The sequence below is a fragment of the Lampris incognitus genome, chromosome 3 (genome assembly GCF_029633865.1).
Source record: "Lampris incognitus isolate fLamInc1 chromosome 3, fLamInc1.hap2, whole genome shotgun sequence".
In the NCBI taxonomy this organism is placed as follows: Eukaryota; Metazoa; Chordata; class Actinopteri; order Lampriformes; family Lampridae; genus Lampris; species Lampris incognitus.
Genome location: NC_079213.1, coordinates 83,627,508 through 83,688,307, shown reverse-complemented (window position 1 = coordinate 83,688,307; position 60,800 = coordinate 83,627,508). Strand labels below are relative to the sequence as shown.

General features: G+C 46.2%; 3 protein-coding genes, 1 long non-coding RNA gene and 1 pseudogene across 7 annotated transcripts in view; 2 read left to right on the top strand and 3 right to left on the bottom strand.

Moving 5' to 3' along the window:
• The window catches only part of comp (cartilage oligomeric matrix protein), a 20,636-nt gene extending 12,433 nt beyond the window's left edge, over positions 1-8,203 (bottom strand). The window contains exons 1-3 of the mRNA XM_056277576.1: positions 8,004-8,203; positions 2,646-2,719; positions 396-447 (exon numbers count right to left, since the gene is read on the bottom strand). Coding sequence (XP_056133551.1) covers positions 396-447; positions 2,646-2,719; positions 8,004-8,070 — 193 coding nt within the window. The 5' untranslated portion in view covers positions 8,071-8,203. The remainder of the gene's footprint in view (positions 1-395; positions 448-2,645; positions 2,720-8,003) is intronic.
• Positions 8,204-35,450: 27,247 nt separating this feature from the next.
• Positions 35,451-44,429, bottom strand: tmem38a (transmembrane protein 38A). The gene is made up of 6 exons (XM_056277140.1): positions 43,825-44,429; positions 41,322-41,478; positions 40,366-40,550; positions 40,086-40,173; positions 38,755-38,872; positions 35,451-36,374 (listed from the first exon to the last, which is right to left on the bottom strand). The coding sequence occupies exons 1-6, from the start codon at positions 43,946-43,948 to the stop codon at positions 36,162-36,164; spliced, it is 885 nt and encodes a 294-aa protein (XP_056133115.1). The 5' UTR covers positions 43,949-44,429; the 3' UTR covers positions 35,451-36,161.
• LOC130110146 (uncharacterized) lies at positions 38,834-41,462 on the top strand. Its single transcript, XR_008810028.1, has 3 exons — positions 38,834-38,934; positions 40,278-40,546; positions 41,288-41,462. It is a non-coding gene; the product is annotated as an uncharacterized LOC130110146 (long non-coding RNA).
• Positions 44,430-45,724: 1,295 nt separating the features above from the next.
• smim7 (small integral membrane protein 7) lies at positions 45,725-48,290 on the top strand. 4 transcript variants are annotated; one of them, XM_056277448.1, is made up of 5 exons: positions 45,725-45,838; positions 46,057-46,098; positions 46,272-46,324; positions 46,405-46,495; positions 47,011-48,290. In XM_056277448.1, the coding sequence occupies exons 1-5, from the start codon at positions 45,813-45,815 to the stop codon at positions 47,024-47,026; spliced, it is 228 nt and encodes a 75-aa protein (XP_056133423.1). In that variant the 5' UTR covers positions 45,725-45,812; the 3' UTR covers positions 47,027-48,290. The 4 variants fall into 4 exon arrangements, with proteins under 4 accessions (XP_056133423.1, XP_056133421.1, XP_056133420.1 ...); XM_056277447.1 differs by having other exon boundaries at positions 45,734-45,838; positions 46,269-46,324; XM_056277446.1 differs by lacking the exon at positions 46,405-46,495.
• Positions 48,291-49,144: 854 nt separating this feature from the next.
• LOC130109863 (40S ribosomal protein S3a-like) lies at positions 49,145-55,685 on the bottom strand (annotated as a pseudogene).
• Positions 55,686-60,800: the final 5,115 nt, after the last annotated feature.

Here is a 60,800-nt window from a genome sequence, read left to right as displayed (position 1 = left end):
TGCTGAACAGTTTTTTTTTTGAGTGCGTGTTGGTTATATATTACGATGTGATGCTCTTATCAGCAATATTTGATATTGCTCTGATGTTTCTCATGTGTTGTAATACATGTGTGAATAAGGTAATCGTTGTAAATCACATTTCAGTGGCCTTACGCATACGAAATAAGTAGTGATTGTACAGAAAACAGCTTGTGTTCTATTATAACAGGTGTCTGAAATTCAGATTTGACCAGAAATCTAAAGCGCTTTGAGTGGCTGTTGCAGCTAGAAAAGCACTATATAAAATGTAACTTGATTGATTGATGTGTATTCATGTTGCGTTCACACACACACACACACACACACACACACACACACACACACACACACACACATTCTTCTGTTGGTTTACTCACCGCAGGCTTCACACTCCATCACAGTGTTCTTGAGAAAAATAATCTCCTTTATCTAGTGAGAGTATTATTGATTAGTTGAATTGGTTTATATACAGTGCATCTGGAAAGTATTCACACCCCTTCACTTTCCCCACATTTTGTTATGTTACAGCCTTATTCCAAAATGGATTAAATTCCTTTTTTTTCTCATCAATCTACAGACAATACCCCATAATGACAAAGTGAAAAAGGTTTTGTAGAAATTTTTGAAAATTTATTAAAAATAATAAACTGAAATATTGCATGTACATAAGTATTCACACCCTTTACTCAGTACTTGGTTGAGGCACCCTTGGCAGCGATTACAGCCCCAAGTCTTCTTGGGTATGAAACTACAAGCTTGGCACACCTATATTTGGGGTATTTCTCCCATTCTTCTCTGCAGATCCTCTCGAGCTCTGTAAGGTTAGATGGGGAGTGTCACTGCATAGCTATTTTCAGGTCTTTCCAGAGATGTTCAATGGGGTTCAAGTCTGGGCTCTGGCTGGGCCCCTCAAGGACATTCACAGACTTGTCCCAAAGCCACTCCTTCGTTGTCTTGGCTGTGTGCTTAAGGTTGTTGTTATGTTGAAAGGTAAACCTTCGCCCCAGTCTGAAGTCCTGAGCACTCTGGAGCAGGTTTTCATCAAGGATCTCTCTGTACTTTGCTCCATTCATCTTTCCCTCGATCCTGACTAGTCTCCCAGTTCCTGCCGCTGAAAAACATCCCCAAAGCATGATGCTGCCACCACCATGCTTCACTGTAGGGACGGTATTAGCAAGGTGATGAGAGGTGCCTGGTTTCCTCCAGACGTGACGTTTGGCATTCAGGCCAAAGAGTTCAATCTTGGTTTCATCAGACCAGAGAATCTTGTTTCTCATGGTCTGAGAGTCCTTTAGGTACTTTCTGGCAAACTCCAAGCGGGGTGTCATGTGCCTTTTACTGAGCAGAGGCTTCCGTCTGGCCACTCTACCATAAAGGCGTGATTGGTGGAGTGCTGCAGAGATGGTTGTCCTTCTGGAAGGTTCTCCCATCTACACAGAGGGACGCTGGAGCTCTGTCGGAGTGACCATCAGGTTCTTGGTCACCTCCCTGACCAAGGCCCTTCTCCCCCGATTGCTCAGTTTGGCTGGGCGGTCAGCTCTAGGAAGAGTCCTGGTGGATTCAAACTTCTTCCATTTACGAATGGTGGAGACCACTGTACTCTTCAGGACCTTCAAAGCTGTAGAATTTTTTTTGTACCCTTCCCCAGATCTGTGCCGCGATACAATCCTGTCTCAAAGGTCCTTTGACCTCATGGCTTGGTTTCTGCTCTGACATGCACTGTCAGCAGTGGGACCATATATAGACAGGTGTGTGGCTTTCCAAATCATGTCCGGTCAATTGGATTTACTATGGGTGGACTCCAATCAAGATGTAGAAACATCTCAAGAATGATCAGTGGAAACAGGATGAACCTGAGCTCAATTTTGAGTGTCATAGCAAAGGGTGTGCATACTTATGTACATGCAATATTTCAGTTTTTTATTTTTAATAAATTTGCAAAAATTTCTACAAAACCTTTTTCACTTTGTCATTATGGGGTATTGTATGTAGATTGATGAGAAAAAAAGGAATTTAATCCATTTTGGAATAAGGCTGTGACATAACAAAATGTGGGGAAAGTGAAGGGGTGTGAATACTTTATGAATGCACTGTAGATGTAATACAGTGTACATGGTGCCCTGGCCCTATATACTATGTATATATTCTGAACTTGTAGATGTATATATTTAGTTGAATCACTCATCAATCCAAAATGAGATACTACCTCATTTGTAAAAACAGATCTATCTATCTATCTATCTATCTATCTATCTATCTATCTATCTATCTATCTATCTATCTATCTATCTATCTATCTATCTATCTGTCTGTTTGTCTGTGAGTATGAAAGAGTTCATTTGTTGTATGTTGTAACTATCTAATATGTAACCATTTTGTGAGAAACTTTACTTTGGCTAACATATAACTAACAACAATCCAGTGTGGTTTTTCGAAAAGTCCTGTGGTTATTTTTCATGTGTAGGTGCCACATACTTTGAAATGGTGGATTTCTCGTTTTGCAGTGAAGCTCTGTATATTGACCCCCACTAACACACTTACGGGCATAGATGCAGGCGGCCTGAGATGAGCCGGCTGACAGTCACACACACCCAGCCCGAGTTCTCCATGTCTGTAAATAACTTTACCTGTTGTTTCAGCAGTTCTTTGATCTCAGCCAGGGCAAGGTTGGTCCCTTTGATCTGATTGATAATTTCTCCATCTGAATGAAGAGACAAAACATTAATCTATTCCAGCAGCAAATAGCAAATATGAAAAATTGAATTTATTTTTACAGATGACACTTGTTTCACTGCGGTTATCAATTTTCCTACCCAAAGAAATTTACACAGGAGTGACTACTTTTTTTTTTTTTTGGTCCTGGGCTGTTCCAGTGGCATCTGGACACTGCTTGGCATCCCGCTCATCATATTCTTCATAATATCCTCGTTTAATGTTGTATTCTGTAAATTGTGTAAACACAACATCCATTGCATGCTGTCTGTCTTGGGAGAGATCCCTGCTCTGTTGCTCCCCCTGAGGTTTCTCCTATTTTTTCTCCCTGTTAAAAGGTTTTTTTTTGGAGTTGTTCTTTAGCCGATGCGAGGGTCTAAGGACGGGATGTTGTGTTGCTGCAAAGCCCCTTGAGGCAAATTTGTAATTTGTGATATTGGGCTATACAAATAAAATTGACTTGACTTGACTTTTGTTTTGGTATAACTGGACATTTTGATGGAGCATCTTGACATGTTGAATGGTTGCCTTTTAATTTGTCACTATCAGGCACTTTGGCACTTTACCCATGTCAGCACTTCTCCCAACTAGCACTGTTTAGATTTCCCGTTGCAAATAGTGGGTAAATTGCAAATAGTGCAGCCGTATGTTTTGGAAACTCAGATGACAAGAGGAGCAGAGCTGTCAACTGATCACCACCTGGTGGTGAGTTGGATCAGATGGTGGGGAAGGCTGCCAGACAGACCTGGCAAACCCAAACGTGTAGTGAGGGTGAACTGGGAACATCTGGCGGAGGCCCCCTGTCCATGAGGTCTTCAACTCCCACCTCCGGAAGAAGTTCTCGTGTATCCCGAGGGAGGCTGGGGACATGGAGTCTGAGTGGGCCATGTTCAAAGCCTCTATTGTAGATGCGGCAGGCAGGAGCTGTGGTCATAAGGTCATCGGTGCCTGTTGAGGCGGCAACCTAAGACCCCGCTGGTGGACACCGGCGGTGAGGGAAGCCATCAGGCTGAAGGAGGCCTTTTGGACTTGGTTGGCCCAGGGGTCTCCTGAAGCAGCAGACAGGTACCGGAAGGCCAGAAGGGCTGCCGCTTCAGCGGTCATGGAAGCAAAAACTCAAGTGTGGGAGGAGTTCGGCGAGGCTATGGAGGAGGACTTTCGGTTGGCCTCAAGGAAGTGCTGGCAAACCATCCAGCGATAGGGTCCGTGGTGGTGTAGCGGTCTAAGCATCGGCTTTGTGTCGATGCAGTTGCCCACTGGAGACCAAGGTTCGTGCCCCGGTCTCGTCAGATCTGACTATGGCCAGATTCGATGAAGCAGCAATAATTGGCAACGCTGTCTTCAGGAGAGGGGCGGAGTCGGCTTGTGTTCGTCACATGAATGCGTCTCTGTGTGTGTCGGAAAAAGCAGTGGTTCGGCCTGGATTCGCCTTGTCACTAAAGTGACGAGGCGTCTCCTTTGAGACTGCCGGCCGGAGAGATGCAGTTGGCAAATGCATACAGTACGAGGGTGGGTGTTTGAATTAGAATAGGGAGCGATTGTCCACTAAATTGGGAGAAAAGGGGAAAAAATCGAAAATAAATTTAAAAGGAAAACCATCCGGTGACTCAGAAAGGGGAAGCAGGGCTTGACTCAGACTGTGTTCAGCCACGGAGGGAAACTGTTGACCCATACTGGGGATGTTGTCGAGCAGTGGAAAGAACACTTTGAGGAGCTCCTGAACCCGACTAACACATCCTCAGTGGAGGAGGTAGAGTCTGAAGACTCAGGGGAAGCCCCACCCATATCCCTGGCAGAGGTCTCTGAGGTAGTGAAAAAGCTCCTCGGTGGCAAGGCACCGGGTGTGGACGAGATTCGCCCTGAGATGCTGAAGGCTCTGGACATTGTTGGGCTGTCTTGGTTGACACGCCTCTTCAGTGTCGCGTGGAGGTCGGGGACAGTACCTGTGCAGTGGCAGACTGGGGTGGTGGTTCCCATATTCAAAAAGGGGGACCGGAGGGTGTGCTCCAATTATTGGGGCATCACATTGCTCAGCCTCACTGGAGATATATATATATATGTGTGTGTGTGTGTGTGTGTGTGTGTGTGTGTGTGTGTGTGTGTGTGTGTGTGTGTGTGTGTGTGTGTGTGTGTGTGCGTGCATGTTTGTACCTATTAATTTTTTTCTAATTTTTTTTTGAGAACCAACACATACTTAAAAGTCATGAGCATAGCATATGCTTTAAAATAGCTAAAGAACAACTGTGAAATATTTTCCCCAGTTTTTGTATACATCCATCCATCCATTATCCAAATCACTTATCCTACTAAGGGTCGTGGGGCTGCTGGAGCCTATCCCAGCAATCATTGGGCGGCAGGCAAGGAGACACCTTGGACAGGCCGCCAGTCCATCACAGGGCCGACACACACACACACATTCACACCTAGGGACAATGTTTGGTATTGCCAATTCACCTGACCTCCATGTCTTTGGACTGTGGGAGGAAACTGGAGCACCTGGACGAAACCCACATAGAAATGGGGAGAACATGCAAACTCCACACAGAGGTTGGCCCGGGATGACCCTCAAGGTTGGACTACCACGGGGCTCAAACCCAAGGACCTTCTTGCTGTGAGGCGACCACGCTAACAATCCATCCATCCATTATCTTAACAGCTTATCCTGCTCTCAGGGTCGCGGGGATACTGGAGCCTATTCCAGCAGTCATTGGGCGGCGAGACACCCTGGACAGGTCGCCGGGCCATCAAACAGGGCCGACAGATACACACACACACACACACACACACACACACACACACACACACACACACACACACACACACACACACACACACACACACACACACACACCTAGGGACAATTTAGTATGGCCAATTCACCTGACTTACATGTCTTTGGACTCTGGGAGGAAACCGGGGCCCCCAAAGGAAACCCATGCAGACACGGGGAGAACATGCAAACTCCACACAGAGGACAACCCGAGACGACTCACCAAGGTTGGACTACCCCGGGGCTCGAACCCAGGACCTTCTTGCTGTGAGGCGACCGCGCTAACCACTGTGCCACCGTGCTGCCGTGCTAAGCACTGTGCGGTTTTTATATACGCCTTTGAAAAAAAAATAATATTTACCATTAAAGCAAAGCTAATGTGTAACATTTGATAGATTAGATTTGAACTATGATGAAGAGAAACTCCAATGGCTTCTAAAGAAGCTCACACCAAGAAGAGGTTAAAAAACAGACCAGGGTGACAGAGGTGTTAATGCCATCCAAACGCAACAGGGAGTGTGGTACAAAATCAACAAAACTCATTACTGACATCTAGGTGAAACAAACTAAATCAAGATGCAGAGGAGGATGGTCTGTGGGAAATCGAGCGTGGAGAGAGAGAGCGAAAGAGAGGGAGAGAGTGTGTGTGTGTGTACACAAACACTCCAAATGTCAAGGTATGCCCAAGAGTAAACAGAGGGATTAGTTTCAGACAAACTCAGTGATCTCCAGTGCCATCCAGTAAGCCTCTATTCAGTCAACAGTGACACGACGTTCTCCTTACACTTCATCATTCCTCCTGTGGACACTTGTCTTGGCTGAAGATCTGCTACTGACCCAGACAACTGGTGGGCCTTTATGGAGAGTATATGACACTCAGTACAGATGTCTTTTCATGAAACAGCATCGCCGGCTGCTTGTTCATTCATCATTTTCACTGCCTCTGTCATCTCTGTGTACCAAGACTGGGCCCTAAGGTTTCTGACCAGGCTTTCTAAAACCACCCAAAATACTGAATCATATCCGCTGTCAATGCAGTCTCTGATGCTCAGCAGGCAAGAGATGTTTGAACCAGTATCTTTTTTCTGATGCCTCCTCAAAAGTGAGTTTCCAGATATGAAATGAGTTTCTGGAAGGAATGATTAGTGTGTAAAAAGAGAGGTGGAGCCATGCAGAGCATAGTGCCATAGGAAAGCCTGGTGGGTGTTTGGGTCTCACTCGGGAACATCATTCTGGGATAGAAAAGACAGACTACTTTCAAATACCTAAAGAGAGACTTGGAGACACTGTAGGAAGTTTGATAAACTGGGGGAAGAGGACAGTAGGGAACAAACTGGCTTGGTTGATTTTATCAAATTTCTCTCTAATGATGAAAAAATGATCAAAAGATGAGCTTTTTACATCGCACTGTGGGGTTTTTTTTCCCTGCCCATCATGTTGATTTGGATAAGGTCAATGTCAGCCTGTGCCTCATCTCCTTTGGATTGTGTGTGGGGTTTTTCTTGAATGAACAGAGGGGAACCTTATACAATTAGTTTAGATTGAGTCTAAAGGGGAAAAGAAATTGTCAGGTTTTGTTTTTGTAGGATTCTGTTATATTGGGTTACATACCAGTCAGTTCAGTCCAGGGACATGTATGGGGAAGATAGTTCAAGACATCAACAAAAAATATACACTTCATGAATCAACTTTGTCTCGGTTATTCTTTCCTTTTGAACTTAAAGGAGTAAAAAAAAAAAAGTGTCAAAAAAAAAAGTGGGAGGCGCAATCTACCAGTGGCAGGTAATGCACCCTGATGCCCGCCCTTAAATTTTGAAAATGATTGGATCCAATAATTCCCTCCTGCACAAACTCTCATCTTAATTTATGGTGCCTTGTGGAAGTGAGATTTACTGGACTGCGTGGTCTCGGATCATCTCAGGGAGGTGTTGGCGGCCTGCTGACTGGAGAAATGATGCTCAGTGAGCCTCTTTGCGGCCAAGGAGCAGCTGGTGTTTTGAGTGCATCTCCTTGAAGGAGCCCTGCTGCTTCAGCTGACTAACTTGCCCCCCACTCCCCACCCCAATCCCCCCCTTAGGGGCAGAAGTCCTGGGGCAGAACTCTCATGAGCATGTAGGAGAGGAAGTGTGGTCTTCCCATTAGTAGTATCTCTGTTGACTGAGTGAATTCCATAGGAAAAAGCCCTGCACAACATTGGCGGTAACTCGGTTACTACAAAGCTTAACCGAAATCTTGTTTTTTTTTGGTGTTTCAGTTAGTCAGCTGTGTTCCTTAAAGGGCAAAAGTGAATCTGGCTTTAGGAACCGAACTTCTACTGCTAAATACCAGGAGCTTGTTGTGTTTACATACTCTCAAAAGTTAACATCAGCTTGACTACCCATGTAAAATGGAAAGTTTTTTATTCAGAGACAAAATAGATTGTAACTCTCTCTGAGGGTTTGAAAACATCAGCTTCCCGCTCAGATGGGTTTTGTTGAGTACTGAGTTGAAAGGGCCCACTCACCTCTCTGTCCGGCCGTGGTGTGCTCCCCCACCCAGAGAGTGCTTATCAGCATCAGGAACCGCAGCATGTTGTCGTGGAAGAAAACCTCTGGTGTCTGATGAAGGTAGATGAGGCCCCCGGCTCTCAGGCTTGCTGACACACTGTCGAGTCCTCGCCCCGTCTCCTGTTTTTTCCTGAGCAGGGAGCCAACTCCTCTTCCAGGTCTGAATCCTGCAAACTGTTTGATGTCTCTTCTCCTCTCCATGGCTTTTATATCATCTCCCCACCTCAGTTTCATATCACCTCCGCCTACCCAGAATGCTCCCCAGAAAAAGAAAAAAAACCCTCCACTTTGGAATGCCCAGAGAAGCAGGAAAGACTGCCAAAGTTTGGATTACATAACACCGGGGGTGGAGGTCATATTCTGTTGTCTATTCACCTCAAGCCAAAATGATATGAGAGCACTAAATATGTGTCTATAAGCCTGAATATTAGACAAACCATCTAATACGTGAAGCCATGGCTGTTTTTGTTTGTTTAGTTGAATGTTTGGTTGGTCAATTGATCAGTTGGACCACTTTAAATGGAAAACTGAAATTATTTTCCAGTTTGGACAGTGAATCAGTAGGGGTAAACTTGAGCTGTTGAACCAGGTACTAGTTGAAAGCAAACGGTAACTGATTTCATCTTTTGCTACTTCATCACTCTTTGTCTGTGAGTGATTTTATGTGAACTTATTTCAGTTAAAAATAGATTAACAACTGGGTGGCAGGGCCTCCTGGTCACCATGATAAAGAAAACATTTTTTAATTAAAATGTCAAAAGTTAGATACCAGCAATTATCTGTGTATTTATCAACAGCCAAGTTTTCTGTTGAAGTGTCACTGAGCAAGACATTAACCCCTAACTTGTTGAAGGAGCGTATTTTAAATCACTTACCTTAAAATCAATTTTCTACTACTACTACTTCTGTTACTACTACTACTACTGCTACTACTACTACTATTACTACTACAACTACTACTGATAATAATAATAATAATAATAGGGTGGCATGGTGGCTTGCCAGTTATCACTGTCACTTCACAGAGTCTGCTGGGTTTGATCCCGGCAGTGTTTGTGTGGAGTTAGCATGTCCTCTCTGTGTTTCAGTGGGTTTGCCTCCACAGTCCATAGGTGTGAATGTGAGTGAGTATGGATACAGGGATGGACTTGCACCCTGTCAATGATATCGTCTAACCTTTTGCCCAACGCCTGCTGGGGTAGGCCCTGGCACCACACAAGCCTGAATTCCATTGAACAGATGAATGGATTGAATGAGTGGTGGTAAATAATTCCTCTGTGGATTAGCAGCACACCCCACTCATCATTAAATGAAATGACAACACTTTAGCAAGATACTATATGTAGCCCCCTACTATTAGCCCCGTTTTTCTGCAAATTCATAATTCTCTGGCCTCTGGTTCTTTTCCAGACAGTTTTAATCATGCCATTTTTCACCCATTGCTAAAGAAACCTAATTTGGATCCCCTGTTCTTAAGCAACTACAGACCAATCTTCAAATTGTCTTTTTTATCTAAGGTTCTGGAGAGTGTAGTTCCATCTCAATTGATTTCTTTGATGAACACTAATAGTGTTTTTAGCAGTTTCCAGTCTGGTTTTAGGGCACTTCATAGTACCAAGACAGCTCTAGTTAAGGTTACTAATGACATACTGCTGGCTGCAGAAAGAGGTGACAACTCGATTTTAGTTCTTTTAGGCTTAAATGCTGCCTTTGATACAGTTGATCACAGTATCCTCTTACATCGCATACTTGGGTAAGCATCAAGGGCTTGGCTCTTAGTTTATTACACTCTTAACCTCAACAACAGAACTTTTTCTGTTGTTCTGGGTAACTCTACATTCTCGATGGTTCAGTTGAATTCTGGTGTCTCTCAAGGCTCAATTCTTGGCCCCCTTCTGTTTTCTATATACATGCTGCCTCTTGGCCAGGCCATTCAAAATCATGATGTGTTTTACCATTTTTATGCTGCGGACACACATGCCACTAAATCCCATAGATCCTAGTGGCCTAGCAAATCTCACAACTTGCCTCTCTGATATTAAATCCTGGATATCTGACACTTTTCTTAAATTTAATAAGTCTGAGGTCATTCTGTTCAGTCCCCCAAATTCCATCAGCCCTTTTGGTACCAATGTTAATGGTCTGTCAGTTGGTCTTAAGCAGGCTGCTATGAAATATTCGACGCTAACCTTGGTTTTGATAATCAAATCAAACATGTTCAGTCATGCTTTTTCCAGCTCAAGGTAATCTCTAAAATTAGGTCATTTCTATCAATCACCAATCTACAAAAAGTTGTACATGCTTTTATCTATTCTTGGCTTGACTATTGCAACACACTTTACTCAAGTATCAGCAAGGGCTCCCTCCACCATCCGCAGTTGATACAAAATGCTGATGCTCAGCGCATTACTGGGACAAAAGGCATGACCATATCACTCCTGTGCTTGCCTCCCTACACTGGCTCCCCATTATATTTCAAATTGATTTTAAAAATGTATTGCTCACTTTTACAGCTTTAAATGGTCTTGCTCCGAAATACATTGATTCATTGACCTGGTATACGCCCTCTTGGCCATTAAGATCTGCAGATGGAGCCCTGCTGGTTATTCCTAGGTCTCAGTTTGTCAAAGGGTGATTGGGCTTTTGCTGTGAGAGCACCAACATTATGGAACTCTCTTCCTGTTGAACTCAGATAAACCCAGTCTGTAGCTTCTTTTAAATCTCATCTTAAAACTTTTTTTATGAAAGCTTTTACAAATGTTTGACATTTATTTATACTCTTATTTTTGTAATTGTTTCAATTAACAAATTGTTCTCTTCCCTTGTGCTCTTATTTTATGGTGTTATTTGTCAGTGCTTTTAATTCATTCTCTTACAATGTTTTTCTTTTGGGGTAATTTGTATCTGTTTTATCCTATTCTGTGAAGCACTTTGTTTAGAAACGTTCATTTAGAAAAGTTCTATATAGTTTATCATATATAACCCTCACTGACCAGAAGTCGTACCTGTGACTTATTTAAGCTTTTGATCAACTTTAAGTAAAAACTTGCCCGATCTTCACTGCAATTTTCTTTTAAGCAAGATAAAGAATCATTTGTTCCTTCAGTTTAAAAGAGACCACGTTCTTTAATGGAAATCAGCGGAAAAAAGGCACAATCTGCATGAACACAATTCACATCACTTGTCATGGAAAGCTGAAAATTTGATTAGAACATTTGTTGATTGAATAGGAACCCTCTTTTGCCACTAGACAAGCAGAATTTTTTGATTTGTATATATATGTGTGTGTGTGTGTGTGTGTGTGTGTGTGTGTGTGTGTGTGTGTGTGTGTGTTTGAGTGGGAGGTTCCTTACATGTATCCAAGCTCTGTGTGTGTGTTTTGTTTTGTATATCTTGTTTGCCAGTAATGGGGCCAGCAGATGTTGGTAACATTCCATGCAGGCACCCAGGAGGCTCTTGAGCACCTTGACAAGCTCTCACCACTGTCAGTACATCCATCCCTTAGCAGGAGGAAGAAGGGGGAGAGAGAGAAGAGAAAAAAAAACAACTTCCTTTTGTTTACTGGAAAAACAAAAAGAAAATGCTTATATGCATCACTGAGAAGTTAAACAAAACGTTACTATCTGCCACCCTAGACAGATTGCCATGAAGACAAAAAAATAATAATTATAATAATGGTGTAACGCCGTGTGTTTGGACCCAGTCGCAGAGAAGAGGCCGTTTTAAGTACTAAGTCGCTTTACTGGACTTCGGCAAACACACAATAACCAAAAAACCACTGCCAAACAGGGGAGGCAAAAATGCAAACAAGAATAAACAAAATACTAAACAGGAAACGCTCACACAGAGGAGGCAGACGAGGAGACACGGGGTTCCGCAGACCGACGCTAAGCTTCACCAAGACTCGACGACCTGTCTGCAAAGCACCCGGTCAAATAGACCCCAGCACAAGTGCACCTAATCACAGGCAGGTGCCACTCATACTGGCCGACTGGGAGATGTCACACTTGTTGGCTGCTGATCCTCTGGCCAGGGATCGTGTCAGTACCCCCCTCCCAGGTCCCAGGGACCGATTCCAGACGTCCCAAAACCAAAGAAACCAGCAGGACGGCTAGAGGGGCCCAGGGGGAGGACGAAGGACCCAGGGGGAGGACGAATGGGGCCAGGGATCTCAGGCGGGTGGCCCGAGGGCTGGGACCGATCGGGAGGGCGACCAGGATGCAGAGCATCTCCGGCGGACAGGCAGATGGACAACGCTGACAGTACCACCGTGACCGGAGGGCCGCTGGGCAACCAGACTTCGGAGGCGGCGGCGGCGGGGCAGCTGCGAGGTAAGCTGAACTCGGAGGCGGCGTGGCAGCCGCTCGTGGAGCAGGTTTCGGAGGTAGCTGAGGCTCGGGGCCACACCTCGATCGGCGGTTTACCGGGCGGTAGGCTGGATGGCGGCTAGCGGGTTCAGGGCCAGCAGACCGGGAGGCAGGCTGCTGGTTATCCAACCCAATAACCCCTCGCTGGAGACCCTTCACCCCAGACACCGGGCTCGGCATACGTTGTTTCCGGTTCGCCGACTCCTCCGCTGGGTCCACACCGGTCGGGGTGGGCGTCGCCGACACAGGTGGCGCTGTCTGGGTAAGGCAGCGGCCGCTGAAGAGCGGTGGCGAGGCGGGTGATGGTGGCCATCATCTGCTGCTGTTGAGCTTGGACCTGCTGCAGCTGGGAGTAATCCGCTGTCTGCTGCTGAAGCACGGGGCGGATCTCTCCAAAAAGGCTGGAGATTGAGTGGATGCTCGCCTTCAGCGACTGCAGCTCGGTGTGCTCTTCGTGCAGAGCTGCACCTTGGGTGGCAATGGCGACGCGCAACTGCTCCAACTCCGCTGGGTCCATGTCTGGTTGAATCTTGCTGTAACGCTGTGTGTTTGGACCCAATCGCAGAGAAGAGGCAGTTGTAAGTGCTAAGTCGCTTTACTGGACTTCAGCAAACACACAACCAAAAAACCACTGCCAAACAGGGGAGGCAAAAATGCAAACAAGAATAAACATAAAATACTGTAACGTGCGTGGATAAGTAGACAGGTTGGTCCTCGACTAATGGGTCGGACCCTTAATTTGACTGGCTAACGTTGTCGCTTGCGGAGTGGGAGATACGGGTTCACGTCCCGGCTGTGGCGACGGTTCCCGGGCTGCCGGACAACGCAACCACAGGAACTGCCGCGGCCGGGAAGCGAATCCGTATTGCCCGCACCGCAGGAGACATCGCTAACCGCTCGACTAAAGGGTCAGACCCGCCAGCCAGCAGCCAGCGTGTCTACTTATCCATGCACGTTACAATACTAAACACAGGAAACACTCTCACACAGAGGAGGCAGACGAGAGTCCAGGAGACGCGGGCTTCCGCAGACCGACGCTAAGCTTCTCCAAGACTCGACGACCTATGTCTGCAAAGCACCCGGTCAAATGGTCCCCAGCACAGGTACACCTAATCACAGGCCAATCAAGGGCAGGTGCCACCCATACTGGCCGACATGGAGATGGTACACCTGTTGGCTGCTGACCCTCTGGCCAGTGATCGTGTCACATGGTCAAACCTGAGTTTTAGTTGTTGATGTCATACTGTGTTTTGGTAATAGGGTTGCAAACACCACATCGTACAGATATGTTCCGATGTGCGTGTGCAGATTGTGAAGCAAAAAGGGGCCACGAATCTTGTGTTTGTAAACATTACTACGTTCATTTCGAAGAGATCATCACGAGGAAATTGATTTTAAACGAAACGCCTCACAGTTACAGCTCTGTCGGTTGTACAACTTGTAAAGATGGTAAAAACAAGCATCTGCATTTTTTTTTATCGTATACCGAAAGGGAAAACTCCAACCGAAAAACGAAGAAGACAGGCATAGATTCATGTAATCCTTTGGGAGGACTGGAAGACGTGGTCATCGGAAGAGCAAATATCAACCGCGAAGATTTGCGGAGAACATTTCATATCTGCTACAGACTTCAGTGAAAGCCAAAGCAAATGGTGAAAACCACTGAGAAAGAAAGCGAAGGGAAGAGATAATATCAATCAATCAATCAAGTTGCATATGCACTTAGGCAGGCCACTATATAGCCTAGTTCATTATAAGCTGCCATCTGAATTATTACTATGACCAAGAAAAACTAACCACGACTGAGTTCAGGGGGCCGTGCCTATAGTCCCCGGGTCCTATATTCCCCAGGTCCTATGTTCCCCGATGGACCCTTTCGGAAAAAAAAGGGTCCCATATTCCCCGTTTTCCCCTAAAAAGGTCCTATAATCCCCGTTGTAATAGACACCGGGGAACATAGAACCCTCTTTTGGGAAAAGGGTCCTATATTCCCCGCTGTTTCCAGGGGAACATAGGACCTTTTTCCAAATAAAGGGTCCTATATTCCCCGCTGTTGCCAATCGAGGAACAAACCGGGGAACTTAGAACCCTTTTTGCAAATTATTTCCTTAACGGGTCCAAAATAATAAAAACTGGGGTCATGGCTGAGTTGTAGGCTACGACAATCTATTCCTCCGCTGATTAAATTAGGCCGTATTACCATTGTTGGCTGTTGTATATCGCAGGCCACCTTGAGTGCGTATCCAAATTCGGCCTAGAGGAGGCTGTAATTTGCTTTATTGTTATTTCTTACCAATATTTACTGCAGTAGGCCTAGTTAGTTGGCTCTCCGGCTAAGCATGGACAGTCGGCAATCAACGCAAGTTTGTCTTGCAGTAGGCCCGCCTACCAGTATAACCTAGCCATTTCCACCTTCGCTCAAAGTTCAATTTGCAAAGCACTGGACACTTCAGCCACTTTCTTGTTACTTTGCAGTTCGTTTTCCATATTAAATCACTTGGCAGACTTTCTTTCAAAAAGACTTTAATGATGAACTTTTTAGGCAGAGAACTTAGACCAGGACTTGGAATTTAGGACCAGCACAAAGTATCCATCAACGGGGGCCGCCTACCTTACACAATAGGCTAATTGCCTAATAATAATAATAATATGTGCTTCTCAAAAAACTAAAGGCTTGTGGAGGTGCGAAACCAAAAACATGAATCAAAGACGAACATCAAAGGATGAAAGGTAACACTCACCAAATGGTAAAAAAATAACAGAGGCAGTCCTCTGTTTCACCATTTTATTGTTTGGCATCAGTCATTAAGGTTTCTGAAGAAGACCACCCGGCCAAGTTAATGACTGATGCCAAACAATGAAATGGTAAAATAGAGAATTGTGTCTTTTTTTTTCATTTGATGAGTGCTACCTTACATCCTTTGATGTTCTTCTTTAATGATAATAATAATAATAATAATAATAATAGTAGTAATATCAATAATAATAATAATAATAAATAATAATAATAACAACAGCCTAATAATAATAATAATGATAATGATAATAATAATAATAATAATAATAATAATAGCCTAATTACAAAAGAGGCCTGATAACAAATAACAATTACAGGCATAATACTATCAATAGTAACACTGATAATAGGCTATTAATAACAAAATGCTTCTAGTAAAAGCTTGGCTGAAAAAGGGTTGGTCTATGGCAGAAGCCCCCCAGAAAAGGCATGGTCTAAAACAAAAATCTCCAAGGCCTAACTAGCCTAACGTTAAGGCTTTTTTCTTCTTCAAAAAAGCAAAATGAGTAGTCCTAGTCCATTAGGCTACTCAACAAAGAGGGGCTAAAACCCTGGATTTGACGTTGCCGACGCTGCAGGACCCTTTGCGCATTATAGATCCTTCTGATTGGGACTGTTGGCTCCCTCGCAACTTCTGCAACCACCCCCTGTCGGACGGTGCACCATTTCTCCGTCAGGGGGATGCATGTGTTCCCCAACATCGTGCACAATAATGTTAGCATCCACGTCCTCCACTTCAAATCTATTTGTGATCAGTGGCACTCTACAGTTCCACCTCCAGCACCTCCATCTAATGGTGTCTTGATTGGTGCGGTGCTTCTGATATCTGAAGTTCTCATGTACCAACACTTTGCCACCTCGATCACCATCCATAACTATCGCCATTGTTTGTCTTCTTGTAGGCTAGTAAGCACATGACAGTGAGTCCACGAGTTATCACCGATAACAACCGATTGTTGCAAATTGTTGCAAGTTGGCGGGCGGTTTAGACATTGCTGAATTTTGATCATGTGGTTTAGAACGCCAGGAAATTTGCGTGCAGATGACCACACATCCACGACAAGTTTTAAATATTTCCAAACTCGAAATCATGTGTGCCTTTGGCTATTTATAAATTATTTTTCGAGCAATATGTGTTTTGTGATTCAGCTTTAGCGTTGTTGATTAGCCTTTCATTCATATTTTGTCAAAAAGGCGTATTCATTAGCCTAGGCCTATGTCCCGTTATTTCTGTAGCATACAGCATCTTAGAATCTTAAGAGACCAGGCAGGTATTGTTATTTTATTGTTATTACCATGCTATATTAGCCTACTTTATAATTATAAATATTTCAATTATCCAATTTTTAGCATTTCTAATATAAGGCTATATTGTTATTATTATCATCATCATCATCATCATCATCATCATTATTATTAGGCTATTATCATTATTATTATTATTATTATGTTATTATTATTATCATTACAATTATGATGCTTAAAGGGCCTTACTGAGCAGATGGTTTCTATCTAATATCTGTCAGATGCTTTTCCCAATAAGCTGGTGTGGTTAAGATGGGAACGACGGCTTTCTAGGGAACATAGAAGAAGTGGGTCGGAATTGGCCTATTGTCGGTATCAGCCAGCTTACGCAGGAGTCTATCCCTGGTACAATGCGCTAGACCTCTGGGAGATGGACTGCTGAGGACGGAACACAACACCTATCCTCAGCTCCCAGCACTTCTCGCACAATGTGCTACTCATACGCTGAGTTGGCGGCACCCGGGATCGAACTCACGACCTTGCGATCCATAGGCGAGAGCTCTACCGACTGAGCTATGCCCGGGTACAATTGCCCAAGGAGCACAGGCTTACTATATTACATTCAGACACAGACGAGCCAGCTCACCTACTCGGTGAGGCGCATTTTCCTCGATAAGTGACACATTTCACGCATAAATATCAGAGAACTACCGGGGTGGGTTATGCGCCCAAATATAGGCTATAGCCTAATAAGTTGAAATTGGTTTAGTGTCGAAAGTTTCCACATACTTTAGCCAACCTGGACTTTGTGAGTTCGTTTTTGTGATATAAAAATAGAAATCGTATGATTCATTGTCTTCTTAATAATCTGCCCTAAATAATGCATTATTGAAAATGCACTTTTTGCGCCAAACAGCGTCAAACCTGCTGACCGGGGAACATAGGACCTTTCTTTATAAAAAGGGTCCTATGTTCCCCGGGTGCCCTAGGGGAACATAGGACCCTTTTTATAAAGAAAGGTCCCATGTTTCCCTGCACATACAAAACGGGGAACATAGGACCCTTTTGGGGAAAAGTGGGGAATATAGGGCCCTCTGTATACAAAAAGGTCCGATATTCCCCGGTCTCATACAAAGCGGGGAACATAGGACCCGGGGACTATAGGACCCAGGGTCTATAGGGAGGACCCCGAGTTCAGTAACAGTGATAATACATTTGCCACTCAACCATGTCACCATGTCCCAAATTCAGCAATGACCACAGCATTGACCATTCACTCTTAGACTGTAAAAACGAAATATCGGAGGTTGATTATTATTATTGTAAAACCCAGCCACTGAGGATGCACAAGCCAGTGCATCCTTAGTGCCGGTCCCAAGCCCGGACAAATGGGGAGGGTTGCGTCAGGAAGGGCATCCGGCGTAAAATCTTTGCCAAATCAAATATGCGGATCATAAATAAGACTTACATACCGGATCGGTCGAGGCCCGGGTTACCAACGACCGCCACCGGTACTGTTAACCAACAGGGTGCCGGTGGAAACTATGCTACTGTTGGGCGAAGGAGAAGGAGAGGGGGAAAGCATGTCCAGGGGCAGCTAGACAGGAGGATAGGTAGGCATGTGGAGGTGAGAGTCAGAACTTTGAATGTTGGCACTATGACTGGCAAAGGGAGAGAGCTGGCTGATATGATGGAAAGAAGAAAGGTAGGCATACTGTGTGTGCAAGAGACCAGGTGGAAGGGGAGTAAGGCCAGGAGTATCGGAGGTGGGTTCAAACTCTTCTACCATGGTGTGAATGGGAGGAGTAATGGGGTTGGGGTAATTCTGAAGGAAGAGTATGTCAAGAGCGTGCTGGAGGTGAAGAGAGTGTCAGACAGAGTGATTAGTATGAAGATGGAAATTGAAGGTTTATTGGTGAATGTTATCAGCGCATATGCCCTGCAAGTTGGGTGGGAGATGGATGAAAAAGAATAATTCTGGAGTGAGTTGGACGACATGGTGGAGAGGGTACCCAAGGAGGAGAGAGTGGTGATTGGAACGGACTTCAATGGACATGTTGGTGAAGGGAACAGAGGTGATGAGGAGGTGATCGGAAGATATGGACTCAAGAAGAGAAATGTGGAAGGACAGATGGTGGTCGATTTTGCGAAAAGGATGGAAATGGCTGTGGTGAATACATATTTCAAGAAGAGGGAGGAACACAGGGTGACATACAAGAGTGCAGGAAAGTGCACACAGGTGGACTATATCTTATGTAGAAGGCGCCATCTAAAAGGGATTGGAGACTGCAAGGTGGTGACAGGGGAGAACGTAGCTAGGCAGCATCGGATGGTGGTCTGTAGGATGACTTTGGAGACCAAGAAGAGGAAGCCAGTGAAGACACAGCTGAAGATCAAATGGTGGAAGTTGAAGAAGGAAAATTGTTGTGTGGAGTTCAGGCAGGAGTTAAGACAGGCACTGGGTGGTAGTGAAGAGTTGCCAGATGGCTGGACAACCACTGCAGAAATAGTGAGGGAGACAGCTAGGAGGGTACTTGGGTGTGTCATCAGGACAGAGGAAGGAAGACAAGGAGACTTGGTGGTGGAATGAGGAAGTACAGAAAATTATACAGAGGAAAAGGCTGGCAAAGAAGAAGTGGGATAGTAAGAGAGATGAAGAAAGTAGACAGGAGTACAAGGAGATGCAGCGTAAAGCAAAGAGAGAGGTGGCAAAGGCAAAGGAAAAGGCGTATGGTGAGTTGTATGACAGATTAGACACTAAGGAAGGAGAAAAGGACTTGTACCGACTGGCTAGACAGAGGACCAAGCTGCAAAGGATGTGCAGCAAGTTAGGGCGATCAAGGATAGAGATGGAAATGTGCTGACAAGCGAGGAGAGTGTGCTAAGAAGGTGCTAAGGGGCCCAAAGTGTGCCAAGAAAATATCCCCCACACCATTACACCACCACCACCAGCCTGAACCGTTGATACAAGGCAGGATGGATCCATGCTTTCATGTTGTTGACGCCAAATTCTGACCCTACCATCCGAATGTCACAGCAGAAATCGAGACTCATCAGACCAGGCAACGTTTTTCCAATCTTCTATTGTCCAATTTTGGTGAGCCTGTGCGAATTGTAGCCTCAGTTTCCTGTTCTTAGCTGACAGGAGTGGCACCCGGTGTGGTCTTCTGCTGCTGTAGCCCATCTGCCTCAAGGTTCGACGTGTTGTGCGTTCAGAGATGCTCTTCTGCATACCTCGGTTGTAATGAGTGGTTATTTGAGTTACTGTTGCCTTTCTATCAGCTCGAACCAGTCTGGCCATTCTCCTCTGACCTCTGGCATCAACAAGGCATTTTCGCCCACATAACTGCTGCTCACTGGATATTTTCTCTTTTTCGGACCATTCTCTGTAAACCCTAGAGATGGTTGTGCGTGAAAATCCCAGTAGATCAGCAGTTTCTGAAATACTCAGACCAGCCCGTCTGGCACCAACAACCATGCCACGTTCAAAGTCACTTAAATCACCTTTCTTCCCCATTCTGATGCTCGGTTTGAACTGCAGCAGATCGTCTTGACCATGTCTACATGCCTAAATGCATTGAGTTGCTGCCATGTCATTGGCTGATTAGAAATTTGCATTAATGAGCAGTTGGACAGGTGTGCCTAATAAAGTGGCCGGTGAGTGTATGTTATGTATCAGAGAAAATGAAAATATATATAAATCCCCGCCCCAAACCATATTTACACATGTACAAAGTTGCTTACATAGGTGACCAGTACATTACACACATTGGACAAACGTAAACACTGACAACAACACAAAATATTTACATGTGAGGGTAGGAAGTATACAGTGTGTGTGTGTGTGTGTGTGTGTGTGTGTGTGTGTGTGTGTGTGTGTGTGTGTGTGTGTGTGTGTGTGTGTGTGTGTGAGGAATGCATGTTCAACATGTCTTTAATTGTGTGTATGGGTTAATTTGTGAGTGTGTTTAATATGAGTGGCAGCAAACAAGTGAGATTTGAATATGTCCAGGACCATTATGATATGATGTTTAAAGTAGAAACTCACATCATTAGGCTGAGGTTGTGGGTGTGAGGCTGCAGGTTCTGGGGCATCCTGAGAGGCCACGGACAGGCTCTCTTCAGCTCTTCTGGAGGTAGACGTAGTCCTTTCCCTTTCCGGCTAAAATGAAGAAGTATAATACTTGAAAAGAATATATATATATATATATATACAGGGATGAATATCTCACCCAGCCCTGTAATTGATAATAGAATATTTACATTTATTAATGCTAATAGTCTTATGATGATACACCTACTCTTTGGGGGTGAACTGGGAAGCCGAAGATGGATGGAATAACTACATGTCTGAGTCGGACAATCTGACCTGTCCTATCAAAATCGCTCTGCTTAAAATGCTCACAGCAGAGCACGAATGAATCACTTGCAGTGAATCCTTCCCTCCTCAAAGACACTTCCCACTTCTTCCTCAAAACATTGTCTTTGGGAAACCTTCAAAATGAAAACGGGAGATTTGAGAGAGTCTACACAAAAACATTTTACAAAGGAGGACACGCTTATTTTTTTCCTTCAAATTTCATAGAACCTTTCTTCAACAAAACTCCTATTTTGATGCATACTTGTTGACAATGAACCAAAGCTGGTGAAATTGTGAATACGGTAGGTTTGTTTGCAAACTATTCTACAGTCAGATGTTCTGTATTTTTAAGTAAGTGAGTTGGGTATGAGACATGAGAGGTAGGAGAACCGGACCGAAAGTACCACTTTTTACTTTTTCTGAGTTTACTCCGGTATGGTGACAGTAAAAGATGCCATATTTTATCAGAAACAACATACATGTGTCCCCTTTCAGAAGCAACTTTCCATATGTTTCTCAGTTAAATGATCTGGACATAAACAGACGGAGAACACAACTTGCGCGATGGTACTTTCGCACCTCCCTTGCGGGACCAAAGTAGCACTGCTGCGGTGCGAAAGTACCGGCTGTCATAAAGCGTAAGATGCATCGTATAATTATGGTTTTGTATTCTGATCACGTTTACCTTTATCAACCAATCTTGCAGACCCAATTTAACATCTGTGCCAATTCATCAAGGCTGTGGTGGACACGTATTGGGGATAGAATTCACCCCAGGAACTAAGGGTTAAGTCAGGGTTGCCCTGGCAGGTTAACGCAGGGTTAAGTTATGGTTGTCCAGCCAGTTTTCTGATGATTCTTGTCGCCTCCGCTCAGTCGAGCTGTGGTTTTGTTGTCTCTCTGATTTACCGTGGATTAAAGAAAGTTGCCTACACGGCTAAAGTGTGAACCTACGGTCTTCTCCGTTCCTTCGGCTCTACACTGGTGACCCCGACATCGGTTTTCGGATAAGTTTTCTGAAACCACACACATTATGGCTATGAACGCTGTTGCAATTAAACTGCCGGAGTTTTGGGAGTCTTCCGCGGCTACATGGTTCACGCAGGCTGAGGCACAGTTCGCGCTCAGAGACATAACAGTAGACGAGACCAGGTACTACTACGTAGTGGCGGCGCTGGGGTGCGCTACGGCTTCCAGGATAAGCGGTTTCATAACCAACTCACCGGCCGATGGTAAATACGCTGCACTTAAAAATCTCCTCCTTTAGTCCATGGGCCAGAGCCCAAAATTTCCTATTTCGGTAAACTCAAGGTGGCAAAACTTACTTATAATTTTTGAGAGGATCCATGTCTGTAGATGATATTTTGGTATGATAACCAATCCTGAGTGGCAGCTGTATCACAGTTATCAGCTCATGAAGTTAACCACCCCCTAAAATAAATTGCATTTTAGATGCTGGTGCATATCCTGGTTTAGCCTCATGGTCAGGACATTTTTCAATGTTCTATAATACTGTCTTTGGTATCATTTTAAAGGGGACCTTCTTAGCTTTCATTCAAGCCCTGTTGTGGATATTTCTCACAAATATAGAGGTCACTTGAGCTCTTCAACCCGTCAATAACACACATCTTTCTGCAATGTTCGCCTAAACTATATACTTTCTTTTAGCCCTGTGGCATCTAGGAATATCAGGGACACAAAACACAAAAACTGGAATACTCACAGGACTGTAAAGATTCAGGAAATGTATAATATACCCATACTATTTCATTGTGTGAGGTGATTGTGAACCTTAAATTAGAAGGGCATTATTACTAAGAAACTAACTAGACCAAAGCCAGTTAGTCCATGGGTCAGACCAGATATCGATATCACCCAAGGTGACACAACTTCACTGGTGCCATTTTATTTGGTACACTAACAGAAGTAAAATAATACATGATAACCTTTACAAATGAGCAGCTATTTCATTTTTCTTTCAGGAAACCTGTTTCTGTGCCTCTCACGATTGTGTATTTGCCCAGATTTTTACAAATATAGCATTTCAACACCCCTGGTACTGATTAGCCTAGCTTAAACTCTGGGACAGTTCTTAGTTGGCCAACAACCAAGGATAACCAGTACTGTGTACTTCCATTCATTGTGCTAAGCTAGGCTAACGTGCAGCCAGATAGCTTTCTACTAAACACATATAGAGGAAACTGGTATCTATCTTCTTGTCTCACTCTGGAGAAGATTGTAAGCTAATTTCCCATAATGTTAGCATGTTCTTTTAATGTATATGTTAATATGATTAGTTAAAGTGGCTACGAGGAACTTTCATCTTGTGTTGATTTTAGCGGCCTCATGTGGACAAAATACAGCTGTTGCATAGCAACTAGGTAATGTATCTATTTGTGGCTATGTAAGATAAATAATGGTAATATGACGCTGGTGAAGCAAAGTAAACTTTGTTTTAGTAGTGTGCATACACCTAAGTTACATGTATTTGTTTGTATGTGGCAGGTGAAAACTGACTGAATATGGCCACTGGTGAACAAGCAAGTTTTTACCCAATACCAAAGCGCCCACGGGTGGAGTGCATTATCCACTGTTCTGATGATACAGATAAGCTGGTTTCACTACAAAGTGTCGACTCATGGAGAACTCTGCTCAGGGCAGCTCAGATACGAAATCATGCACCAGTTTTGAAACTGGCAAAAGACATTCCTGAGGGACAGATTCCAGCAATCTACTACCACAGAAAGTGTCGCAGTATCTTCACTATGAAGCAAATTCTTGATGGCCTCCTTGCAAAAGAAAAGAAAAGTTGTGTCTCTGCTGAAGAGAAACAATCTAAGAGAGTAGCACGACATGCTCCAAGTACATCTAGGACCTATGATGCAGAGTGCATATTTTGTCAGAAAAACAGCAAATATTCCAAGAGACAGAATACGAGAGAAGTACTGGTGCAGTGTCGAGAACTGCGAGCTGATGCAAAGATCAGGAGTGCAGCCACAAAGAAAAGGGACAGCAGAATCCTTGCCATTGTGAGTAGAGACCTTGTAGCAGCTGAAGGGCACTACCACAGGTCATGCTATAGACTTTACACCAAAGAAGAGGTTTCCAAAGGAGAGGTTGCCAGCAATGAAGATGATGATGCTGCAGCCCAGTATGAAGCTGCTGTGAATAAGGCATACAATGAGCTGTTCCTCTTCATCAGGATGGAGCTTTTTGGCAATCCTCAAGTGATGACAATGACTGATCTCTCTTCTAGACTGATAGCTTCAATGAACTCCCAAGGCATTGCCCAAGTCAAGGAATCAACCAAGAAGCACATAAGGCGAAACCTGGAGAGTGAGTTTGCTGGAGCCTTGCAGATATTCCCTGATGAGAAAGGAAAATTCCTCCTCTATCCCGATAACTTGTCCATGAGGGAACTTGCCAAAGAAAATCAGTCTCTCAAAAGGGAGCTGCAGACCCTGAAAAGTGTCAGTGCACAAGATGTTATAGCCAAAGCAGCCATCAAATTGAGAGCAGACATTAAAAGTCAAGATGTTCCTCAAACCTGGCCGCCTGAAGTCAAACCAGAAGCAGAATGTCCTACCATTCCAGAGTCGCTCATTATCTTCCTGTACTCTCTACTCACAGGCTCAAATGATCCTGATCATGCATCCCAGAGAGTGCAGTGCCTTCTGCAGTCATTTGGCCATGACATAGTATATGCAGTGACATGTGGAAATACCAAGCCTTCCAAGCACATTGTTCTGCCATTCAGTGTCAAATCGTTGACAGGAAATGTAGAGTTGATAAACATCCTCAACCGACTTGGTCACAGTGTGTCCTATTCACAGATGGAAGAGATCAACACTGCCCTGTGTCTCCAGAAACTCTCATCATCAGGGAGTGGCATTGCCCTTCCAGCTAACATCCATCCTGGCATATTCACAACTTTAGCCTGGGACAATATCGACCGTCTTGAAGAAACTGTCAGTGGTGAGGGAACATCTCACAGAGTCAATGGGATTGCTGTGCAAGCAAAGCCAGTCAACCCACTTCCTGTCCAACCCATGCCCACTGTTCCCAAAACAAAGAAGAGAAGCATTGATGGACCCCCACCAATGTTACCAACTTACAATGCTGGACAACGGGTAGGGCCACCACAAAGCAAAAAGTCAGATGCCGATACTGCAGCCAATACTAAGCTTGCCAGAGAGAAAAACCTTCTTTGGGTCCTAGCACGCATGTCACAACAAGAAGAACAGTCAGTCAGCAGCTGGACAGGCTTCAACATCCTGACTCGAGGAGAGATGACGGTCATCCCCGACAATATAGGCTATCTGCCTACCATCAATGCTCCAGCGACACAAATGTCTACTGTCAACGAGGTGCTTAACCAGTCACTGAGCATCATGCAGTGCTTAGGCCTGAGGAAGATTGTCTGTGTCTTTGACCAAGCCCTGTATGCGAAGGCTGTCGAGATCACATGGAAACACCATGACAAGTTCCATGATATCATCGTTAGGCTTGGGGTATTCCACACCATCTGCACACTGCTGGCAATAATAGGAAAGCGTTTCCAAGATGCTGGACTCAAAGACCTCTGCATTGAGTCTGGCATGATTGCAGAAGGCTCAATTGCTGGTGTTATGGATGGCCGCAAGTACAACAGGGCAGTGCGACTACACAAGCTCCTGTATGAGGCTCTCATGCGACTGACCTTGAATGGTTTCCTGTCCTGGTTGGAAGAAACTCACAGGAATGACATGGTTCACCTGAATGAGACACTGAAGACCATTGACAGCCTTGGGAAAGAAGTCTCACAACATGCTTTGAAGGAGGTCCTCGAGAACAGCTCTTGTACACGCATCATGGATCTATTTGAAGTCTACCGTGAGTTCCTTAGAGGTGGAAACGGCAGCCTCTCGAACTTCTGGATGTCCTATTTGGACATGGTTGAAATCTTGTTGGGGCTCATCCGAGCATCCAGAGAGGGAGACTGGATGCTACACTTGGCTAGCATTCGAGCAATGATCCCATGGTGCTTTGCTTATGACAGGATGAATTATGCACGCTACCTCCCCTACTACTACGCCCAGATGTCTGAGCTGCCCATCACACACCCAGATGTGTACACAGAATTCATGGAAGGAGGCTTCTCAGTCCAACTGGGCTCCACCAATCCCTTTGGTCGAATCCCTGTTGACCAAGCTATAGAAGAAACGGTGAACAAAGACACCCAAACAGCTGGAGGGACAAAGGGATTCAGCTTGAAGCCAGGAGCTGTGACCAAATATTATCTCACAGCTGAGTATAGAAGCATGTACCTCAGACAGCTGAGAGACCTGACAGGTCAAGGCCGGTGCAAATGGTCTCATCCAGATCTACAGAGTCCAAGGATCAAGAGAGATGAAGCAGATGTCCAGTCTCTCATGGACCTTATGGAGAATAACTGGCTCAATCCTATGTCCCCTGATGAGATTGATTTGGTTAGCCTCTCCACTGGCAACATGGCTCCACCTGATGTGACCATAGATCTCTTGAGAGCTCTTGAGAAAGGAGAAGAGGCCTACCAAGCATTCCAGCAAACAAGGTTAGATGCAGACCCACCACCTGTGAAATTCCACGACAAGATGACCAAGCAAAGTCTGAAAACATTCTCCAATGTCAGCACAAAACAAGCTCATGGAAAGAAAGCACAGGATGTGGTTCTGAAGGCAGATAGAAACCTTTTCAGTCACGTGATCCTGGTGGCTGAAAGCAGGAAGGTGAATCTGAAGGATGTCCTTGCCTACCCATTGGGCCCACTACCATGGGCACTGGCAAATGCTGATGGGTCCTTACGAAAAACAAACAAGGCTGCACTTGCCAGAGAGCTTGAAAAGAATGTATCTCCTGCAGAAGACATCCCAATTCCATCTACTTCCATCATTGATGTGATGAGCCTGGTCCAAAAAATGAATGGCAACAACAAAACCTTTGCACAGGTGGCAGAGTCAGCCTTGACCCAGGTCCTCCATGAGGGAGCACAGAGTGGGAGGATTGATGTTGTTTTTGATGTCTATCACCAGACTTCGATCAAAGATGCTGAACGACTGAACCGGGGTGGAGACATCACTCTCCAGTACAAGAATCTTGCAGGGGGACACCACGTCCAGCAGTGGAGAAAATTTCTGTGCAGTTCCTCCAACAAGACCAGTCTCATCAAGTTTCTGGTGGAAGAGTGGAAACTCCCACGATACAGAGCTATGCTGCATGGCAAGGTGTTGTACATGACCTGTGAGGAAACCTGCTACAAGTTGACAGAAGATGGGTGTGAGGAAGCAGCAGAACTGCACTCCACACATGAAGAAGCTGACACCCGTCTGCTCCTGCATGCATTGCATGCAGCAAATGCGGGCTCAAAGTTAGTTATCATCACAGCTGAGGACACTGATGTCATGGTGCTTTGTCTTGGCTTCCAGAAGGACATCACCTGTCCCATCTACCAGAAGTGTGGGACTCAGAACCGCACACGGTTTGTCGACATCACCAAACTGGCAAGTTCACTTGGAGACAGCATCTGTGACAGCCTAATTGGCTTACATGCCTTCACAGGCTGCGACACTGTCAGTGCATTCGCTGGTCGAGGGAAGCTGAATGCCCTGAAGATAGTGAGAAAGCACACTTCCTGCCAAGAGACATTTAGTCAACTGGGACAGACATGGAATGTGAGTGATGAGCTGTTCCAGAAAATTGAGCAGTTCACCTGTCGGATGTATGTTGCTAATAGCAGCACTGCTGAGGTGAACAAACTGCGTTACCAGCTCTTCTGCACCAAAAGGGGAGAGGTTGAGTCCAGCCAGCTGCCACCATGTAGAGACTGTCTCTTTATGCATGTTCAACGAGCCAACTATCAGGCAGCAATATGGAAGTGCTGTCTGCAGGCTAACGCTGTGGTGCCAAGCCCTACTGAGTATGGATGGACAGACGATGAAGGCAAGCTGGCCATTTACTGGATGCGCTCCCCACCTGCACCAGATGTGGTCTTGGAAATGCTAACATGCAAGTGTGTGCATTCATGCAAAATGCCAAGCTGCATGTGCCTGTCAAATGGACTTCGCTCGCTAACTCCACCATCACTGATCCCCGTGAGCTGGCAAAGGAGGCTGACCGATTCTTTGTCGCTACACAACGTTCCTCCCATGCCGGGGTGCTGGCTCCTACCTTCACTGGCCCCCTGCCGACATCGCGGGCGTGGCCCGATGGTGGCGCCACAGCATCAGACCGCTACAAGCCCTCTGGACTCTGTATGTACCACGCTCGATTTGGTGCGAAAGCTAAACGGTGCCGTTCCCCCTGCAACTACAGGCCAACGGGAAATGAGAGGGCCAACACTCAGTAGTGGCCATGAGTGTTGGCGATACGAGCAGGCTACTCTTCATCCTCGACACCATCTCCGGTCGGCGATTTCTTTGTGACACGGGCGCACAGAGAAGCGTGCTCCCTGCTACTGACGTCGACATCATGGGCGGGGAGCGGGGCCCCCAGTTGGCGACGGCTGACGGCAGCCCTATCCACACCTACGGCGTGCGGTCTGTAGAACTGTGTTTTGGTGGACAACGTTTCACGTGGGAGTTCGTCATGGCCAATGTAACGCTTCCCCTCTTCGGATCTGATTTTTTGTGCGCTTATGGTTTGCTAGTGGACATTCAGAACAGCCGTCTGGTCGACGCCTTAACCTTCTCCTCCTTCGCATGTACGCGGGGGGAAGCGGCCTATGCAGGTCTAGCCAACTCTCTCTCAGAGGCAGACAAGTTCAACCGCCTCCTCGCTGAGTTCCCTGACCTCACCCAGCCTACCTTCTCTGCACCCACTGCTAAGCATGGGGTGGAGCATCACATTGCTACGAAGGGGCCCCCGGTCTACGCCAGAGCCAGGCGTCTCGACCCTGCCAAACTCGCCATTGCCAAGTCTGAGTTCGAGCACCTGGAACGCATGGGGATCATCCACCGCTCTGACAGCTCATGGGCGTCCCCACTCCACATCGTCGCTAAGCCTGATGGAGGTTGGTGCCCATGCGGGGACTACCGCCGACTAAATGACGCCACCACGCCCGACCGCTATCCTGTCCCGCATATCCAGGACTTTTCTGCAAACCTGTCTGGCAAACGCGTCTTCTCAAAAGTCGACCTGGTCCGTGGTTATCATCAAGTTCCCGTGCACCCCTCGGACATCCCCAAGACAGCGGTGACTACCCCATTCGGCCTATTTGAATTCCTACGAATGCCATTTGGACTCAAGAACGCGGCCCAGTCCTTTCAGCGGCTGATGGATTCAGTGCTCCGTGGCCTTCCTTTCATCTTCGTCTATTTGGACGACATACTCATCGCCAGCACCTCCGAGGAAGAACACCTGTCCCATCTTCACGCCCTCTTCACACGCCTCAGCCAGCATGGGCTGATCGTCAACACGGCGAAGTGCCAGTTCGGGCTGATGGCCATTGATTTCCTCAGGCACCGCATCACTGGGGACGGGGCGGTCCCCCTGCCCTCAAAGGTGGAAGCGGTGGCGGCCTTTCCGCGCCCCCAAACAGCTCGTGCGCTCAGGGAGTTCATCGGGATGGTGACATTCTACCACCGCTTCATTCCCCGAGCCGCCTTTATCATCCCGCCACTGTACGAGGTGCTGAAAGGCAAGTCCCCCAACCAGGCAGCCGACTGGACAGCAGAGCGAGACCGTGCGTTCACCGAGACTAAAGCTGCGCTCTCCCAGGCAACACTGCTAGCGCCTCCTTCACCTACAGTGCCTATTTCCATAACCACGGATGCATCGGACTATGCTGTTGGTGCGGTTCACGAGCAGTGGGTGGGGGGGGCTTGGCAGCCTTTGGCCTTTTTCAGTCGCCAGCTTACACCCCGAGAGCGCAAGTATAGTACTTTTAACAGGAACTCCTCGGTCTCTGGCTCGCCGTCCGGCATTTCCGGTTCCTGCTAGAGGGCCGCGAGTTTACTGCGTACGTGGACCACAAGCCCCTCACGTTTGCCATGTCCAAGATGGCCGAGCCATGGTCCGCTCGCCAGCAGCGACAACTCTCCTACATTTCGGAATTCACTACCGACATCCAGCACGTTGCTGGTAAGTCTAACCAGGTAGCTGACTGCCTCTCTAGGGCATTGATTGGAGTGGTCCACCTAGGCCTGGACTATGCACAGATGGCCGCTGACCAGGCCACGGACCCAAGCATCCTCCTTCTCCGGACCTCCGACACGGGGCTCCGCCTGCAGGACGTTCCTTTCAGCGACACGGGTGTCACCCTCCTGTGTGACGTCTCCACAGGACAGCCCAGGCCCATCGTCCCGGACAGCTGGAGACGCCCCGTGTTTGAAGCTGTGCATGGCCTCTCTCATCCAGGCGGTAAGCCATCCGTGCGCCTGACCTCTGCTAAGTTTGTGTGGGAGGGACTTAAGAGAGACATGAAAGCGTGGGCCGACTCGTGTGTTGCCTGTCAGCGGGCTAAGATACACCGCCACATTAAGGCGCCCCTGGAACGCTTCGCAGTGCCGGAGAGACGATTTGACCATGTCCATGTCGACCTGGTTGGTCCCCTACCCCCCTCCCATGGGTTCACCTACCTCTTCACTGTGGTGGACAGGAAGACGCGCTGGCCTGACATCTGCTGATGTGGCCCGGGCTTTTATTGGGTCGTGGGTCTCACATTTCGGTACGCCTTCCGACCTTTCATCTGACCGTGGGCCACAGTTTACCTCAGAGCTATGGAATGCTGTGGGTGAGGCTCTGGGCGTCAAGCTTCACCGCACTACCGCCTACCACCCCCAGGCGAACGGCCTATGTGAGCGCTTCCACCGGTCCATGAAGGCTGCGCTTCGGGCTACTCTCAAGGACTGCAACTGGGTCGACAAGCTCCCATGGGTCATGCTGGGCCTGCGGACCACCCCGAAGGAAGATCTACAAGCCCCCTCTGCGGAGCTGGTGTACGGCATGCCGCTGCGAGTCCCAGGCGATTCATGCCCAACGCAACGCGTCCCTGGTCAGCTGTGGACCAACGAGCCTCCTTGCTGGACGGGGTCAGAGCTTTCACACCTGTCCCTACCGCCCAACACGGCGCTCCGGTGTCCCAGGTGCCCCCAGGTCTGCAGTCAGTGGACTACGTGTTCATCCGTCACGACGCACACCGCCCCTCTCTGCAACCCCCTTATGACAGCCCCTTCCGCGTCCTGGAACGGGGAACTAAGCACCTGGTGGTGGATTTTGGGGGCACGGCCGAGCATGTTTCAGTGAACCGAGTTAAACCCGCACACCTGGACTTGACGCAGCCGTTGGAGTTAGCCCAACCTTCTCATCGCGGTTGTCCCCCGGCTCCGCCTCCTCCCCCCGTGGAGGCCCGCGCTGCCTCTTCTGCTCCTCAGGCCGACCTCCACAGGCCCGCATCAATGCCTCCCAGAGACACTCCGGCCCCTGTTACCCGGAGCCGCTGCGGACGGCCGGTCGTCCCCCCGCGCCTGCCTGACTTCGATTACTAGGGCGAATTCTGGGGAGGCTCATGTGGTGGACACGTATTGGGGATAGAATTCACCCCAGGAACTAAGGGTTAAGTCAGGGTTGCCCTGGCAGGTTAACGCAGGGTTAAGTTATGGTTGTCCAGCCAGTTTTCTGATGATTCTTGTCGCCTCCGCTCAGTCGAGCTGTGGTTTTGTTATCTCTCTGATTTAACGTGGATTAAAGAAAGTTGCCTACACGGCTAAAGTGTGAACCTACGGTCTTCTCCGTTCCTTCGGCTCTACAAGGCAATATTTTGAGTTTCATAGACTAATAAATATTCTTAGCGCCAATTTATCAATGTTGTGTAACGCAATTTTGATACAAGCCTTGTATTTTTTCAACATTTTCACAAAAACGTCAGTGATAGAGGTTGGTTATTATATTTGAATCAGCCATTCGCGCTTTTGTTCATTTCTTTTAATTCACCAATTGCTTTTGCGCTAACCTTCATGCACACCGCCATCACGTGGAACTAATTGGTCTTTGTCGTCATTTGGAGAATAGCAGTTTGTGTGAAGGCGTAAGCAAGGTAAGTCCTCAAATAATTAAAAACAATTGGCTATGTAGGCTGAAAAGAATTACCTTAACTGTACTATTCTGTAAGTATAATACAATAAAATACATTAACTTGCAGCTTGCTAGGGAAATAATTTACGTTACTTTCGTCCCTCCCCTCGCTGGTACGTTCGACCCTCTCAGGTCACCTCTCCATTTAGCCTGGCTAGCATATTAACTGTGCTAGCCTGTCGATTTAAAACTATTCTGTCATCGAGACAGTAAACGTGCTAACAAAGCAACATAAAGTCATTTACCGGAACTTCTAAGAATGAAACGCAATTCGAAAAAAAAACCTCAGATCACGTAATTTTACTTACCGCGTGAAAAAACAGCTTTCGCTCTATAACTTGTTTAAATAACCGCGTATCGCGCCAATTTTTTTGGGAGAAGGGAGAGGTCTTACAAACACACACACTGACTTAATTGCGTCACGTCCTGTTTTGTTTCCTTCGAAAAAAGCTCTGTGCTAATTTCGCGGCGTGTTACTTTCGGCCCGGTTCTCCCCTATCTTACTGTTGTTAGGATGGATTACATGTGAATAATACAGTCTGTGCCACCTGTGTAGAATTCGCTGGTCAATATAATACCAGTAACGTTAATATTGTTTTATTTGTACAATAGCATTCTTTTGTCAGTTGTAAAGTCAGTGTTATGGAATATGACTTATAATGTCTCAGTTCATAGCCGGGTGAACACCGGCACTGAGCATAGCCTAGCTAGCTGGCTACGATTTCGCAGTTGGACATAAATACAGTACAGTAATATTATATTCACAAAATACAACCAATAGTGATGTTCAATCTTACTTGTGAAAAGTAATCCCCCGAGCCCTGTTTTCGACGGTCCGTCGATTGGAGCAGGAATATGCTGAACAGTGTTCTGGCATCTTTCTCAGTCGTGTATTCTGCTGGTAGGCAACTCGTAGGATGACCGGTCCAAGATGGCTGCCGTATTTCTCGCGCCCCAACAGCCAATGCGGCGTCTACTCTATATGTCTATGATGTTTTTAGCAGCCTAGCGGTTGAGGCAAGTAAACGGAATTGACTCGACAAAACAACACCGATACAACACAATCGCTTGTGGCAACCAGCTAACCGTTAGGCTGCTGAAAACATGGCTCCACTTCCTGGAAAACTCTAAGCAGTGCCTACGTCAGCACTCTGAACGTCTGCCTTAAAGGAGCAGCAGCCCCTGGTGAATCTATCGTCAATTGTGTATCGCCACAGTAACATATTATTGCAACATGCCCGCTGGGGGACTCAATTCGAGGTGCACTGCACCACAAGGCTGTAATAACTAGGATTGTTATTCCTAGTATGTGGTTCCGGGGAGCAATTAGAGTGTGACACAGATCGCGAGTGACGCTGGCTAGAGATGAAAGTAACTGAACTGTATGACCTTAGGATTTGTGTTAATAAAGTGATAAGTAAGCAAGTAAAGCTTTACCCGTCCATTCTGTAGGGTTAAGTAACGAACGGGACAGAATGAAACAAAGGCGATGTCGCTGACTGCTCGGCTAAAGGGGCCAACCCCCAGCCGATCGGCCAGTGAGTCTCCTGTAGTTTACAGTATTATTAGTGCAACGTGTACGGATAGATAGACTTGGTAGGCCCTTGCCGACGTGTGGGACCCTCCAGTCGACTGGTTAACATTGCCGCCCGTGGTGCGGGAAAGCGGGGTTCGCGTCCCGGCTGTAGCAGTTCCCGAGCTCGCTACATTATTATTTGGTCTGTTGTTGTTGTTTTTTGTGGCTTTTTTGTATGTCCCCCCCCTTTTTTTTCCCCAATTGTACCCGGCCAGTTGCCCCACTCTTCTGAGCAGGAGCTGCTCCATCCCCTCTCTGCAGACTGCCACATGCCTCCTCCGATACATGAGGAGTTGCCAGCCGCTTCTTTTCACTTGACAATGGGGAGTTCCGCCAGGGGGAGGTACCGCGTGGGAGAATCACGCTATTCCCCCCAGTCCCCCCCTCGAACATGCGCCCCAAACGAGCAGAGGAGGCGCTAGTGCAGCGATCAGGACACATACCCACATCTGGCTTCCCATCCACAGACACGGCCAATCGGCTCTACACATAACTGTAGTCCACTGACTTCCGGTTTCTACTGCAGCGGTCATACCAGTTACGATGTCTGCAAGATTTACCATGGATAAATGTCAACGACATGCACAGAATTGTCGACAAACTTACCTGCACCTACCAGCAAACGGGTGAAACGTTTCAAGTTACACATATCAAGTTACGTCCGCAATTATGAGGATGATCCTGGTTATTGAGAGCTGGGACTCTAGTCTGCTTTAGCTACTTCGTAGTCTCAACAACCTTGCTATTCGTGTAACCGGTTATTTTCTTGCCCGGTGCGGGATTCGATACGGAGTGTACTGCACCACAAGGCGACATCACTAACCGCTCGGCTAAAGGGTCAGACCCGTTAGCTAGGGACTAACGTGTCTTATTAGTACTTTACATTCGTATATATGAAATAAGTGTGCTCTCAATTGTAGAAGTAAATCTATATTTTTGTATTAATTAACACAGGCAAACTTAATGAGCACATGCGGGTACTGTGTGATGGACAATGATAACAGCCAATGAAATGCGCTGAGATTGACATGTGATCTGTGCGTATATAACAGTGCGCATGTCAATAAAGTTTGTCTTTCTACGTTTGACCCCGGTAAGAGACCAACTGACGCCTCACTGTGTATTTATTCCTCCGTAAAGTCAACAATTATTTCGGTCTAGCACTGGGTATACACACTAGAATCGCTGAACAATTCAACTCTGACAACAGTTGTCTGCCTTATTGCTTCTCCTTCTTTCTTTCTATTCTGCAACTGGCTTCTATGATGAAGATGTGAATCACCATGTGCCTTATCATTTACGTAGAAAAGGTGATATGGATAGTTGTGGATAAATCCTACCTGTCAGTAACCATTAAAACGAGCAACTAGACAAGTGTTCATGATTTGGTTATTGGAGTGTTAGCTATTGTTGTAAATACGCCAGCAGTAGAATGTATCAAAAATGACACGTTTGTGTAAAACTTCAAAATTGTACCTTTGATGGTTCTCACTTTGAAATGTAACTGTCACTGGTTTTGTTTTCAATGTGGAAATTGTGAATTGTACGGCGGGGAAAGGCAGGGAATGCTTGTTTTAGCTCCATGATCTCATCTACTGCTGTGTGGACTGTAAGGGCAAAGGTCAAGTGTCACAACCTGCTGTAAAGTTAATCGGCGATGCTTTACTGCCTGCTACACAAAGGTTTGTCAGAAGGGCAGTAGGTTCTTAGGTTTCTCAGGACGTCACCTCAAATTGACCTCTTTTACTTGACCCCGAACGACTTCAGGGTTATGTAATCAAAGGCAGATGTTTATATTCTGCTGGTGGCAGCTGACATTCCTGGACACGGGCGTTTTTACAGGTATAGCTATGTGAGCTACTCATCTATGACAAGATGATAATAGTTGCACCACTTCTGCTGTACAGATATCAAATAATGTGACATAAAAGATATTAAAAGTAAGTGTCTTTATGCATGCTCAATAATCCAGGTAAGGAAATCATAGAATCAGTTCATCTGGGTACGTTTATTGAGAGAAACGTTTCATCACTCATCTAAGTGACTTCCTCAGTCACTCAGTTGAGACTGAACTTTCTGTATTAAATGTCGGGCTACCAAGATGCCACTTTTTATAATTACTTTATTATAAGACATAAAGTAGTCTTTATCTTTGTGTAAAGAGCAGCAGTGTTTCATCCCAAGTATTGCTTTTATTCACATTTGATATTCTGATCCAGAGTCAGACTATGCTTTTTATGTAATTACTTATTGTATTGAAATAAGGTTGATTGAACTAAAAGAAATAGACCACTGATAGCTGCTAGCACGAATACTTAGTTTGGAACAGAGGCCATCCTAAACCAACCATGTCTCTCCTACAACATGGATTCCAGCATACTGTTGCACACAAATGTGGATTTCCACTGATGTTAAAGCAGGTACATTTATACATAGGTGTGCTGGCTGAACTGATGTGTTAAAAGTGTGAAACGTTTGGTGTGGTATTTACAGAGTCCTTGTACTATGAAGTATGCAGAAAAGCACCATTTTGCTTGAATAGAAAGGGCCTCATTTGGTAAACATCAAACTGCCCCTTTCCTTGGCAAGGAATGGGAAAGCCCATGGTGTCTCTGCCATGATGTGAGGTCAGACACAGTTTGTGGATGGGAGGACACAGCCCTCCCCCTCCTCTGTGACATCCTACTCTGCCTTCTTGGACTTTCTCTTGCGGGTGCCTTCGTTGAGCTCCTCCTTGGTTTTCAGGGGTGATGAGGGGATGGCGGGGGCAGGAGCAGGGTGGTGGTGGTGGTCCTCCTCACCTCCTCCCAGAGGGGAGCCGAAGAGCAGGTGGCACACCCAGGACTCGATGAGGGCGAAGGGAGAGCCATGGGAGTGGCGGGAAGTCATCACCACCTAGGAGGATTGGAGGGTATCGTGAAATAAAACCCTTAAATCTCCCTTTGACTCTCAAACTGGCTGCTTAACCACTGATTAGATGGAATTAGTATTGGGACCTTACTGGGGAAAGTTCACTGGTACCATAAATCATTCTGGGTGGGACTGTCCAGGTTCACAGCCAGCATATATTTATAAATGTACTTAAAGGAAACGTTAACCCTAGGTAAAAATACAGTTCAGAAGATAGCTTTTGATATAAATTAACATTTCATGTGAATGTTTGAAAATAAAGAGTTCATACAACTGAGATATACACTACCGTTCAAAAGTTTGGGATCACCCAAACAATTTTGTGTTTTCCATGAAAAGTCACACTTATTCACCACCATATGTTGTGAAATGAATAGAAAATAGAGTCAAGACATTGACAAGGTTAGAAATAATGATTTGTATTTGAAATAAGATTTTTTCTACATCAAACTTTGCTTTCGTCAAAGAATCCTCCATTTGCAGCAATTACAGCATTGCAGACCTTTGGCATTCTAGCTGTTAATTTGTTGAGGTAATCTGGAGAAATTGCACCCCACGCTTCCAGAAGCAGCTCCCACAAGTTGGATTGGTTGGATGGGCACTTCTTTGAGCAGATTGAGTTTCTGGAGCATCACATTTGTGGGGTCAATTAAACGCCCAAAATGGCCAGAAAAAGAGAACTTTCATCTGAAACTCGACAGTCTATTCTTGTTCTTAGAAATGAAGGCTATTCCATGCGAGAAATTGCTAAGAAATTGAAGATTTCCTACACCGGTGTGTACTACTCCCTTCAGAGGACAGCACAAACAGGCTCTAACCAGAGTAGAAAAAGAAGTGGGAGGCCGCGTTGCACAACTGAGCAAGAAGATAAGTACATTAGAGTCTCTAGTTTGAGAAACAGACGCCTCACAGGTCCCCAACTGGCATCTTCATCAAATAGTACCTGTTAGAGCCTGTTTGTGCTGTCCTCTGAAGGGAGTAGTACACACCGGTGTAGGAAATCTTCAATTTCTTAGCAATTTCTCGCATGGAATAGCCTTCATTTCTAAGAACAAGAATAGACTGTCGAGTTTCAGATGAAAGTTCTCTTTTTCTGGCCATTTTGAGCGTTTAATTGACCCCACAAATGTGATGCTCCAGAAACTCAATCTGCTCAAAGAAGTGCCCATCCAACCAATCCAACTTGTGGGAGCTGCTTCTGGAAGCGTGGGGTGCAATTTCTCCAGATTACCTCAACAAATTAACAGCTAGAATGCCAAAGGTCTGCAATGCTGTAATTGCTGCAAATGGAGGATTCTTTGACGAAAGCAAAGTTTGATGTAAAAAAAATCTTATTTCAAATACAAATCATTATTTCTAACCTTGTCAATGTCTTGACTCTATTTTCTATTCATTTCACAACATATGGTGGTGAATAAGTGTGACTTTTCATGGAAAACACGAAATTGTTTGGGTGATCCCAAACTTTTGAACGGTAGTGTACATCTCTGAAAATCAGATTTTTAGCAGAACTGATGAATTTTGTGGGCACTGCCATTGAAAATGCCATTGTGCATGACACCAAACTAGTAGTTAGAATCAATGAAGTCAATTGAAAGAGGCGATATTGCGCAACACAAAAATGGCATACACTAAATTACTAAATGAGGGATATGGTCACTCGAATGATAATTTTGCTTATAATGAACCAATTAGCTTAGAGCAGGGCTACTAGAAAGTCTCTCCCTTTCAAAGCCAGGTGGGTACAAAAGGACGTGGTCGGAGTCCCATTTCATTTAAGTTCCATATGTTAAGTTTGAAAATGTCAGTGTGGCATTGTTTTGCCAACTACAAGAATAGATTACAAGAGTACATCATGCTCAAGCATAAATTTACTGGGAAAGATGAGCTAGCGTTAGCTCAGCAGCCATTGCCCAAGCAGACTTCCTGATGTTAGCAAACTGTCTTCACGCTTCTCATGTTGTTGTCACAGAGCAACACTGTTGGGTGTCACGTTCGGCGTGAACGCAGCATCAGTCTAATTCATACTCGCTGCCTTCTAAGTAATCTTCCGCCATCTTGTCTGCAGAGGTTGGTTTCAGCTGTCACATCCCAGCATTCAGCCTGTATGACAGTGCTCAGCAGGCTGCATGGCGCCTCCTAGTGGCATTGTAGAACAGCAATACAAAAATGCTCACAACCTTCTCTTATAAATGGTCAAACACACCTGGATTTTTTGTCACAGGCTATGAACCCCCGACCTGTGTACGTATTTACATTACATTTACTATCTGTTTGAACAACCTTTGCCCCACTGAGAGCCAGTGAGGAGGGGGGGGGGGTGAATAGAAAGCCCCGGCAGACAGGAGTGGACTGATGAGCTTACTTTGAATGTGGCCATGAACAGAGTGAAGATGAGGATGAGGGTGCTCTTGGAGATGGGGATCCAGTGGGCCTCCTGAAGGGTGAACAGAATGGCTCCGTACAGGCTGGCTTTGGTCGGGCTGGAGAGACAGTCAAAACACTCATTAACATACAGGATTCACACGCTCCGTGACAAATAAAGGTAAATGTTGCCATAGATAATAGAAGATCAGGACTAGGAATAGCTCCGATAAAAAAAAAAGAGAAATAGATTGAATCATTTTTAGGTGAAATTTGAGTTCATTTATCTATCTATCTATCTATCTATCTATCTATCTATCTATCTATCTATCTATCTATCTATCTATCTATCTATTTATTTATTTACTAACAAAAGCAAACCCTTTTTCCCTGAAGTTTGCCATTAATCAACCAATCCGTGAAAGTTCATCAACGAGGGAGTAAAAATAATTTAATATGCCTGTATGTTTTTACAATATGTGAGTTTAAAAGAATGGCAGATTGTTTGGTTTACTTGCATGACTTTGTTTTCGCATATTGTTAAAGTAAGTTGCCCCGAAAGAAATGCAATGGTTTGCAGTGGCAACTGAATTAAAGTCAGTTAAAGTGACTCGATCTGATTTCACTGGTGGTGTGTAAAGATATTTAACAATGCTTTAATCAAGCAAACTATCAAATAGATGTTATGGGGCAACCTAAAATGGTTGCAACATGCACCATAAAGCCCTCAACACTTGGCTGCGCTGTTTATGCTGGCAAACCACAGCAAACCAGCCAACAGCCTGGTTCTTATGGCTTTCCTTCAACACAAATAAACGGGAACTTTCCCTTTGCGAATACTTCTAGAAACTATATCATTGCTCCTATGTACACAACATAGTGTTTTCACGCTGCAATTGTTCTGAAACAATTATGAATTCAAAATATGATTTCCCTGTGCCCACTAAACAGACGTGTACTCGTTGGTTTTGATGTTTTTCGTTGGGTGGGTGACAAATGGGTGTTCGGTTGCATATTACACCAACAACGTTTAACAAACGTGTGTGACAAGAAACATTTTTTGTGTGGAATTTCACATGATCAGTTAACCCAGTTTATAGTGGAGAGTGTGCTACTCGTCTAACTTTCACCACACAATGGAGGTGCTATAAACCATATTCCCCTGCCAGCGTGCTATACATGGAACCACACCTTCTATTTAATCCCTTCCTTCAGACTGGGATATCAGCTTCGGTTACACAGGGGTCTAAAAACTGCCTCACACTTGAGGAGACGAGTGTATTCACCCATCACACCCACCGAACACCCATCAGGCCCTAAAGACACACTTACAATGACATGTTCAGGATCTCATTGGTCTCAGGCCTCCACACGCCGCGCAGCAGCTGCTCAAAATTGGACATGAGAGCCACTCCAGACCCTGGGTAGATAAAAATAGAAAATGAAAGTAATTAGGGCAACAAAAAAAAGTCTTTGTCCTGCATCACCGCTCTCAACTTCCTTGGTTTCTTTTTCTTGTCTCAGGATGGTGCCCACGTGGCCCTGCCAGGACACTGCCCCTGTGACAGAGGCATGTCAGGGAGATGGCGCGTGGCAGGGGGGGGGCAGTTACCTTTGACGTAGCCGATGATCACCATGATGAAGAAGCCGTGGTGGTAGGCGTGCTGGGCATGGTGAACGCCGGCGGCGATTTTGCGTGTGCGGACAACTTCTTTCAAGGCGACCAACACCAGCTTGACGGGCAGGAAAGCCACGCATTTGTAGAAGAGGTTCAGCGGGCAGTAAAAGATGAGGTACCTGCATTGGCAAATGTAGACAAGGACACATTTCTCGTTGGGAAATTGACTTGACTTGACTATGATGTCGACGTGAATAAATTAATCACTGACTTGCAGTCAGCACAAAAATGAGATCTGTGTCTAAAAGTTCGATGATCTGACAGTAGACGCAGTCATTGGTAAACACATGACTGTTTCTATTAGAAACATTCCACTCAAAGCCTCCTCACTGTTTTTCCTCATAAGGAGGCTTTAAACTTCACTTCCGTTTCAGTAGACGACAGGGTGGGACAGATGCTGTTTGGTCCAAGGTCCAAAATGGGGACAGAGTTTATGGTAGCCACCAGTCACATCAATTGATCTTTTAACTTTCACAATAGAGTATAATCTCCCACCAATGTCTGTGGCTAGATGGGTGGACACATTTATAAACAGAAAACAGTTCGCACACTGTCTCTTATGCTCCAAAAGAAGATGTTTGTCACATAGAAACATGAACATGTCAGCGAACATGTTATAACACGCAGTGTTTAGACTGGGTTTTTAAACTCAGTTGTTTTCTGTACAGCTTCATTTTGTCTCATCCTGTCCTGCACAAATGACCTGGATGAGCTCTACTGACTCATGCAGGGAGGCCAAATTTATCTGCCACAGCCAAAGCTGGTGATACCGCAGCTATCACACAAACAGGAGCCTTTGATAGTGAACTTTTTAACAGCACAGATAGAGTCCAAACTCCTTTATCTCCTTTTTCAGAGGGGGGGGAAAACCGTTCTGAGGCGTTTCTCACCAAACAGCGGAGGCCAGAAGGATGTGGCTGTTGTGTTGGAAATAGTCGATGGGGCTGCTCCCGAGCATGATGTCTGCCAGGATATAGCTCCCAAAGCAGTAGAGCATGGCACACAGCCAGGAGGCCACAGGACTCCTCCGAGAGACCTCCACTGACCCTGTAAAAACACACACGGTCCTTTCACATGCAAGGAAACTGACATACAATCAAAGTATTTGAAAATAAAAACAAACAGAAAACGGTAAGAAATTGCTGTAACATGCAGTATGCATGAGTATGTGCTCTTTGGGTTATATGCAGTGATGAAGGTGTTGATAACATTTGGTCGTGTGTGTGTGTGTGTGTGTGTGTGTGTGTGTGTGTGTGTGTGTGTGTGTGTGTGCGCGTGCTCTGTTTGATTGTTCTCTGAATACTTTTCAGAGTGCATTTGGCAACTTTGCTGCACACCCTGGTGGTGCAGCATATTATCATAAACCAGTGCTGACTTGGCATTTTGTTCACGTTGTGAATAACCATTTACCAGCTCACCATCTCTACAGGATACAAAAAGTGAGTGGCGCATTATAACAAATCCCAAAGACTTGCCAATGAAACAATAGTGAACATTACATGGAGGCTGATGGTGTGACATGAATCTACTTCTGTAAGATATCGCAGCCTAAATGCTGTGCTTGTAGAGATTTCCAGGAACAGGTGTATATCGGGTTTGTAGTGTGATTAGCGCCTCAGCTTGAAAGCAATCTGATCCTTCAAAATGCCGTCCTATAAATACAAGCTACTCCATTACTTCTGTTACCTCAGCCAACTGTTGGGCCTGGCTTCAGCGTTGATCCTTACAGGCTGCCAATTCGTTCTACCAACATCGAGCCCCAAGCTCATTCATGTGCTCCTCCAAAATGCAGAGTGAATTAGGTAACTACAATCCCATGCTTGTCAAGAACAGTATACATGAACGCCTCTTGTTACTCTTACAGAACAATTATTTCTGGTGCAAGTAACGCCTGTGGCAATCCCTCCCAAATGTAAGGCCGGAAAGTATGTTCAGAACTCATTATATGTGAATACTGTTCTTATACTAAAACATACATCGATATATGTAGAAAAGATCTGTTGCTGATTAGATCCAAATGAGAAGGTAACTACCATTACATGAGGAGATTTGAGATCTTGCATGGTGTAATCTGACAATGATATTCTGTTTTTGTGTTTGTTTTGGATTCTTTTTTCTTTTTTTGTGGGGGGTGTTCTCCATTTGCCATCACCCAAAACTTTACTTCCTCAGTCAAAACCCACTCCTTGTTGTCTGTGAATGTTCTCATTCATCCAGGTCATTGTTATCCAAAGGAATTGAATCGAGTGCAACTGGACTTGGTATATATATCTGTGAAGACGTTTCGCCTCTCATCCAAGAGGCTTCATCAGTTCGTGCCTTTCTGACTAGACCAAGCTAGTCTGGCTGGTGATGAGACCAGCCAGCCAGACTAGCTTGGTCTAGTCAGAGCTAGTCTGGCTGGTGATGAGACCAGCCAGCCAGACTAGCTTGGTCTAGTCAGAGCTAGTCTGGCTGGTGATGAGACCAGCCAGCCAGACTAGCTTGGTCTAGTCAGAAAGGCACAAACTGATGAAGCCTCTTGGATGAGAGGCGAAACGTCTTCACAGATATATATACCAAGTCCAGTTGCACTCGATTCAATTCCTTTGGACCACTCCTTGTTCTCTTTCAATTACAACAATAATGATAATAATAATAATAATAATAATATAACTATACATATAGGTTTTCACTCAAACATATGCAATGGTGATCATTAACAATAACGACTTCAGTTATGACAGTACAGTATCTCTTGGATGTGTCCCTAGGCTTTTGTTCTTTGTAAATCAAGTGCTGCAATGGGCTCCCACACTGAAGTTTTACTATCTCCTCCACAAGTGTCTGGGCTCAGTGAACACAGGGAGGTCTGAAGCCCACCGATGTCTATTTTAAGCCCTTCTATTTATTGCCTGGCCGGCAAAGCTGCTGGTATGCACAGGCTCTCTATCAAATGTCATGCTCCTCTGGCTCTGTTGGTAAAAAAGAGCAAAATCTTGAAAACTTTCAGGCATTAAACAAAGCTGCATTGCACGGATTAATCCACTCAAGGGTGAGGTTTACAGTAATTTTCTCAGGGCAAATCCGTCAGGTTGCAGAAAGAGCAGACGTTCATTATTACACAAAAGAGAAAAAACATTCTTTGAAATAACGTTGCCGCAAGATGAATAGCCTAGTTGCTTGCACTTGTTTGTGTATTGCATAGTAAAGCAGTTCACCTTGATGCAAAGGCCTTTAATTGCTGTAAGGTAAGACGGTAATAGCCCACATTTACAAAGCAGTCCCCAGTGATACTGTGTTTATACAAGGATGTACATTTGGCAAAGCATACAATCTGTTTACAGGCTGTAATCATCAGTTAAATGAAAACAGATAAAACCAAGTAAGCGGGGGGGGGGGGGTCGCACTCACCTGGTTCATACTTGAGGTAGAGTATGGACACGATGTAATAAGCGAGATCAAAAACTGGAAACATTCCCATTTTTGAAAAAACTTGGGGGAAATCGCTCAAATTGAGAACTCCCAGCACGTCCATGTTTGATGTATTTTAGGATGCGCAACGAGGCTGCCCCCCTATTCTCCCCTTCTCCGTCTGCCCGGGTAAAAAAGCCCTGACACTCAAGCCTCCCTATTAATACTCCTCATCTTTCCCCCCCACCGCCGACTGCTCTTACTTGTCCAACCCATTTACAGAACGATGCCCTGTCGATTCAACGTATGGATCGCAGAAAAGCTACGTTTCGGTTCAGCAATCACGGGGAGATGTTACAGGGATGTGTTATTACCCCATCCATGGACTGTATCGCGCTCGCCCGTGCGGGTTTTCTTTCACGCGTTTCGACCATTTCGCCCAGCGTGCGTGTATGAAGCACCTTGTTGTGTCAATACGGGATCGTTTAATGAGGCTGGATCATGAGCAGCTGATTTGGTCCAAGTATCATAATGTTGTATAGCAGGCCGTAAGGCTGCCAAGCTAGTTCCTCCAGAGGATGAAAAAAAAAATGGCATCAAGAAAAAAAAATGGCGCAGTAATCATAGACGTCTGAAATTACATCACTGCCTGGCTTGATATTCCCTAAATCTGAACTAAAAGATCAACAGTGCAATTATGTGCAGCCTACTTGTTTAATTGATTTGTTTACTTAAAACGATCATCCACTTGATCAATTACGTATTCAGGTCTGCAAAGGCTATTATCACTATAATACCTATAGATTTTAAATATCAGAAATATGTAGCTGAATATATGATAAAAAATTGTTCTCCGGATAAACTAAACACGTTTATCTGGTATTCATTACATTCTTTGATAGGGGATATTTTGTGTATTTTTGTATTTTGAGCTACAGAAGAATGCAACAAATCTGTTTTACTTTAGGCACATGAAATAACAGAGCGTAGATTTGGTGCTCTATGGGAAATGTAGGCAAAGGCAAAGACCAAGGATGCCATCCTTACACAATTCATGCTTTCCTCACTTGTGAAACCCAGCTTCCCTGAAAACCTCAAAGAACAAAGGTCATATTAATTGATTGATGGCAACATTTATGATGACTCGATGAGTTTATGGTGAAATCGTACTATAAAAGGCTGATTTTCGGTTGCCCCCCCCACCTTTAAACAATGACTATTGAGGAAAGTTAATTCTCCACATCAAAGTGTCACTAACAACTCTAATCCTAATTTAGCCTAAAGCTTCCAGGGAGAAGACAATCAGCTTCAGGGGCTGGAGTGGGCCACGCAGACATGTGGCAGACAACATATTTGATATTTGCCATGTATAGCTACTTGGCTGAAAAAGCTGACGTTGAAAATTATTGAAGGGGAAAAAAACAAATGTCACTTCTGGTCACAAAATATTTGTCAACGCTACTTTAACAATCTCTACAAAGTTGCCTGTCTTCACTTGCAGCCTATTTACAGTTCGCAGCTCTCAGGAGCTGTACGCGTGAATGTTCCTAAATATATAGTTTAGACATCTTAGTAAAGACTTGGGCCCCTACAAATTGTATATTATTCCGCACTAGAAGGTGTCAATTTCATGATGAATTTTAATTTAATGGATAATCAAAACGATATCAAACAAAATGTTGATTTCTAAAAAAAAAGTGTTGTCACGTGGTATAGTTTTTAATATTTATAATAGTTGCATTTTTAAATTTTTTCATGTGACGCGTTTTACGCGTTTTCCCTCGTGTTTTTTCAGAGGTTCGTGTCCAGATTTACGTTTCCACGCTTGTTCGGAACCTTTAAACCACCTGACACGCGCTTCCCGATGACATTTATCGGAAGGACCTGTTCTTCCGGAATCCAAAGATACTCACCTGCTATTGGTCAGAATCGACGATTGCGTACACGGATGCGGATGTCTCCCCTTTCCGTAGTGTAATGTGGATAAAATGATCGGGGATCTCTTGATATTCGGGTAAATTACAAGATTTGTAGATCAAAAATCTTAGTTATTTTGATTCAATGACGACTTATTGCAAATTTTTTGTGTGACTGTGCGCGATGTTGTTAATTCGATAACCACCGAGCGAGTTGGTGACAAGCTACTGCCAACTCACCACCTCGTCTAACAGGTAACACCGATTTATCAACCAATGTTCTTCTCACCGCTTTTCTCTCCGTTTGTCTTTTAAGGACCCTACTCGTGAACGCGGGAGCTGTATTGAATTTCAAACTGTAAGTATTAACGTTACAGGAAAAAAACTAATTGCACCTTTCAAACCAGAGTACTACGAAATGCCTTCCGTAATATAACGAGATACAAAACGAGTAAAATAACACTGAAATTAGCTTTATCGTCACACTCAGGAAATCAAACGAATAACGAACTGGTTGTGATTATTCAGCAGCAAAAGGAAGGAGTCGCAAGGCTTTGGAGATGAGTCCGGTGCACCGACAACAGGTGAATGCGAAACACAACACGGAATAAGTCTTGGCATTTTTAATGTGTCCACTTTTTAATCCTGTGTGTTTTTGTTTAAGGAGAAAATATCAGAGAGTTCCTGCTCAGTTTACGATACTTTCGGATCTTCATAGCTTTGTGGAACATCTTCATAATGTTCTGTATGATCTTGTGAGTAAGATGATATCTTACATATTTCCTTTGCACATATCTGGTAGCATATAAGCTAACTATTCCTTTGCAGGACATAATGTGTCGCCCGTCTTTCACTCCAAATGAATCAAAAGTGCCATATGAAACTAAATGCTTAAAATGCATTAGTTTAAATGGTTCATTTATCACCAGCATGTGTCTCTTAAAACATGACTTAACCCCCCCCCCCCCCGCCCCAAATTAGTAAGGTCCACCTCTCATTTATTGTATACACCAAAACCACCAAGCAGCAATCATAAAAAATAAAGTTTAAATATGTCTCTACACCATGTGCTACACCATGTGCTACAATTACCCACTGTTTGTACTGGTATAGACACAGTGGGGTATAGTAGGATAAAGGAATAATTTTGACATGCAGTTTTATATAGAGAGAAAGCCATGCAGAAGGATTTTATTGGGGGCTTTGTGATAGTGTAACTGAAGAAATTTGCATATTGTTAATGAAATCTGGATGTCTTTACTCTTCACAGATTGTTTGGCTCATGATCGCCTGGTCCTGGTCGCTGGGGCCACCCCATGGACAAGACTCTCACACAGCTCAAACTTCCCGGACACACTAAGCTTCTCCTTTGTAGACCGTTGTGTTCTTTCAGCCCCTATAACTGTAATTGTATTCCATTTGTGACCCGCCTCAAAACCTTACCTTGTTTTTGTTTGCAACTGCTGATGACTTAGTGTTTAATGAATCACCTTATTTCTTCTTACATGTTCAGAAGTCATATAGAATTTGTTTTCTATTTTGACATTTTTGTTGTTTCAGCTGTAAATATGTCTCCCTACTTTTTGGATATATCTTGTCTTTTTTTTTTCTTGTTAGAATATTTTTTTTCGCTTCTCAAAGAGGTTCCAAGGTAGGAAAGTACCACCAACCATCAGTAAAATATCCATAGATGTTAGTTTTGACTGCTTAGTTGTTTACCTGGCTTATCATAGAAGCAGGTAAACAGCCTTTGTTGAAAAGTCCTATTGTATATGGTATATCCAACTGGATATGAGACAGTAATAAAAGTAGTTTGTGAATTTTGCATGCCACTAAGATCATTTAATAGGTTGTTTCCTATTATGAAAAAATATTATTAAAAATAATATATAATATTAAATAATAATTTGATATTATTAAGCAAAAATTAGTTAATATTTATATAATATTATTGAATAATATTATTAAAAATCTTAATTTATTTTCATTGTTTTCTTGGAACTATAGAGGCCTTTTGCCTTAAATACAGAAAAGTTGATGATGCTAACATGCAATTTTGGGAAACATGAAGGTCAAGTTAATTTGACTTCTTTTCTCTCCCAAAATGTGACACAAATAAAAAAAAACTTAAACATTTTCACAGTGTAAGGATTGCTTTAAGTGTGATCTTGTATGATTATGTGGTCTGTTAAAGGTTGTTTTTTTTATCGAGTTGTTCCTTATCTGATGTGAGGGTCTAAGGACATGATGTTGTATTGCTATAAAGCCCACTGAGGCAAATTTGTGATATTAGGCTATACAAATAAATTGACTTGACTTAGTCTCAGTCGGTGCTGCTGTGCTCACAATTTTGATGCTGGTGACCAGGCTTTTACTAAAACTAATTTCTGTCTAGTTTGTTGAATTAGGTAACCTACAGTTGAAATAAGATGCTGTGTAAATCTGCATTTGAGTCAAAATCACACACAAGATGTTGACCTTTCATGTTTGGAACCATATCATTTGAAATCTTTATGTCTTTTCTCCAGTTTTTATAATAAAGGTTTATTCTCAAAGCATGGACTGCCCTGTTTTTTCAGTGATTATAACAGATTGTTCATGATACATCAAGTCATGATCACAGTTATTGTGTGAGTCCCCCAACAGTTTCAGTGCTCTTGGCTGGGTGTAGTTAAACAATGGAAGAATACTCTATAAAGACAGACAACTTTAAGATATATCAGGCATGCCTAATCTGTTACCGAAAAAAAATCGTTGACAAAAAGTTTAAATTCTACACAATTTGTCAACACTTAATTGAAAGGCTTTGAAGAAAGTCAAGCTGATAAGTCAGTTTTAATATATTAAATGTATAGACAACCGTAAGGGGTAGATACTATAGCGAATTCGGGGAGCAGCCCGGCTGGACCGTCACAGCCGGGACGCGAACTCGGATCTCCCGCAACGCGGGCGACACCGTTAACCAGTCGACTAAAAGGTCCGACTAAAGGGTTCAATTAGTTAGTCAAGGGCTATTGAGCTTATTCATCCGTGATCGTTACATTGCCCCCTTCCTCACCGCGAATCGCTGCAGCGTGGGATTTTTATAACCGCCAGTCCGCGGTCCCGTTAGGCTTCAGCCAGCTGAGCGCTGCCCAGGTTACGCCAACTCCACAAGTGAAGTCCGGTCAATACCGCGAGGGGGGGGGGCTATCCGGGGTTTATCATGCATGCAGGAATCGGTAGCCTGAATCTTTCAGCCTACATAACATGACGCTTCAGCAACCCTCATCATCTAAACGCAGCTGAACCTGCGTTTAGATGATCACAGTTCATTGACCGCTCACCGCCATCGACCAGCTGTTGTCTGGGGTCGGGTCACGGCGACAGCAGAGCCAAATGGGAAACTCCAGACGTCCCCTCCCTTTTTTTCTGGTCATTTACATTTTCTATTAATCTGTCAGAGGGTGTTTTCAGACTGTCTCTTGAATAGGAGGCTCATTGCCGTCAGCTCTCTCCACCTTGGCCCCAGTGTCATCTCCAGATGTCTTGGCAGCAGTGCCGCCACTTCCTTCGCCGTGGAGCTCCATCAGTTTGCCCAACTCAAACTTGGACTTCTTAGGCATCTTGACCTTCCTGACGTACACATCATGAAGGGGGTAGATAGACTGGCAAGCTTTCTCAATGTCCTTTCCGACACTGTCAGGGATCAGCTTGTTGACAACTTCTTTGAGGTCGTTTGTCTGAACCTCACGAGCCATGATCTCTGTAATTTTCTTGCGGATCTGGTGGACCTGCTGGTGCTGGGCATAGGAGGTCTTCTTTATCTGGTTGGTGTGCTTCTTTGTGAAACCCACACAGAAGAGACGCAGCAGGTAGCCATAGGTGGTCTTCACATCTACATGAGCTTCAATCATTGTATTGTATTTTTAAATCACTTCAGGACACAGCGCTGTCGCTCGACACAACCTCTCCGTGGCATTCTTTATTTAGACTGACACAGCATCAAAGGCAGACCCGATCAAACAACCCAGAGCCCGCAGGCATCACCAATCGATCCCAGCACAATAGAACAGCACCAAATCAAATGCAGCACTGTCGATGTGTGCAGACATAACATTCCCCCCCCCCCCGGCAGGATTTCAAACATGAAAGGTTGACACAAAGTCCTCTAGGTGGCCAGGGCGTAAACGTGTGCGAACAGGTCGCGGGGCGGCCTGAGGCTGGTCAGGCCGAGGTGGGGAGGGAGATGGCAGGGGAAGCTGAGGCCCAGAAATGTCTGGGGCCCGTGTAGGAGCTGCATGAAGCCCCGGGGCGTCTCGCCATGCTGAGGGAATGGCTATGGTTGTGTCACCAGCTGTGTGTGGCGGAGCTGACACCTTCCGTAGACGACTGGAGTGCCACCGAGTGCCATCGCTGAGGAGGTAAGTGGCTGGGCCCAGCTGACGGGTGACTTGGAGAGGAGAGGACCAGTATGAAGCCATTTTATTGTCCCTGTGGGGCCTGCGGACCCTGACCCAGTCTGACACATTGATGTCTGGCACCCTGGTTCGTTTTGACTGGTCAAACCGTTGCTTCATCCGCGTCTGCTGACGAGTGACTGAGGCTCTGACCCCAGAGGGAGGTGCCTGAGGTGTGGAGGGGCGGAGCCTGTCAAGGGGCATGCACAGTTCCCGGCCTAGCATGAGAGAGGCTGGGGAGACGCCTGTGGTCGAGTGCTGTGTGGCCCGATAGTGCAGCAGAGTGTGACGGATGGCCTGCGCGAAAGAGCACCCTTGGGCCATGTGTGCTCTGAGGCCGTTCTTCAGTGACTGGTGAAAACGTTCAACGCCGCCATTGGCCTGGGGGTGGTAGTACGCAGTGCGTATATGACGGATGCCCTTGCTGTCGAGATAAGCAGTGAACTCAGCAGAGACCAGCTGAGGGCCGTTGTCAGTGGTGATGGCCTTTGGGAGGCCCCAGCGAGAGAAAAGAGAGTCCAGGAAGTCGATGATGATCTGTGAGGTCACAGTGCCGGAAGTGGTGAGTTCAGGCCATTTTGAGTGTAGATCGTAGGCGACCACCATGAAGCGTTGGTGGTGGGGAACTCCATGGATCTCACCACAAATGTCCAACTGCAGGTGTTCCCAGGGCTGAGAGGGCCAGGCGAGAGGTTGCAGGGGTGGGGGAGCCTGGTGGCCAGTCTTGCCACTCACAAGGCAGGCAGAACAGTCCTTCACCAGAGCCTCAATATCTCTGTCTATCCCCGGCCACCACACCAGGTCTCGGCAGCGCTGTTTCAGTTTCACAATGCCCAGGTGGCCTTCATGCGCCGTATTCAAAACACGTGCACGGAGAGCAGCTGGGACCACTGTGCAAAACCCACGTGCCACGCAGGTGTCGTTCCAGCAGGAGAGCTCCTGTCTGACTCGGGCGAACGCAGCCAGCTCCTCTGGGACCTTGTGAGGCCAGCCGTTCTGGATGTAGGTGCGGAGCTGGGAGAGGACAGGGTCCTGTTCGGAGGCTGCCCTCAGCTCCTGCAGAGAGACAGTGGCCTGGAGGGGTTTGTGTAGCATTTGGACAATGTCCTTTTCCACACAGTCAGTGTCCGTCTGTGGAGCTGGGGTGGAGACAGAGCGAGAGAGCAGGTCGGCGACAACATTGTCTCTGCCTGGGGTGAACTGCAGGCTGAAGTTGTACTGGCGGAGGCGGTCAGACCAGCGGTGCAGCCTCAGGGGTTTGTGGCCTGTCCCAGATGTGGACAGCAGCGCTGTCAGGGCCTGGTGATCTGTCCTGAGGGTGAAGGAGCGGCCATAGAGGTAGAGGTGCCACCTTTCACAAGCCCAGATACAGGCTAACGCCTCACGCTCACCCACGGAGTACCGCTGCTCGGTCAGGTTGAGGGCACGGGAGGCGAAGGCAATGGGCTTCTCCACACCGTTCTGGGTTTGAGACAGCACGGCCCCTATCGCTGTGGCTGATGCGTCACAGGTCACAAAGGTGGAGCTGGAGATGTCGAAGTGAGCCAACACTGGTGGTGAAGTCAGTTGAGTCTTGAGATCACGCACAGCGTCACTGCATGCCTTTGACCACACCCATGGCTCGTCCTTACGCAGCAGCTGGCGCAGGGGGGCTGTGGTCACAGAGTACTGGGGAAGAAACCTCAGGTAGTAACTTGTCATACCCAGGAAGGAGGCGACCTGGGCGGCCGAGCTGGGCTCAGGGATGGCCTGAATGGCGTCCACGTTGGATTGTAGTGGAGTTACACCGCTCGCTGACAGCCGGAACCCCACGAAGTCGATGGCTGGTACAGAGAGGACACATTTCTCAGCATTGAGAGTTAGCTTGTGCTTGGACAGGGCTGCGAAGACCATGTTAAGGCGCTTGTCGTGGATTTCACTGGTGGGCCCGTGTACCACTATATCGTCCAGATAAATGGCCACGCCCAGTATGCCAGCCAGCACGGAGACCATGATTTTCTGGAAGCAGCTAGGGGCGGAGCTGAGACCGAAAGGCATCCTGGTGTAGCGAAACACTCCTGCATGTGTCACAAAGGCTGTGAGGTTTCGGCTGCTGGGGTGGAGGGGCACCTGTAAGTACCCCTGTCTGAGGCCGAGCTTGGAGAACACCTCAGAGCCATAGAACTGAGCAGTGAGTTCTTCTGAGGTGGGCAGTGGATACTTATCAGGGACCACTGCCTTATTTACTGCACGTAGATCGACGCAGACACGCAGGCCCCCCGACTTCTTCTTAGCCACCACGAGGTTTGAGACCCAAGGTGACGCGTCCACCGGTTCAATGATGCCAGCTTCCAGCAGTTGTTGCAGCTCGGCGGAGACCCCATCACGGAGAGCCAACGGGATGCGGCGCAGTGGTTGGATGACAGATTTCACAGCAGGGTTGAGGAGAGGTTGATGGGTGAAGGCGGAGAGGCAGCCCAGCCCCATAAACAGCGATGGCCACTTCTGCTGCCAAGGTGTGGCGACAGTCAGGATTGCTGCCCCCCTTGTGTCTAAGAGGGAAAACCCCAGAGCGGAGAACAGATCCAGGCCCATCAGGTTGGCCCCACGGCGTGCCACATGAAAAACTGCATTGGGCACCAGCTTGGTTCCATAGCGGACAGTCAGTTGGAGAGAGCCAACCAGATCGATTTTGGAGTCACCATACCCACAGAGGACAGCTGAGGGTGCGGACAGTGGCAGTGAACCGAAAAATTGACTGTAGGTATCAACATTCAGGAGAGACACACTTGCACCGGTGTCCAACAGCAGGGGGATGCACACATCATTAATGTTGACTGTGCATGATTTGAATGACACTGGCCCAGAGCTCACCTTGTGAATGACGGCGGTTGAAGACTGGGGGGTGTGGCCCTCTGACCCAGCCGGGGAAGATCGACAGACGTTGGCAAAGTGATTGTGCTTACCGCAGCTACGGCATGTCTGGCCACGGGCAGGGCAGTTCTGAGCCCTTGAAACATGAGACCGAGACCCACAGTTACCACAGGACTGTTGGGGGCGGGGCCGAGAACGCCGTCGTTGCAGTTGCAAGACGTCCCCAGTGGAGTCGGCGCCCGCCTCGCTCTGGCTGGGTTGCGTCCCGAGGGGCAGCCGTGAGTAGAGGGAGGAGTCGTTGGCAGCTTGACTGGAGGTGGCCACTTGCTGTGTATTTAGCATAGCAGCATACTCAGCTGCTCCCTCAACCTGTAGTGCGATGGTAATTGCTCTGGACAGCAGCAGATCATCTTTTTCCAGCAGGAGAGTCTCACGCACCTTTGCGTTGTTGGTGTGTTCGATTAGCTGGTCGCGAACCATCTCGTCCTGAAGCGCGCCAAACTTGCATGAGCTAGCTAGCCCTCGCAAATTAGCTACGTACTGCCGCACAGACTCACCAGGCAGTTGGTGTCGCTGACGGAATATAAATCGCCGAAGGAGGGCACTCTGTGGAGCAGCGAAATGGGTGCTCATAAGTCCCACAGCTTCGGCAAAGCTTGTGACGTTCCCCAGAGTCCCGAGCACACGATGACCCTCTGCTCCCAAGCAGTGAAGCAACAGAGCCGTCTTCCTAGCCTGGCTCACGTCGTCGAGCCGAGGCGATGATGTAATTTTCAAAACTATGTAGCCAGCGAGTCCATGGTACCGGAGGCTCGCCAGGTAATGCCAGGAAGGGGGCAGGTGGTGGGAGAGAGATATCAGCCATCCTCGTCGCCAATATTGTATTTAGAAATCACGTCAGGACACAGCGCTGTCGCTCGACACAACCTCTCCGTGGCATTCTTTATTTAGACTGACACAGCATCAAAGGCAGACCCGATCAAACAACCCAGAGCCCGCAGGCATCACCAATCGATCCCAGCACAATAGAACAGCACCAAATCAAATGCAGCACTGTCGATGTGTGCATACATAACAGGCGCAGGTTGAGGAGAGCCTGGAGAGGTGGATTTATGCACTGGAGAGAAGAGGAATGAAAGTCAGTAAGAGCAAGTCAGAATATCTATGCGTGAATGAGAGGGAGGACAGTGGAATGATCAGGATGCAAGGAGTGGAGGTGACAAAGTTATGAGAGTTTAAATACTTGGGGTCAACTGTCTAAAGTGGGGAGGTGGAATTACATCAAGGATCGGCTCTGAGCCCTTTCTTGTTTGCAGTGGTGTTGAACAGGATGACGGACAAGATCAGGCAGGAGTCTCCATGGACAATGATGTTTGTGGATGACATTGTGATCTGTAGCGAGAGTAGAGTGCAGGTTGAGGAGAGCCTGGAGAGGTATGGCGGTGGAGGTATGCACTGGAGAGAAGAGGAATCAAAGTCAGTAGGAGCAAGACGGAATACCGATGCGTGAATGAGAGGGAGGACAGTGGAATGGTAATGATGCAAGGAGTGGAGGTGACTAAGGCATATGAGTTTAAATACTTGGGGTAAGCTGTCCAAAGTAACGGGGAGTGCAGTAGAGAGGTGAAGAAGAGAGTGCAGGCAGGGTGGAGTGGGTGGAGAAGAGTGTCAGGAGTGATTTGCGACAGAAGGGTACCAGCAAGCGTTAAAGGGAAGGTTTACAAAATGGTTGTGAGACCAGCTAGGTTATATGGCTTGGAGAAAGTGACACTGACGAAAAGACAGGAGGCAGAGTTGAAGATGCTAAGATTTTCCACTGGGAGTGACACGATTAGGAACGATTATGTTAGAGGGACTGCTCAGGTTGGGCGGTTTGGAGACAAAGCAAGAGAGGCAAGATTGAGATGGCTTGGACATGTGTGGAGGAGAAATGCTGGGTATATTGGGAGAAGGATACCGAATATGGAGTTGCCAGGGAAGAGGAACGACAAAGAGGATGTGGTGAGGGAAGACATGCAGGTGGCTGTGTGACAGAGGAAGACAAGAAATTGAAACGGATGATCTGCTGTGGCGACCCCTAACGAGAGCAGTAGTAGAAATAAAAATGGTTCAATTTACTAGGAGATACCTTCCTCCGATTTACAATCAAACGTGGCGTTAAAATAAGGTGTCCCATTTCTCCTTATAATTGCTACAGAAATGCTTTCTATCGAAAATTACACTGTCGCGCCATTAGATGTAATTGGGAAACCACTAATCATTGGGAGTCTTTGAATTCATTAATTTTCAGCCGCTTCTCCGGGGTCTGGTCGCAGTAAGCGAAGTAGGGCACTCCAGACGTCCCTCTCCCCAGCTCCTCCTGTGGGATCCCAAGGCATTTCCCGGCCAGATTGATGTCAAATGTTCACACAATTGAACATGTGACGAACCCCCCAGTGGACTTAATGTATTTCTGGATTGTTCCGTTCACCTCTAGTGTTTCAGGTTTAGCGATGGCTCACCAAACCTGAGAGGATACACCTGGGCCCGGGCATGTCCTTCCGCATAAAGCTGCAGCCAGCTTCAATCTTGCCACTCTCACCGTTCTTGTTGGATTGGTCGTACCACTTGACAACATCAGCAAATACACCCACACGACCTTACTGTTACGCATCTCGAATGAAGAGAGGCCAGTGTAGCGAAACTTCCTATACCTGGCGTTTGAACAGGAGCTCACACTGACCAAGGAAACCCCTGCACAGCTCGAACTCCCTACCGAAGGCCTTGGGGCAGGGAAGGTTAGGCTCGAACCGGGGGTCCAGTGTGGGTTGACTCGGAGGAGAGGGAACATCAGGACCAGGAAAAGGGAATCCGGAGGTCGAGCTAGGGGCAGGGACCGGGGCCAGAGCACGGTGGTCGCTGATCCTGGAGACAGCCACTGTCAGAGCAGCGATTTGCGCAGAGAGTGAAGCAAGGGTGCTCGCGGAGGTACGCGAGTTATCCTGGAGCCCTTTGATTTCTCCAGTGACCTGGGAGAAGGCAGTGCTAAGCTCAGAATGGAGTTGGGTGAGTTGAGTGCTGTGGTCCTTCACCACTGCCTCGAGAGATATAGGGTTCATAGCTCCCGGAGCGACCGCCTGCCCCTCGGGTTTGCTTTGGCTCATGCTGGCTTCGACGTTCTGTTACGTATCTCGAATGAAGACCAGCGTAGCGAAACCCAAGAGGACAGAGACAACAGGGCACCGGGATAACCCGAAGGGTGATTTAATGCAGGGAAGAAAAACAAACCGCACTAACACAGGGGATAATAACAGGTGAGTCTCAGGTGGGCGTTGTTGAGACGATGTGCGCCTGGCTACCAAAGTCCGAATCCGTAGAGCGAGGGGTTGTCCGAGGAAGTCCGGGTCCGAGATCCAGGAAGTCAAGTCCGAATAGGAGGGGTCCAGGTAGAGAGAATCGGAGGGAGGTCTGGGGGGAAAACGTGAAGGTCGTTGGGGGCGAGGGGAGCCGTGGAAGTCGCGGAGGGAGAGTCCTGGGAGGGGGAAAAAAAGAGAGACACGAATATAGACACTGGGAATAGCAAGGACCGCTGGAGGGCTTGTCAGAACTTTACCGCAGGGTTCAGCACGTCGAAACACAGACGGGCGTTCTGGCAGGCTTCTTGTAGAGGGCTGCCTGATTACCGCAGGTGTGCCTGATGGATGATGACCAACACCTGGTGCAGCGCAGCGCTCGTCTCCTCAGAGCGCGAGCCGAGCGCTCGGATGTTTCCGGCACGTCCGAGCTGGGGGAGTGGCTTGAACGTGCCAGGGAGGCAGCTCAGGACGGTGTAACCACAACACTTACACCACTGATTTACACACACACACATCCATACTTAATTGTATTGGGATTACTCTGTATTTTGTAATAAATCAATTTGGTTTATTGAATGGTTTTGATGTGTTTGTGTGGTTAAGAGGAGAGGTGACGATTAGCGAGCAGGAGTAAGGTTTCATGCAGCGAAAGAGCACTACGGACACAATGTTTGCTTTGATAATGTTGATTGAGAAGTATAGAGAAGGCCAGAAGGAGTCAAATTGTGTCTTTGTGGATTTAGACAAAGCATATAACAGGGTGCCATATGCTTTCTCTTCATATGCTTTCATAGAGGAGGTGTGGTATTGTATGAGGAAGTCGGGAGTTGCAGAGAAGTATGTAGGAGTGGTGCAGGATATGTATGAGGGAAGTGTGACAATGGTGAGGTGTGCGGTTGGAATGACATGGGTTCAGGTGGAGGTGGGATTACTTCAAGGATCAGCTCTGAGCACTTTCTTGTTTGCAGTGGACAGGTTGACAGGCAAGATCAGGCAGGAGTCTCTGTGAACTATGATGTTTGCAGATTACACTGTGACCTATAGCGAGAGTAGGGTGCAGGTTGAGGAGAGCCTGGAGAGGTGGAGATATGCACTGGAGAGAGGAGGAACGAAAGTCAGTAGGAGCAAGATAGAATGCGAGGGAGGAGAATGGAATGGTGAGGATGCAAGGAGTAGAGGTGACGAAGGCATATGAGTTTAAATACTTGGGGTCAACTGTCCAAAGTAATGGGGAGTGCAGAAGAGAGGTGAAGGCAGGGTGGAGAAGGGTGTCAGGAGTGATCTGTGACAGAAGGTAGTTAAAGGGAAGGTTTACAAGCTAGTTGTTAGACCAGCTATGTTGTATGGTTTAGAAACAGTGGCACTGACGAAAAGACAGGAGACAGAGCTGGAAGTCGCAGAGTTGAAGATGCTAAGAGTCATCTTCAACTCATTGGGATCTTCATCTTCAAGTCATTCGTCACTCCCACACTCATTGGGAGTGACGAAGAAGGACAGGATTAGGAACCAGTGGCGCCGGCAGCTATAATCCTGTACGTACAGCACTGTGCTATTAGCCTGTGACGTTAACACCAATCATCAGCCTTCAAATGTATTTGCATCAAATGGAGTGAGTGGCAAAAAAAATGAACAAAATCATAAAAAATGTACGGGATTATGGCTGCCGGCGCCACTGTTAGGAACAATTATATTAGAGGGACAACTCAGGTTGGACAGTTTGGAGACAAAGTAAGAGAGGCAAGATTGAGATGGCTTGGACATGTGTGGAGTAGAGATGCTGGGTATATTGGGAGAAGGATGCTGAATATGGCGCTGCCAGGGAAGAGGAAAAGAGGAAGGCCAAAGAGGAAGTTTATGTGAGATGAGTTAGTTGAGGGAGGACATGCAGCTGGCTGGTGTGACTGGCTGGCTGGTGGGCAACCGAACTCATGGTTAGGCAGTTAGAGGGGGAGAGTTCTGGATTTTTTTTCTCTTGTGCACGTTTTCCCCATTTTTCACTGTCCTTGTGTAAATTTGCAGTTTCGTCCAGCATGGAAAATATTGATGAGTTTGTCCATAGTCCCTCGGAGTGGGTAGAGCGATGCATTAATAAGGACCAATTGCTTAAAATAGCAGATTATTATTCTGTGGATGTTGGTGATAGAAGGCTAAGTAGAGATGCTGTTAGGGCCACAGTGAAGTCCCAGTTGGATTGGCAGATCTTGTTAAATAAGGCAGAGAAGAAGCCTGCTCCACTTCTCCAGCCACCCATAATCTCACGTTTGAACAGAAGAAAGAGTTGCTCTTGTCACAGTTAGAGCTTTATAGTAAAAAACATGAAGCCGAGTTGAAATTGGAGCAAGCAAATTAGAGCTGCAACATGCTAAACTGGATTTAATTAAGACAGACAGAATGACAGGTGATTCAAGTATGGACTTTCATATATCTCCTGGTGATTCTCCATACCGGTTTGATGCCAGCAATTTGCGTCTTGTCTCACCGTTCAGTGAACGGGATCGAGACACATTTTTTTCTCTGTTTGAGTGCATTGCTGACGCTAGGCAGTGGCCTAATGCGGAGGACACTTTGTTATTGCAGTGCATCATGACTGGTAAGGCGCAAGAGGCCTATGCTAGTCTCAATTCAGTTGGTAGTCGTAGCTATGATAAAGTGAAGTCCGCTGTGTTAAGTAAGGGCATATCGACTGGTGCCTGAGGCTTACCGGCAGCGGTTTAAGTTATGGAGAAAGGGAGATAAGCGGATGCATGGTGAGTTTGCTAGGGGTCTAGCCACTCATTTTCACGGGTGGTGCGCCGTTTTGGAAGTGGAAACGTTTGAGGGCTTAGCCGATCTTATCGTATTAGAACAGTTCAAAGACTCACTCCCTGGCTACATAGCCACCCACATTAATGAGCATGTTAAGTTAAGACTGCTGCGGAGGCTGCTGTCCTAGCCGACGAGTATATTTTAATGTACAAAAACACTTTTGGAGACGTGCGCACTCGCAGGCAATGTACGGCAGGTGGTTCGCATTCCATTAGGTAGGATGGGTGGAGACGGGAGTTCAGTGCATGCTAAAATGAACATGGGTCAGGTGGGAAGTTTGATCCCAACAGAGTTTGTAATTCCTGTCAGGGGAATGGACATTGGAAGGCAGAATGTCCTGTTCTTAGAGGTAGGAGTAAGTTAAAAGGAGGTAGGGGGCAGGGAAAGGCTGTAGCATTGGCCACCTCTATCCAAATTGGTAATCGTTTTGAGCAGTTTCTGGAGCAGGTGCAGCCACCAGCATCCTCATGCCACTTTGCAGGTCCTGATTATAATGATTTCTCACTATTTATTACAGAAAGTCATGTCCCACTCGTAGGAAGTAATATGAAAGTCCCAGTGAAAATCCTGTGGGACACTGGAGCTGTAGATTCTTTCATTTTAGAATCAGTACTTCCTTTTTCTAATTCTGACACCAGTGATGGTGTACCAAGGTACGGGGCATGGGTTTAATACGCTGTCTGTCCCACTTTATCAGATGATGCTCATGTCTGACCTGGTGGAAGTGGTGGTTGGTGTCCGCCCAGCGCTACCGGTTGAGAGGGTTCACCTTATTCTCGGTAATGGTCTATCTAGCTGGGGGATGTGTTTAGGCTAATGAGCTGCCACCTCTAGTAGTTAGCCCTTCACTGACATGGGAGGTAGATGAAATTGCACAAAGTTTGCCAGAGGTTTTCACGGCCTGCGCTGTGACGGGCTCTATGAGCCACGCTATACCTGATCCACAGCTTGAGCTAAGTGGTAAAAAAGAGGACGGCACAATGCCATTGTTATCCTTGTCAGATCTGTCTGACTTTACTTTTTCTGTTTCCTTAGAGGACATGGCTAGTGCACAGCAGGCGGATCCCACCTTGAAGGAGCTCCTTGACAGTGCCTGTCCTGTGGGTGAGGGGTGTCAGGAGTGATTTGTGACAGAAGGGTACCAGCAAGAGTTAAAGGGAAGGTTTACAAGCTAGTTGTTAGACCAGCTATGTTGTATGGTTTGGAGACAGTGGCACTGATGAAAAGACAGAAGGCGGAGCTGGAGGTGGTAGAGTTGAAGATGTTAAGATTTTCACTGGGAGTGTCAAAGAAGGACAGGATTAGGAACAATTATATTAGAGGGACAGCTTAGGTTGGACAGTTTGGAGACAAAGCAAGAGAGGCAAGATTGAGATGGCTTGGACATGTGTGGAGGAGAGATGCTGGGTATATTGGGAGAAGGATATTCAGTAAAAAGAGAGAACGAAAACAAAAACAAATATAAACAAGAACTAAAACATGAATTAACAAAAGCACAGCATCATCTCTGCGGCATTTGTGACATGAATAATTGTACAGTCCGTCAGCACATCATCAGTCCTTGAAGGAGTCAGCAAGTGACCCATTCTACAGCTAAAACTTGGAAACCACAGAGATGTCCCTAAATG

Excerpts from the sequence above, each read along its gene's own strand:
- tmem38a (XM_056277140.1), bottom strand. The coding sequence starts at position 43,948 with ATGGACGTGCTGGGAGTTCTCAATTTGAGCGATTTCCCCCAAGTTTTT. Across the intron at positions 40,551-41,321 it reads CTTCTGGCCTCCGCTGTTTG|GTACCTCATCTTTTACTGCC; the intron begins GTGAGAAACGCC and ends TTGCCAATGCAG. Across the intron at positions 38,873-40,085 it reads GAGATCCTGAACATGTCATT|CCCGACCAAAGCCAGCCTGT; the intron begins GTAAGTGTGTCT and ends CTGTCTCTCCAG.
- smim7 (XM_056277445.1), top strand. The coding sequence starts at position 45,813 with ATGATCGGGGATCTCTTGATATTCGG. Across the intron at positions 46,099-46,268 it reads GCTGTATTGAATTTCAAACT|CAGCAAAAGGAAGGAGTCGC; the intron begins GTAAGTATTAAC and ends GTGATTATTCAG. Across the intron at positions 46,325-47,010 it reads GTCCGGTGCACCGACAACAG|ATTGTTTGGCTCATGATCGC; the intron begins GTGAATGCGAAA and ends TACTCTTCACAG.